Genomic DNA, 72,089 nt, shown 5'->3' with positions numbered 1-72,089 from the left:
GTGCAGCTGCACTCGACCCAGATCATAATGCCTGTGGGAAATTTGGGTTGGCTTTGGATATCGCGATTGGGCTAGTTAGGGACCATCGGTAAATTACACAATGTGCATGGGACAATATGTTAAAATTCCAATTGCTCCAAATTTCAATGACTTAAAAACCTCAAACCAACTATAAACTGTAGAAATTCATAAACAAATATTGAAAGCATTTAATGAGAAAGCTAAAAGTTGTGCAACATGAAGATTTACATCATGTAATTTATTGATGTTCCGTAACTAGCCCCGGAGACAGGCTATCCAAAGTCAAAGTCAGGTTGCACACCACCCAAATGAAGCTAATTGGGGATTTTTTTGGCTAACTCTTCCCACCTGCGAACACACACACACACGAGACACCCATGTCAAACCACACCCTGAAACCAACTCACGTTTTAATTCAGTCATGGCCACTAGCATTTCTAATGAACCAAATCTAAAATGAGGCCAAATCAGGAAGTGCAGCACCAGGGGCAACTGGTAGGGAAGTATCCCCTTGACCGTTTTGGATTTCAAATCTAAAGAGACACACCAGATAAGACACAGAGACAGCAACAGAAGAGTAGACAATGAAGAGAGACACCAGACAAGACACGGAGACAGCAACAGAAGAATAGCATATGATGGAGCGAGACACCAGGAGAACAGAAGAGACCATAAGAGAAGAGGATAGATAAAGGAGACAGTAACAAACAAGACAGACAAGACACAGAGAAAGTGACAGAAGAGGTCAGATGGAGAGAGAACAGCGGTGGGTTGAGCACACAGTAGACTGTATCACTTTAAGCTGCTCTATAGACACTAATTCGTTTTATTTATTTGCAGAAATTATAAGAGGTGAAATACAGACAGTGAAAAAGTAAAACATGGTTTACTAAGAATTTGCAGGTGAGGTGAAAAAGCCTGTGAAATTCCTATTAAAACAATTGTTTACTTTTACACTTTTTACAACGAAGACAGGACATGAGAGGAGAGTAGACAAGCGACAACAACATAGAATACTAAGAGACAGAGATGGAGAGAGGCAGAGGAGGGGTGAGCACACAGTAGACTGTATCACTTAAAGCTGCTCTATGGATTCTAATTACTGCACCGTGTGTGTATGTGTGTGTGTGTGTGTGTATGTGTGTGTGAGCGAGAGAGAGAGAGAGAGAGAGAGAGAGAGAGAGAGAGAGACCGAGAGAGAGACAGACAGAGAGAGAGAGAGAGACAGAGAGAAAGAGAGGAGAGAGAGAGAGAGAGAGAGCGAGACAGACAGACAGAGAGAGAGAGAGAGAGAGCGAGAGAGAGCGCCCCCGGACCCCCCTACTGGCTTTGGGCTAAGCCCCTAATGTCTTCAAATTCTAGATAAACCTCTGGTTGAAACAAGAACAAACAAAAGAGGGGACAAGAGACAAATATTATATTAAGGCCCATTTCAAGTGGTATGACAATGGTTATGTCATCAAGTAGTAGTGATATATTGATTACAGTGACATCACCTGATCAAACTGTTTTTATGGGTGTGTTTGTAATGGCGGAACTGGTCTGAACTGGTCTTTTCTGGTTGTTCTTCATGATATCAGTAGAATTGACAATGTCTTGTCTAAATGACTCACTGAGAAAAACAGGCTTTGCTATGCTATTTTGATTGTATTGTTCTTACCCAATACCCAATACTCTGTTCCTCCTCCTCCTCCCCATCTACATCTATTACATTTTTAAGAAAGGTCTTGACACCTTTTTAGTTGTGCTTTTACTTAGGGTGCTTTTAGTCATACTATCTATTTTATTAATGCATTAGTCTCTCACGTCCACTGTTATTTTATTATTGTTTTAATATTTTAATTTGTCTCATTTATATTTTATTCATATTTTTATTTTTCTCACCTTTTATTGTTTTATTTGTTAAGCCCTTTGAAATGCATCCCCTGTAAGAAATGTGCTCTATAAATAAAGTTTGATATTGATTTGAAACAGACAGCAATGCTGTAAAATCCTTGAGATAAGATCAGATGACAGATCTTATCGCAAAGTAGGGTAAGTAAGTAACTCATAAATCTAATTTGTATGGCAAGATCAATAACAACACATTGATAACAGGGCCCCTATTTGAATACTTTGTCATCATCACACATTTGTGATACATGCTGATGACTACTAGAGGCATTGTCCAGACAGGCCTACTTTCTGCTGGGTCATTGCTATTCGGTATCCTTGGGACGTCCCTACCCTAACCCTTAACCCTTACCCTAACCTCAACCATAACCCTTACCTAACCCTGTCCTTAATCCTTAACTTAACCATTTTAAATTTCAACTATGGGATAGGGACGTCCCAAGATATCCAGGATAGAGCGGACCCTTTCTGCTGGTCTGGCTTTTCAAAAGCATTGTGACTCCTCTTTGCTTGTCACAGGATATTGTTTCTGCTATTTTAGCTTCAAACACATAGAGATCCTATTAAATTACTATTCTAATTCCTAATTCTATGTTCAAACATGTCAATCAGATGACTAATAATCACACTAAAGAGAACACAAGAGAGCACACGCTGTCCTGAATGCTATCTTCCTGCTCTTCTACCGTGTCATGGTTCCACTTCCCTGATTATAAAGGTTTTCCTCTTTTACTTTCCCAGACTCAGAGCTGTATGACCACAGCCCCATCACCTAGGCCCCAGGATGACTCGGCTTGGCTTGGGTCAGATGGCGCTTGTAGCATATAGTGTGATGTGTGTGTATATTGTTTAATCTAGAATCATGTGCCAAGCCTTGTCATGGCAAGCGACTTTCACATTTAGTTTTTGTCAGTTTCACTTATTTTTCTATTTTTTGGCATTGGTCAGCATTTCCTGAACATATGGTTATAATGTGCAACATAAAGAAATGATGCACAATTATAAACAAATGAACATGATTGACAACAACATACATAGCTTTGGCATGTTGGTTACCAGAGTACTCTACAAAATCTGTTTTCTTTGGCACCCATGTCAAATGAGTATGTAACATGGTTGAGCTTACGAAAACAGATCTAATACGAGTGTCATCCTAGATGAGGAATAAGACACTCTTTTCAAAGCATAGTACATGTAATGTAAAGTACAATGTAATTTATAGTTGTTATCCAGGTTTAGCTAGTTAAAATGAAGTGCAACACTTAGTAATTACATTGTACAAATATTATAATAATAATAATAATAATATGCCATTTAGCAGACGCTTTTATCCAAAGCGACTTACAGTCATGTGCGCATACATTTTTTTTTTTACGTATGGGTGGTCCCGGGGATCGAACCCACTACCCTGGCGTTACAAGCGCCATGCTATACCAATTGAGCTACCAATTAAGGAAGCATGTACAGCATAAATTTTTTTCTAAAACATGCATCCTCTTTGCAATAAGGCACTAAAGTAAAACTTCAAAAAAATTGGCAACGAAATGAACTTAATGTCCTTATTACATGTACTCTGTAGTGTACTAGTGTGTTTATTCTCCCACTTGGATTTCCAGAAACTTTAATTTGAGGGCCAGGATGGGTACTATATAAGTAGTAAGTGCTCCTCAAGATACACTTAATGTTAACTAGCTAAATCCTGTGTAACACCTAGTAATTACATTGTACTTATGCAGATGGTACATTTACTCTGTGTTGTACTAGTGTGTTTATTTCTCAATTGGATGGCGCTTTCAGAAGCTGATGATTAGATTGTCAGGATGGGTAACGTACGATGACGTGGACGTCAATTAAGGCAGCTGATTCAGAGGGGTTTGATTAAATGCGGAAGACACATTTCGGTTCAATGCATTCAGTTGTGCAACTGACTAGGTATCCCCTTTCCATTTCCCCCTTTCCCCTTGTAGGTACACTATAATTACAAGTGCAGTGCCTTCAGAAAGTATTCACACCCCTTGACTTTTTCCACATTTTGTTGTGTTACAGCCTGAATTGAAAATAGATTATATTGAGATTTTTTGTCACTGGCCTACACAATACCCAATAATGTCAGTGGAATTATGTATTTCTAAATTTATACTAATTCATTGCAAATGAAAAGCTGAAATGTCTTGAGTCAATAAGTATTGAACCCCTTTGTTATGGCAAGCCTAAATAAGTTCAGGAGTAAAAAAGTGCTTAACAAGTCACATAATAAGTTGCATGGACTCACTCTATGTGCAATAATAGTGTTTAACATGATTTTTTTATGACTACCTCATCTCTGTACCCCACACATACAATTATCTGTAAGGTCCCTCAGTCAAGAAGTGAATTTCAAACACTGATTCAACCACAAAGATCAGGGAGGTTTTCCAGTCCCTCACAAAGAAGGGCACCTATTGGTAGATGGGTCAAAAAACTAAAAAAAAAGCAGACATTGAATATCCCTTTGAGCATGGTGAAGATATTAATTACACTTTGAATGGTGTATCAATACACCAAGTCACTACAAAGATACAGGTGTCCTTCCTAAATCAGTTGCCGGAGAGGAAGGAAACCACTCAGGGATTTCAACATGAGGCCAATGCTGACTTTAAAACAGCTACAGAGTTTAATGGCTGTGATAAGAGAAAGCTGAGGATGGATCAACAACATTGTAGTTACTCCACAATACTAACCTAACTGACAGAGTGAAAATAAGGAAGCATGTACAGAATAAAAATATTATAAAACATGCATCCTCTTTGCAATAAGGCAATAAAGTAAAACTGCTAAAAAATTGGCAACGAAATGAACTTAATGTCCTTATTACAAAGCGTTATCTTTGGGGCAAATCCAACACAACACATTACTGAGCACCACTCTTTATATTTTCAAGTATGGTGGAGGCTGCATCATGTTGTGGGTATGCTTGTCATCGACAAGGACTAGGGAGTTTTTTTTAGGATAAAAAGAAACTAAATAGAGCTAAGCACAGGCAACATCCTAGAGGAAAAACCTTGTTCAGTCTGGGAGACAAATTCACCTTTCAGCAGGACAATAACCTAAAACACAAGGCCAAATATACACTGGAGTTGCTTACCAAGATGACACTGAATATTCCTGAGTGGCCTAGTTACAGTTTTGACTTAAATTTGCTTGAAAATCTATGGCAAGACTTTAAAATGTTTGTCTAGCAATGATCAACAACCAACTTGACAGAGCTTGAAGAATAAAAAAAATCCAGGTGTGCAAAGTTCTTAGAGACTTACCCAGAAAGACTCACAGCTGTAAGGTGATTCTAACATGTATTGACTCAGAGGGTTGAATACTTATCTAATCAATTTATATTAGTGTTTTGTTTTTCATATATATATATATATATTTTTTTAACACCTAGTAATTACTTATGCCGATATTACATGTACTCTGTGGTGTACTATTATGTTTATTTCCCACTTGGAAGGTGCTTTCAGAAGCTGACAACTAGATCGTCAGGATGTGTAACGTACTTTGTAAGTACACTATAATTACAAGTAAGTACCCTTCTAGATACACTTCATTTTACCTAGCTAAATCCTGTGTAACACATAGGCTGCATTTACACAGGCATCCCAATTCTGATCTTTTTTTCACTAATTGGTATTTTGACAGATCAGCACTCAAAAAGATCTGATGTGATTGGTCAAGAGACCAATTAGTGGAAAAAATATCAGAATTGGGCTGCCTGTGTAAATGCAGCCTTAACAATTTTATTATACTTATGCAGATAATACTTCATGTGGTGTACTAGTGTGTTTATTCTCCCAATTGCATCTCGCTTCCAGAAGCTTTAAATTGAGGGCCAGGTTGTCAGGATGCGTAATGTACTCTATAACACATTTATTACAAGTAAGTACTCATTAAGATACACTTCATTTTAACTAGCTAAATCCTGTGTAACAACTAGTAATTACATTGTACTAATGCAGATATTACATGTACTCTGACGTACTAGTGTGTTTATTTATTTTTTAAAGTGTCTTATTCCTCATCTGAGATGACACATAGTAGATCTGTTGTCGTAGGCTCAACCAAGTTAACCCAGATGGTACGCTTTATTTTGGGGGCAAGTGCTAGCAAAAACGTTGACTGGAGATATATTTTGAACAGTGCACATTCATGGGTAAGTAATTTGAGCCTATTGAGCATAGGCTATAATCTCTCAGACACCCAGCGCATCAACAAGGGATCCCAACCTTTGTCACAGTTGTTAATGAATCGGATGCAGCTGAGAAGAAGCCAAACACTAATTTGGTGAATTTAGTGAAACCCTGCCCATTTGTAACAAGCATGGTAACAAGCATTCATTGTTACACTTTTGTAATTACAGACTGCAATTACTACCAGTTAGATGTTGTTATTACACTGTAACTATGAGTTGTTCCAGTTAACTACAATACTTGTTATTACACTGTAATAAGGACCCCTTAAAAGGAAGTGTTACCAAGTATTGACTGATCTTAAAGGATTAAAGAGATTCTCCAGTCCTTTCTTATACTGTTTAGCTAGTAGTTCTGAAAGTAGCACTCAAGAGCCAAAATTGGTCCCAGAAAATGGCGTACTACGTCACATATGTGCAGATATGTGCACCACGTCATTACTCTCTCGCTCTCGCTCTCCTGTGTGTGCATCTTGCTAGCTGTCACTCAAATGGCGAGGGGCTGAAGCTCATTGGCTAGAACTCTAATTGCTAGGCGGCTGGCCCACATGGGGGAAAATGTAGGGGAAATGGTGCAGCACTGCTTCCAGAAAAACAGTCGCTTTCAAACTAGGGATTTCGTGGCTAATTGAGGTAAGACAGTAATTCTGATCATAGATTATGCATGTATGAACTGCACATTGACACATCAAGCCCAAAGCGGGAGGCTTAATGGCAGTGTAGAACCTATATTTCTTAATGCCAGAAACACATACAATATAATAGTAATTTAGAGCACCCTAAGAAAACATTCCCAAATTACAAACTCTTAAATCAATTGTTATAATATTATAATGTTGTTCTAAAAGTTGGGTTTGAGGTTTTCTCCAAATCAGCTCTAACTTCAGAAACAGTCCCAAAACGCCCCACAGTCAGTCACACGATGAATGAAAAACTTTGTAAAAAGTGGGATACATTTGTAAGAATGAGCGGGCGAATTGGGCGTCTACTTGTCAATCTGCGGGGCACATTTCGATCCCCGGGACCACCCATACACAAAAATGTATGCACGCATGACTGTAAGTCGCTTTGGATAAAAGCGTCTGCTAAATGGCATATTATATTTATTATTATTATACATTTCAACCCTGAGAACTTCCACGGCTATCAACAATGTAAGGAGGGCTTCAGCAAGAAATTGATTCTCAAAGTGGATGCTGTCCCTACCATCAATGTGGCTTCTAAGCATCTCAAACAGCCAGCAGAGACCGTGAGAATGGAAGTGAACCCGGTAAGTGAAAGCTATATTGCATTTAGCTCAAGTCTTCCATCTAAATAACACCAATAAAAGTTTATCATTGTTTGACACACTGTATTGAGCTAGGCCACTGAAGGAGTAATACCTCCCCCTGCTGGTGAGTCAGCAACACAATATGGACAACAAGTTGAGGGATTTGTACAAAAGGTTTTATTCAAAACATCCTTCAGATCAATCAGTGCAAATGACACAACAACCCTCCATTACGAGGGGGAGGCTGAGGTTATATTTGGTCCATGAGGGGGTTGGTCCCTAAGCTTAGTGATCCAAACTAATCTTGGTTCACAGTAAGACACTTGGGATGCATCGTAATAATTTATATAGGCTTCCTCCCCTCTCTCACCCATCTCTGATCTTGTCAGATAAGAGTATAAGGAGAAGAAAAGAGAAGCAAAAGCCACTTCAGACTACTGAGATGCACCCTAGGGTCTCTGACTGACTCCCCCTAAACTCTTTCCCCCTCCAGTGTCTTTGGACCCAGACCTGGTTGGTCAGATGGTCAGGTCTGTGGAAATAAAATACTACTCTGCTTGTTCACAAGGATCATCCAGAGGACAGCACTGCACTGATTATCTGATCAACAAATCACCTCAACTTCTAAACAACTGGGTATGATATATATATTCTATGATATATATATATATATATATCCACAGCTCCATCCATATGATGCAAAGATTACTAGCTTAGGGTCAGGGTCAAAGGTCGACCCTCGTGGACAAGCAGGTCATGATGGATCCAGAGAAGGCTCCAGCGCTGTCTCACATGCGTGTCTTCTTGTAGATGGCGATGTACTCCTGGACGTCTTCAGGGGAGCCCAGGACTACAGGCACCCGCTGGTGGATGTTGTCTGGCTGGATGTCCAGCACGTTCATCTCCCCTGTGGTGGCCATGCCTCCAGCCTGCTCGATGATGAACGACATAGGGTTGCACTCGTACAGCAGCCTTAGCTACACAGGGTGGGGTGGAAGAGAGACGATGGTTAGTCACTTCAATATACTGAGAAAAGTTCTCGTTCATCCTACACTTGAATAAACTTGTCTTATTGATCATTATATTGACCATATCTTGGGCACAGCCAGCCCTCTTCTGGTCACTTGTATGTAACATTTGAGTTTTATTTTTATTACTAGATATTCATTTATATGAACTGAAGAGCTCTGCCTGACTCACCTTTCCCTTGGGGCTCTTGACATTGGCAGGGTATAAGAAGATGCCTCCATACACCAGAGTCCTGTGCACATCAGCCACCATTGAACCAACATAACGCCCACCATAGGGGGCACTGCCATCCTGGAAACACAAAGCAATATAAAGTTAGTAATAATTAAATAACTGAAGTCATCACTTCAGTTTTGGTCCCAGACATTGTTATTTAATATTTTCGTCATTTAGCCGATGCTCTTTTTTAGTGCAACTTACAATAGGTGCATTTAAAAGTAGGTAAGACAACCACATATCAGGCATATTTCAGTAGTTTTGGTCACTTAATAGTACCCAAAGAGTGAATGGTTCAGAATTACAGTGTAAAACGTATGCCCTCTGCCCTTTCAGGTTTATAGTTAGTGAATTACCTCTGGGTATTTCTTCTTCTTCAGGTACTCTGTGACGTCTGGGTAGAAGTGCTGAGCATAACCTTCGTTTAGACTGTAGATCTTTCCTCTCTTCTTGATCTTCACATCCTTGTCTGTCAGGATGAACTCCCCGATGGACTAAACAGACAGAACAAGGACATGACTGAGCAACTTCATGGACTTCATTGGATTTAGATATCATTTGTGTTTTCATGTACATTTATTCATCTTTTATTGCTGTTTTACTGTAGTGTGTTGCTATTTTAAATGCACTTTTTTAAGTTTACCCAAAATCCAGAAACTCCCAAGTGATTCCATACATTGAAACTCATTCAGTGGAGTTTGCCCTCTCCCCCTCTCTGGAGTGCAGAACTGAGACAGCTGCAATAACGGGTCACGTGACTCGTGACGTTGGTGGATGCAGGACTCACTCTGCTCCGTTGTCAGTGAATGCATGATTCACAAATCCGCGAACTATGGACAAATTCCTTATTTTATTGAAAGCATACGTCCAAATGAGCTAATTTTGTCAAAAGTACTATCAGTTGAGTCAGGAAATGTGTACTTTCCAACCTAAAATATTTGCGATTATTTTATATCATTATTTATGTAGCCGACTGCCACAGCAGCGGAAATGGGTAACACAGCACCCCCCCTCGCAGATTCAAGTTTTTGGTGGGGTAGCAGTATTGAGGATACAAAAAAAACAACCAAGAACATGTCTGACGACGAAAGAGTCGCGAGTGAAGAGGAGGAGCAGCCTACAGGAGGGGCGTCGATGTTGTCAAACCTTATTTATTTGAGCCAGAGTAGCCTATTCTGACAAAGAACTTCGGATGGCAGCCACCGTTTTAGAAACTGAGGCCGCAGCGGCAGCTGGACCAGAGCCCCAACCCATCCCCAGGATCAACACAGATTGGTGGTGTAGTTGTGGCAATTGCGCTCCAATGCCGACAAATTAGGAATGTTCGTGCTGCAGAGAATTCAAACACGTGACTACAATTCTTACAGACATGGAGGAACTTATTGATTATGAGGAGCAGCTAATTTGCTTTTGGGACCACAGGGATTTTGCTGCCCACAAAAACTCTGGTGTCCTGGAAACATTTTCCGTATTCCAAAAAGGAATTGGAGATGCACCCCTGTTCAAGCTGGACCAAATGAACAGTTATCTAATGAGTAAGTAGCTAAACTTTACCTTATTGAATGATCACTTATCATAAACCTCTATGAACAGTATCCTTCGGTTTTCTGTCCTCATCATTTCAGATTTCATATCTTGTTCATATGCATCATGACTGAAGTGCCAGCTCCTTCTCCCACCAAATAAAACTGACATCAAGCTCCATATAAGGGCATATCGTGAGCAGGGTTTCCCCCACGAGGGCGCACCTGTGCAGTTGTTACCCATTTCCGCTGCTCTGGCAGTCGGCTACATAAAGTAATGATATAAAATAATCGCAAATGTTTTAGGTGGATAAGTACACATTTCCTGACTCAACACTGATAGTACTTTCGACAAAAATAGCTAATTCGACAGTAGGCTTTCAATAAGACAATGAATTTGTCCACAGTTCGCGGATTTGTGAATCATGACTTCACTGACAATGGAGCAGAGTAAGGCCTGCAGAGTAAGGCCTGCATCCAGCAATGTCACATGACCCTTTTTTTTTTTTTACAGCTGTCTCAATTCTGCAATCCAGGGAGAGTGAGGGGGAGAGGGCTAACTGCACTGAACTAGTTTCAATGTATGGAATAATTTGGCCGTTTCTGGATTTGGGGTTAACTTCTCCTTTAAGTTTGATTTGATTTGGAATTTACAGGGTCCAGCATGAAGCAGTTGACCCCTTGCCCTGTGGAGAGCACCATCATGGTGGCACTGCCGTAGAGGGCGTAACCGGCGGCAACAATGTGACGTCCAGACTGCAGTGCGTCCTTCTCATTGGGCTCATCGTCTGTAGTCTGGGAGACAAACATGAGGATAGTTGTTACCAAAAATAACAGAAGAACAGTGAAACAGCCTAACTACAGTAGAAACTGGCACTATGGTGTGACTGAGACAAACAATGTGTCTGAGAATGAAACAGAATGTTACAGAATGTTACAGAATGTCTGAGGCTGAAACAGAATGTCTGAGACAGAATATCGAATGTATGTTTGGGGCATAGAGGAATCATAGAGAAAACACCAGAAACAAAACAAACACCAACCTTTCTGTAGATGGCAAAAATTGTTCCAATTGATACAAGACAGTCAATGTTTGACGAGCCATCAAGTGGGTCGAAGCACACAATATATTTTCCCTGTGAAATAAATAAAAAGGACATTGTCACATTGATGTCACAAGACATATCCCAACTTCAATCTGGGCCACACACACACACATGCACTACTCTGTCCTCCCACACGCACCTGTTTCTCTGGTTCCACGATGAGTGCCCTCTCGTCCTCCTCTGACACCAGGACACAGGAGGTGAAGGAGGACTTAATCATGTTGATGACCAGGTCGTTGGACAGAACATCTAGCTTCTTCACCTGGTCACCTGTCACGTTGGTGCTCCCAGCAATGCCATAGCTGGAGGGAGGAAGAGAGGCAGAGAAGGAGAGAGGGCAGGGAGAGAAGGACAGGTGAGGGAGAGAAGGAGAGAGGGGGAGGGAGGGAGAGAAGGACAGGTGAGGGAGAGAAGGAGAGAGGGGGAGGGCAGGGAGAGAGGGACAGACATGTGAGAGCAGTAATATCACTAGGCCTATCTCTGTCATACAATTGGGGGGAAGTGGCCACTGCTTTGTGTCAGTGGGAATGCAGTCTCTGATAGAACACACAGGGCACAGAGAAATGCCTGATAAACAGGTAATAGGCCTACTTCCTCCTAATGTCTCACGAGGAAATACATGCATGATTTGTGAGTAGCCTACTGTATTCCAATAGCCTTGGCTTGCATGTGGTCTCTGTAGCTCAATTGGTAGAGCATGGCGCTTGTAATGCCAGGGTAGTGATCCCCGGGACCACCCATACGTAAAAATGTATGCACACATGACTGTAAGTCGCTTTGGATAAAAGCGTCTGCTAAATGGCATTTATATTATTATTTCATATTAAAAGAACAACATCCAAAGATGCATAAACGTGTGGACATTGACCTGAGTCGAGGTTGACAACGGTATTATGGCCAACAGATTAGATGGACAGTCAGGCACAATGTAAATATTTGATTTGAGTCTCCCCGCCCCGGTGCATAGTTGGTTGGTAGTAACTCACAATTTCTGCAAAATCACTGTTGATCAGTTATGAAATACTTCAAATTCATTGTTATTCGTCACATGATTCGTAAACAACAGGTGTGGACTAACAGTGAAATGCTTACTTACTTATCGTCCTCCTCCGCTCAGTTGATAAATATTACATATAGACTAATGCGACGAACACTATCACTGACAGTATCACTTGTTGCATGCAGCAACACTTACAGGTTGGCAATCCCAGCTTTCCTGACAGCGGTGGAGATGGCTTTTACGGCTGTGCAGATGGAGTTGAGGAGCGTTGTCAGTTCTCCCGTTCCCTTCGCCTTCCTTCCCTCCTCCAGCACGAATCTCGTGAGGGTAACGACATTAGTGTCGAATGCGCTCCGGTCGGACATGGTGACTTAGAAGGCTGTACAGGTTCTCGAGCAGGTGAGCTGCGCGACGTGGTCCTGCTGCTTGAGAGGAGACCAGGACAGGTGAGTTCCTCAATGTGTCACCCTAAAGTTAAAATATAACTAAAGAGCCGAGAGAGGGAGAGGCGGGGGAGTGCAGTTGTTTGAACCAATCACAGTTGGCCTTTCAAAGGGAGGGGCATGGTTGAGAACACATCTAGCTGAGCAGTTAAGTGAGGGCGAGGTTCACAGATAATAAACAGGTTCTCACAAATGTTCGAGTGATGTTGGCCAGGTTCCAACAAGTTACTTTACCCCCTTTCCCCTCACTCGCACCCGTTTAGGTGATTTCACATATCTGAAAGGACTGGTAAGTGGTGCTGGCTGAAATGGAACCCGATTGTAGGCCCTAAACTTGTTTTGAAGAGCACTGTCCCCAAAACGTCTGCTCTCAGCATGATATGTTGGCCATCTATTGGGTGCATTATCAATAAATATATTACATGGAGAATGCAGATAGTGTGCAGTTACATCACTATTCATTTTGAATGAGAGAACTACATTTAGTGTAAACCATGAATTATAATAATGTGTGAATGTGTACTAGTCTGTAGGCCTGGCCTACAATGCAATGGAAGGCTACCAGTGGACTGTTGAAGTAACTAGAATACTTGTAGGGCATTTGGAGTGAAACAAGGATGACGAGTTATGAGAGAAACTATTCTACAGCTGGTTTTAGATATTCAGAGTTTGGTGGCTGGTGGTCTCTTATATGTCCTTTAGTGTTGGGAAATCAGTCTGACAAGGAATGAAAGATACCAGAGACTCCAGAGAGAAACCTGTTGCTAAATCATGTAGTCCAAGAATGAAAAGGTGATAGCATCTCCCATAAAAACCACTACAACACGTTTTTTCAATGCATGGTAGGCTACACTTATTTATTTAAAAAATAATTCAATTTGTAAAATCTGTCTTCAAATTACATAGCGGTCAGCACATTGGTTTAATAACCTAGATGATCATGAACACTGATAAATTCATTTCCTTTTAACTCTTTTTTTGAGCTTCTGGCTATCAGCCCTTTAATGTAAGCATGCTTTCTGTACATGCTCCTGAGAATAGCTGAGTCTAAAGTGCAGTTCATAGGTCAATCCATTGTGTTCTGTTTGTTGCTCTACTTTAAAGATGGCTTTTCTTGTGTGTCCGAAATGGCACCCTAATAACTACGTAATGCATTACTTTTGACCAAATCCCTATGGGCCTGGTCAAAAGTAGTGCACAATATAGGGAATAGGATGCCATTTCATGCAAACCTTGTGTGCAAAAACAATGACGAAAGCTAATGATGAACAAAGTCAGATAAGATGAGTTCATTGCGCCAGGGTTACGTTATGTTATTACGCAAGTTTGGACAAAATGTCTGAGAGGGGGGTTTCACAACAAGATGCTGATTTAAACTTTGAACTTTGAAATGGAGCCACATGTGACCGCTGAGAGACAATTGTTTACAAGGATCAAATACCAGATTCTAGGGGCATATCTGAACTGTTTTCAAACTTGCTTTGTGTTGCTAATTCAGTTTGTTGATAGAGCCTTCAAAAGGAAGAGTGGCAGGTAGCCTAGTGGTTAAGAGTGTTGGGCCAGTAACTGAAAGGTTGCTGGTTCAATTCCCCTAGGTGAAAAAGCTGTTCATGTGCCCTTGAGCAAGGCACTTAACCATAGTTGCTCTGGATAATATTTAAGAAATATGTTCTTATGTGGTTTTGAGTCTTATCTAAGAGGATTATAGACTACAGCAAGAGCAAGATTATAAGAGCAGGGAAATGATGGGATGATATATATTGTTTAATGATATAAAGTTCATCTATTATTTTCAACACTTTACTGAATAGTTCCTGAGTGGTTTTTCAAGGTCAGAATGTTGGGCACCTACTTGTTATGTTGGGCATGTACTGACCAAACAAAATGTTATGAAATGTTTTTTTCTTCTCAATGACATGTATTTCTAAATAAAAATGTTTAAGGCAGGGAGGTATTAGGCAGGGATTAGTGTGGTGTGTGAAGAATCCAGCACTTTAACTTGTATGCGTTATAAATCACATTATTGTGGGAGCACCTCCTCTAAGAGTATGAATTAGGCTGTTTGAGAAAGTTTGAATCCTGAGCAACCTGCACATTGTTTGAAGTACAATAAACAAACATAGCTACTGTAGTACGTCAAAGCTGTGTGCCGGAAAACTTTGGTAGAGCATGGGTGGAGTAGGCATTGTGTTGCTCTTGTGAATTTCCTTTCTTTTTCGGCTTCAGACCAATGCCTACTTCTCATGTAGTTTTTCGTTTTCAATATTCTAGTGAGTCTGTCGAGAAAATTCTAATTAAAGGTACACCAAATTTAAAGGGGTGGCTTTAGATAAATGTACTGAAAACCCTATTGAATGAAAACTTCACGAGAAAATCTGTTGGCCAGCAAGTGGGAGGGTTGTCAGCGGTTTAATTACATTTATTCAGTGCATGCAATGGAACCATGCCTGCAAAACGCGTTACGCACCTACATAAGGTAAGTCTGAATACGAACTACTGAGAAGTGTGTAGTAAAGATGTACATTTCCTAAGTCTGAATTGGGCCCAAAGAGTTTAACCTAATTACAGTGAGGAAGTATAGGCCTATACCACCATCTTTGGTTAAGGCAAGGGGGTTTTGCTGACCATATGACCTGACCAAGGAAAACTCTGGGCCCTATTATAAATGTGGTGAATTGAATTATTTAGGTAGTGATTATAATTTATTCTTTAGGTAATTTATAAAAAATTCAAAAGGCACTTGCACATCTGAGCTATATTTGTTGCCGGTGCATGGTAACAGTTGAACAAGACGAGAAAAAAGAAGAAACCTGCACACTGCTCTTGATAGTATCACTGCTCTTGATAGTATCACTGCTCTTGATAGTATCACTGCTCTTGATAGTATCACTGCTCTTGATAGAATCACTGCTCTTTATTAAGCTTTACGTATGGGCCTCAAGCCCTTCATCAGAGCTTTTGTGAGTGTTCACAATTTGCACCCCTATGTAGACATTGCTCCACCTACATCCGTTCAATGCATCGAATGGGGTTGGAGTCGTGGCATTAATTCATGTTCACATTTACAACATAACATGCATGGGCATTTCATCATTAAGACCTTTTGGGAATAATGTCTGGAGGGTGAAAATCCAAAAACATTCTCTTTTACTCAGAGTATTATTTACAGTTGAAGTCGGAAGTTTACATACACTTCGGTTGGAGTCATTAAAACTTGTTTTTCAACCACTCCACTGTCACGCCCTGACATAGAGTTGGCTAGTTGGTGAGTCAGAGTGTGAATATTCTATGTGTGGGAATTTCTATGTGGACATTCTATGTCATTGTATTTCTATGTTTGGCTGGGTGTGATTCCCAATCAGAGGCAGCTGTCACACATTGTCTCTGATTGGGGAGCATACTTAGGTAGCCATGTTGTCTACCTTAGTTGTGGGATCTTGTTTGTGTTCTGGTTTGGCTTGTTGTGAGTATAGCCCATAGGACTGCATGTTACGTTGCTTTTGTTGTTTTGTCAAGTGTTTATCTTCATTAATAAATATGAACGCATACCACGCTGCACCTTGGTCTGACCCGTCTCTCAACGATCGTGACAGAAGATCCCACCAAACAAGGACCAAGCAGCGTGCCCAGGAGCAGCAGACACCCTGGACACAGGTGGGAAAGACATTTTGGACTTGGGAGGAGATATTGGCTGGTAGAGGACCCTGGGCGAAGGAGGAAGCCTCGGCAGGAGAGGAGAAACGGCGACTCAAAAGGACTCGGTCACGAAGAAAGCCCGAGAAGCAGCCCCAATAAAACATTTTGGGGGGGGGCACACGGGGTGGACAACGAGGCAGCAGGAGACCGTGAAAGGGCTGACTATAGAGGAGGAGGCCGCTATTTTAGAGGTCCTCCAAGACCTGCGGATCGACAGTTTAAGAGAGGAGGCCACCACATTACGGGGGCTGATAGGGAGAATAGAGCAGGAGAGCTCCCTTAAAGAGGAGGCGCTGCAGGAGGCCCGTAGGGAGAAGGAAATAGTGGAGGCACGGAGAGAGGAGTTGGTCAGGCAACAAAAGGAGCATGTGTTCATTGAGGAACCTAGGTATGCGGAGATACGCACTGTGTCGCCAGTGCGCATTCACAGCCCAGTGCGTCCTGTGCCAGCGCCCCGCACGTGCCGTATGAAAGTGGGCATCCAGCCAGGACGGGTTGTGCCAGCTCTAAGCTCCAGACCTTCAGTGCGCCTCCACAGCCCGGTACGCCCCGTACCTGCTCCCCGCACCAAACCAGTGGTGCGCGTATCCAGTCCAGTACGGCCCGTGCCAGCTCCTCGCACCAAACCAGTGGTGCCTGTCGCCAGCCCGGTACGCCCCGTACCTGCTCCCCGCACCAAACCAGTGGTGCGCGTATCCAGTCCAGTACGGCCCGTACCAGCTCCTCGCACCAAACCAGTGGTGCGTGTCGCCAGCCCGGTACGCCCCGTACCTGCTCCCCGCACCAAACCAGTGGTGCCTGTCGCCAGCCCGGTACGCCCTGTACCTGCTCCTCGCACCAGACCAGTGGAGCGTGTTCCCAGTCCAGCTCCGGTCAGCGGCTCCACTCCGGAGCCAGAGCAGTCCGCTCCACCCGGATCCAGTTCAGCTCCGGTCAGCGGCTCCACTCCGGAGCCAGGGCAGTCCGCTCCACCGGGATCCAGTTCAGCTCCGGTCAGCGGCTCCACTCCGGAGCCAGAGCAGTCTGCTCCACCGGTGCCCAGTCCAGCTCCGGTCAGCGGCTCCACTCCGGAGCCAGAGCAGTCCGCTCCACCGGGGTCCAGTTCAGCTCCGGTCAGCAGCTCCACTCCAGGCCCAGACGTCAGCCCCTCTCCAGGGTCGGGGCCTCCCACACCAGGGTCCAGACAGGGCTTGGTGCATCGCGGGAGGATTGCCGATCCAGGCCCAGACGTCAGTCCCTCTCCAGGTTCGGGGTCTCCCACACCAGGGTCCAGACAGGGCTTGGTGCATCGTGGGAGGAAGGAGAAGGGAAGCATCGCGCCGAGGTCCAGACCAGACCAGGGGTGCAACGGGGAGGCAGAGAGGGAGAGGTCGTCACGCCCGGAGCCGGAGCCGCCTCCGAGACTGAATGCCCACCCGGACCCTCCCCCTAATGAGTCAGGTTGGTGCGGCCGGAGTACGCACCTTTGGGGGGGGGGGGGGTACTGTCACGCCTTGACATAGAGTTGGCTAGTTGGTGAGTCAGGGTGTGAATACTCTATGTGTGGGAATTTCTATGTGGACATTCTATGTCATTGCATTTCTATGTTTGGCCGGGTGTGATACCCAATCAGAGGCAGCTGTCGCTCGTTGTCTCTGATTGGGGATCATACTTAGGTAGCCATGTAGCCTACCTTAGTTGTGGGATCTTGTTTGTGTTCTGGTTTGGCTTGTTGTGAGTATAGCCCATAGGACTGCACGTTACGTTGCTTTTGTTGTTTTGTCAAGTGTTTATCTTCATTAATAAATATGTACGCATACCACGCTGCACCTTGGTCTGACCCGTCTCTCAACGATCGTGACATCCACAAATTTCTTGTTAACAAACTATAGTTTTGGCAAGTCGGTTAGGACATCTACTTTGTGCATGACACAAGTCATTTTTCCAGCAATTGTTTACAGACAGATTATTTCACTTATAATTCACTGTATCACAATTCCAGTGGGTCTGAAGTATACATCCACTAAGTTGACTGTGCCTTTAAACAGCTTGGAAAATTCCAGAAAACGATGTCATGGCTTTAGAAGGTTCTGATAGGCTAATTGACATCATTTGAGTCAATTGGAGGAGTACCTGTGGATGTATTTCAAGGCCTACCTTCAAACTCAGTGCCTCTTTGATTGACATCATGGGAAAATCAAAATAAATCCGCCAAGACCTCAGAAAAAATGGTAGACCTCCACAAGTCTGGTTCATCCTTGGGAGCAATTTCCAAATGCCTGAAGGTACCACGTTCATCTGTACAAACAATAGTACGCACCACCAAATATAAACACCATGGGACCACGCAGCCATCATACCGCTCAGGAAGGAGACTCGTTCTGTCTCCTAGAGATGAACGTACTTTGGTGTGAAAAGTGCAAATCAATCCCAGAACAACAGCAAAGGACCTTGTGAAGATGCTGGAGGAAACAGGTACAAAAGTATCTATATCCTAGTAAAACGAGTCCTATATCGACATAACTTGAAAGGCCGCTCAGCAAGGAAGAATCCACTGCTCCAAAACCGCCATAAAAAAGCCAGACTACGGTTTGCAACTGCACATGGGGACAAATATTGTACTTTTTGGAGAAATGTCCTCTGGTCTGATGAAACAAAAATAGAACTGTTTGGCCATAATGACCATCGTAATGTTTGGAGGAAAAAGGGGTAGCTTGCAAGCCGAAGATCACCATCCCAACCGTGAAACACGGGGGTAGCAGCATCATGCTGTGGGGGTGCTTTGCTGCAGGAGGGACTGGTGCACTTCATAAAATAGATAGCATCATGAGGAAGGAAAATGATGTGGATATATTGAAGCAACATCTCAAGACATCAGTCAGGAAGTTAAAGCTTGGTCGCAAATGGGTCTTCCAAATAGACAATGTCCCCAAGCATACTTCCAAAATTGTGGCAAAATGGCTTAAGGACAACAAAGTCAAGGTATTGGAGTGGCCATCACAAAGCCCTGACCTCAATCCTATAGAAAATGTGTGGGCAGAACTGAAAAAGTGTGTGCGAGCAAGGAGGCCTACAAACCTGACTCAGTTACACCAGCTCTGTCAGGAGGAATGGGCCAAAATTCACCCAATTTATTGTGGGATGCTTGTGGAAGGCTACCTGAAACGTTTGACCCAAGTTAAACAATTTAAAGGCAATGCTACCAAATACTAATTGAGTGTATGTAAACTTCTGACCCACTGGGAATGTGATGAAAGAAATAAAAGCTCAAATAAATCATTCTCTCTACTATTATTCTGATATTTCACATTCTTAAAATAAAGTGGTGATCCTAACTGACCTAAGACAGGGAATTTTTACTAGGATTAAATGTCAGGAATTGTGAAAAACTGAGTTTAAATGTATTTGGCTAAGGTGTATGTAAACTTCCGACTTCAACTGTATATCACCTCCCCGGTCTGATATCTTGACTTTCTCTATGCCACAAAATCTAAAGGTAGAAATGTCATGTTTTGGTCATTAAAATGTACTGAGACTAGATATTCCCTGTCGTTTCTCCTGATTGAACTTTGATGTTCACTAATTCTCTGAGAGAACGAGAGGTTTTACTTACATAACACAGCCCACCTGGACATTTAATCATGTAGATAAATGGGTGGTGGAGCGCGTAATAATGTCATTTATTTGGAACCGTTTTCCTTTTCACCCTCCAGACATTATTCCCAAAAGGTCTTAATGATGAAATGTTATGTTGTAAATGTGAACATGAATTAATGCCACCAATTCAGATTACTCTGACGTTTTTTCTTGCACTGTACCCAATGATTGATGAAAACTTACTTGATAGGTCGATGTCCTCATTGTGGTTTTACAGACGTGATTAATACATTTTATGTGCACACTTTATTAGAATCCTTATGAAATGCACATTATTATATGTGGTAACACTTGCTTATTTTCCCTCAACTCCAACCCCATTAGATGCATTTGAACAGATGTGGGTGGAGCAATGTCTACATACAGTGAGGGAAAAAAGTATTTGATTTTGTACGTTTGCCCACTGACAAAGAAATTATCAGTCTATAATTTTAATGGTAGGTTTATTTGAACAGTGAGAGACAGAATAACAACAACAAAAATCCAGAAAAACGTATGTCAAAAATGTTATAAATTGATTTGCATTTTAATGAGGGAAATAATTATTTGACCCCTCTGCAAAACATAACTTAGTACTTGGTGGCAAAACCCTTGTTGGCAATCACAGAGGTCAGACGTTTCTTGTAGTTGGCCACCAGGTTTGCACACATCTCAGGAGGGATTTTGTCCCACTCGTCTTTGCAGATCTTCAAGTCATTAAGGTTTCGAGGGTGACGTTTGGCAACTCGAACCTTCAGCTCCCTCCACAGATTTTCTATGGGATTAAGGTCTGGAGTCTGGCTAGGCCACTCCAGGACCTTAATGTGCTTCTTCTTGAGCCACTCATTTGTTGCCTTGGCCGTGTGTTTTGGGTCATTGTCATGCTGGAATACCCATCCACGACCCATTTTCAATGCCCTGGCTGAGGGAAGGAGGTTCTCACCCCAGATTTGACGGTACAGTGGGGAAAAAAGTATTTAGTCAGCCACCAATTGTGCAAGTTCTCCCACTTAAAAAGATGAGAGAGGCCTGTAATTTTCATCATACGTACACGTCAACTATGACAGACAAATTGAGGAAAAAAAATCCAGAAAATCACATTGTAGGATTTTTAATGAATTTATTTGCAAATTATGATGGAAAATAAGTATTTGGTCACCTACAAACAAGCAATATTTCTGGCTCTCACAGACCTGTAACTTCTTCTTTAAGAGGCTCCTCTGTCCTCCACTCGTTACCTGTATTAATGGCACCTGTTTGAACTTGTTATCAGTATAAAAGACACCTGTCCACAACCTCAAACAGTCACACTCCAAACTCCACCATGGCCAAGACCAAAGAGCTGTCAAAGGACACCAGAAACAAAATTGTAGACCTGCACCAGGCTGGGAAGACTGAATCTGCAATAGGTAAGCAGCTTGGTTTGAAGAAATCAGCTGTGGGAGCAATTATTAGGAAATGGAAGACATACAAGACCACTGATAATCTCCCTCGATCTGGGGCTCCACGCAAGATCTCACCCCGTGGGGTCAAAATGATCACAAGAACGGTGAGCAAAAATCCCAGAACCACACGGGGGGACCTAGTGAATGTCCTGCAGAGAGCTGGGACCAAAGTAACAAAGCCTACCATCAGTAACACACTATGCCGCCAGGGACTCAAATCCTGCAGGGCCAGACGTGTCCCCCTGCTTAAGCCAGTACATGTCCAGGCCCGTCTGAAGTTTGCTAGAGTGCATTTGGATGATCCAGAAGAGGATTGGGAGAATGTCATATGGTCAGATGAAACCAAAATAGAACTTTTTGGTAAAAACTCAACTCGTCATGTTTGGAGGACAAAGAATGCTGAGTTGCATCCAAAGAACACCATACCTACTGTGAAACATGGGGGTGGAAACATCATGCTTTGGGGCTGTTTTTCTGCAAAGGGACCAGGACAACTGATCCGTGTAAAGGAAAGAATGAATGGGGCCATGTATCGTGAGATTTTGAGTGAAAACCTCCTTCCATCAGCAAGGGCATTGAAGATGAAACGTGGCTGGGTCTTTCAGCATGACAATGGTCCCAAACACACCGCTCGGGCAACGAAGGAGTGGCTTCGTAAGAAGCATTTCAAGGTCCTGGAGTGGCCTAGCCAGTCTCCAGATCTCAACCCCATAGAAAATCTTTGGAGGGAGTTGAAAGTCCGTGTTGCCCAGCGACAGCCCCAAAACATCACTGCTCTAGAGGAGATCTGCATGGAGCAATGGGCCAAAATACCAGCAACAGTGTGTGAAAACCTTGTGAAGACTTACAGAAAACGTTTGACCTGTGTCATTGCCAACAAAGGGTATATAACAAAGTATTGAGAAACTTTTGTTATTGACCAAATACTTATTTTCCACCATAATTTGCAAATAAATTCATGAAAAAACCTACAATGTGATTTTCTGATTTTTTTTTCTGATTTTGTCTGTCATAGTTGACGTGTACCTATGATGAAAATTACAGGCCTCTCTCATCTTTTTAAGTGGGAGAACTTGCACAATTGGAGGCTGACTAAATACTTTTTTCCCTCACTGTACATGGCCCCATCCATCGTCCCTTTGATGCGGTGAAGTTGTCCTGTCCCCTTAGCAGAAAAACACACCCAAAGCATAATGTTTCCACCTCCATGTTTGACGGTGGGGATGGTGTTCTTGGGGTCATAGGCAGCATTCCTCCTCCTCCAAACACGGCGAGTTGAGTTGATGCCAAAGAGCTCGATTGTGGTCTCATCTGACCACAACACTTTCACCCAGTTCTCCTCTGAATCATTCAGATGTTCATTGGCAAACTTCAGACGGGCCTGTATATGTGCTTTCTTGAGCAGGGGGACCTTGCGGGCGCTGCAGGATTTCAGTCCTTCACGGCGTAGTGTGTTACCAATTGTTTTCTTGGTGACTATGGTCCCAGCTGCCTTGAGATCATTGACAAGATCCTCCCGTGTAGTTCTGGGCTGATTTCTCACCGTTCTCATGATCATTGCAACTCCACGAGGTGAGATCTTGCATGGAGCCCCAGGCCGAGGGAGATTGACAGTTATTTTGTGTTTCTTCCATTTGCGAATAGTCGCACCAACTGTTGTCACCTTCTCACCAAGCTGCTTGCCGATGTTCTTGTAGCCCATTCCAACCTTGTGTAGGTCTACAATATTTATTGTCCCTGACATCCTTGGAGAGCTCTTTGGTCTTGGCCATGGTGGAGAGTTTGGAATTTGATTGATTGATTGCTTCTGTGGACAGGTGTCTTTTATACAGGTAACAAGCTGAGATTAGGAGCACTCCCTTTAAGAGTGTGCTCCTAATCTCAGCTCGTTACCTGTATAAAAGACACCTGGGAGCCAGAAATCTTTCTGATTGAGAGGGGGTCAAATTCTTATTTCCCTCATTAAAATGCAAATCAATTTATAACATTTTTGACATGCGTTTTTCTGGATTTTTTGTTGTTATTTTGTCTCTCACTGTTCAAATAAACCTACCATTAAAATTATAGACTGATCATTTCTTTGTCAGTGGGCAAATGTACAAAATCAGCAGGGGATCAAATACTTTTTCCCTCACTGTAGGGGTGCAAATTGTGAACACTCACAAAAGCTCTGACGAAGGCCTTGAGGCCGATACGTAAAGCTTAATAAAGAGCATTGATACTAGAAAGAGCAGTGTGCGGGTTTCTTCTTTCTTCTCAGGTAATTTATTAAACAAAAAACCTTGACTGACTCATTGACATGACTTACTATGAAAATCCTAATACTTTTATGTTTTTACTGATTAACCCTCAAGCTACCAACATATGTTACATACATAAATTACCAGAAACTATTGGAAAAAACAATCTTAGCAAAATATCTACTTATTTCTTATCAGAACATCATTAGACATGTAATTACTGTTATCTGAAATAAAAAAATACCAAAACCAGTTATTTTTGCAAAATTACAGTTAATTTGCATATTCTGTAAAACAAAAATATATTTTTTTCCGTAATATAGTGCAGCTTTTTTCCAAAGTACGATCCATATTAGTACTAAAAAGCTAAATCACCATAATTTGATTAAAGTATCATTTCGTTTTCAGAATTCTGAAGTAAATACAGTGCATTCGGAAAGTATTCAGACCCCTTCACTTTATCCACATTTTGTTACGTTACATGTTCTCTGGTCTGATGAAACCAAGATTGAACTCTTTGGCCTAAATGCCAAGCGTCACGTCTGGAGGAAACCTGGCACCATCCCTACGGTGAAGCATGGTGGTGGCAGCATCATGCTGTGGGGATGTTTTTCAGCAGCAGGGACTGGGAGACTAGTCAGGATCGAGGCAAAGATGAACGGAGGAAAGTGAAGAGAGATCCTTGATGAAAACCTGCTCCAGAGCGCACAGGACCTCAGACTGGGGCGAAGGTTCACCTTCCAACAGGACAACGACCCTAAGCACACAGCCAAGACAACGCAGGAGTGGCTTCGGGACAAGTCTCTGAATGTTCTTGAGTGGCCCAGCCAGAGCCCGGACTTGAACCCGATCAAACATCTCTGGAGAGACCTGAACAGAGCTGTGCAGCGACGCTCCCCATCGAACCTGACAGAGCTTGAGAGGATCTGCAGTGAATAATGGGAGAAACTCCCCGAATACAGGTGTGCCAAGCTTGGAGCGTCATACCCAGTGGAGGCTCCTCAGAGGAGGAAGGGGAGGACCGTTGTCCTCAGTGAAATTTCATAAAAATAAAAATAGTGAAACATTAAAAAAGTTTTCCTTTTTAGATATAATAATAATAATAATTAAATAAAATACACTGTTTTGCAATGAAGGTCTACAGTAATTTCAACAGCACTGTACAGTAACTTCAACAGCACCATCTGGGGTAGCACCATTGTGTACCATCATGTAGCCGGATGACAGCTAGCTTCTGTCCTCCTCTGGCTTCATTGACTTCAATACAAAACCAACGAGGCTTGTAGGCCTCACCCCCTTCCATAGACATACATGGTAATTATGATCACTTCCGGAGGACATCCTCCAACCAATCAAAGCTTTTGCAGTATGAACTGACATGTTGTCCATCCAATCATAGAATTAGGATCAGAGCACGAACCTAGTGTGTTGTATTGGGATTGTGCCACAGAGCATTATGGGGGTTCTATGTGTTGAGAATCTTGGTGACATTGTTGGATAGAGATTAAGAGTGAAGAGTGATAGTTCGTTTTTTTCAAATTACAGGAGACATATTATAAATTGTTTTCTTGGTTTTAGAACTTTATTTTTGTGTCCAGTTAGCAAGGCACATTTAAATAAATTGCACTAACTTCAGTAGCTAGCAAGCTACCAGCTCGAGTCTGCAGTTTTCTCTGCCAGAATGGCCAACGCTGCCGAAAATGATATGGACTTTTTGTTGAAGAACCCCTTTCATTCTCTGGGGTACACGGAAAACGTGCGAATTAAAAGCGAGGGTCGACCTCTGCCTGAGATCAGTTTCATGAAGAAGGATGAAAAGGTGAGGACGTTCAATACTAACTGGTATCAAAAGTATAGCTGGTTAACAGGGAGCCTTTCATCAAGCCGCCTGTATTGCTGGCCTTGCCTGCTTTTTGGAAAGTCTGAGCCTTGGGCGAAAGAGGGGTACAGTGACCTGAAGAACATCGATCGTTCAGCTAAACGGCAAAACAAAAGCAGTGAGCATATAAATGCCCACATCAGAGTCAAGCTTCTGGGGAAAAGAACATCGATTATGACGAAGGTCTGCGTATTCAAACTGCGCAGCATAACGAGAAAGTAAGAAGAAACAGGGATGTTCTCAAGCGGCTTATCAACACCACTGCGTTTTTGAGCATGCAAGAATTTGCTTTTAGAGGACAAGATGAGAGGGAAAGTTCCGCCAACAAGGGCAGCTACAGGGAGCTTGAAGAGGTAATTGCACGTTACGATGCTTTACTTGCTGAACATATTGCATTTTCGACTGTCTTTTCTGGGATGTCGAAAACAATTCCGAATGATTTGATAGCTTCCATCGCATCATCCATTAAAAGTAGATTACCATTAAAAATTAGATTAATTAGTAGGCTTTCCACTTTCCTCCGGTATTTATTTAGTAAAGATGATAACACATAATCACTTCGGACAGACACAAGCAAAAACTCATGACATAAATGTTGCAGCATTAGAAATCAGACATGCTGTATAGGATGAAAACGAGTCAATTTTTCAGTCTGATCAACTGTAGGCTACTAATAAGAGCAGCTGCATAAGAGCAGCTGCATACAGCCTATGCGCCCAGTCCATCTGGTCATGGTAAACTAATTGGTAACGTTATGTATTTGTAGTCCATTTGTGTGTCAGGAGAAAATGTGAATGTGATCAAATGTTGTTTATATTCAACATTGGGCTGGCTAGGCTGCCTATACGTTTTTAATCCAAAATTATTAACTGGAATTGTTCAATCAACAGTGATGAAAGATGTGGGTAAATTTTTTATAAGGCCTACAGTTACATAGGCCTGTGTGATGCAAACATGCATAAAGCAAGCTCAGCCCTGTGAGTTCTATTGTCTATCAGTTGTTGTCTATGTGTCTGGGTAGAGGAAATCCCCCTCCCAATCTAGTTTAAATATAATTTATATGAACAAAAATAAAGTAGCTGCATTTTGACAGGGTTTTCATTCCCCCCAGGGCCAGGAGTTTTTTTAAACCATGTGACCTGATTAGGAAAAACTGGGCCCATCAAAGCCCATATAAAACCTTTTTACAACTGATTAATCACTGTCATACCTTATAGGGTCCAGAGTTTTCCTAGTTAGGATAACATATAAGGAAAAACTCCAGGCCCCAGGAGGTATAAATTGCCCCACCGCTCTGCTTGCAGTTGTCAGTTATCGTCAGATATGTGTATGATCAGGGCTTTATTCAGGAACGTTTCTTGGCCTACTTTGACGTGTCAAGTGGGCGAGAAATGCGCCGTCTGTGTTTGACTTCATGAATTTTGAGATGTCTGAGTTTAACTTCATAGAGAAACTCGTTGTCCAAACCTACGATGGCACAGCTGTAATAGAATGTATCTGCTATTTGTATTTACAGTTAAGTCCCCTCCTGTTCCCTGATTTTAAGAGGTGATGACTATTCCACTCCACTACCATTGTCAACTTTCTCCTGAATTGAACTGAAGCCACTTCTCATGTGTCCGCTCATCCACTGGCACATTGAATGTTTCCCCTCCAAGCACTGTGAGTACCCCTATCAATTTTCTCTCATTACTGTATGTAGAGTCAATCACATACACAATCACATTATTACACATCAATGATTTTACTCCTTGCTTGGACTAACTCATTCTTAGCTCTTTTGTCTGTGTTGTGTTATTGTCTTCCTAGTCAAATCCTGTCCTGCACTGGTCAAGCCTCTGAACACCTCAACTCATGCCTCATACCCTCATTCAATCACTGCTGTGATCCCTTTCCATCACTGTGTAGGTAGCCCTCCCATTCCCCATAATATTGTACTATAAATGTCTTTATTAAATGCTTTAGGTTAAAATAATTAGTCTTTGAAGATTTTTGAAACACACTCGTCTCCGTGCGTTCCGCGTCTATACCGTGATTCTCCCATCCTCCTCAATTTTTCAAGTCACCAGCCTCCACTGGTCATACCCAAGAAGACTCAAGGCTGTAATTGCTACCAAAGGTGCTTCAACAAAGTACTGAGTAAAGGGTCTGAATACTTATGTAAATTTGATATTTAAGTTTTTTATTTTTATAAATTTGCAAGATTTTATAAAAACCTATTTTTGCTTTGTCATTATGGGGTATTGTGTGTAGATTGATGAGATTTATTTTATTTTATTGTTAATCAATTTTAGAATAAGGCTGTAACATAACAAAGTGAAGGGGTCTGAATACTTTCTGAATGCATTGTATACATTTTGTAATATTTATGGAATAAAGATGACTGCCAAGTGATCCTGAGAGACACTGACCAAAAATATTGATTTGTTTTCTTTATTTACTTACCCCAGATACAGCATTAGCATCGCTGCTAGAGAAACAGTTGGAGTAGTATGGCCTATGGCAGGATGCTTCAAAAAACATGGCCAGATCCTCTTAATCACTTCAAACCAATTGGTATAGCACCCAAAATACAGTATCATAACATATTGCGCATATAAGTTATTGGAGGATATTATAGGAATTATGGTATTTATATACACTTTTCAGTATAATAACTTTGATTGGAGAATACACACCAATACAGCACTATGTGTACATTTAGAGGGTAGCTGTTTCTGTATTACAGTTCTACCACTGACAGATTTTTATGAGCTGTTTATACAGAACCTAAGCATATATCTAGGGTAATTTAGATTGTGTACATGGTCATACCTAGTTTTAACCATAGGCAAGTACATAAGGTGCTCCATTTCTGCAGGTGTCTATCAAGATCTCGCCAATAAGTCCCCCTCCACCCTCTGATATGTATAATTTAATATTATTTCTACAGAGAAACCTGGATTCAAATAGATCATTCTTTAGATTTGCCCTACAAAAGCGTCCAAAAGGGTTCGGCAGCTGTCGCCATAGGAGAACCCTTTTCTGGTTCCTGGTAGAACTCTTTTGGGTTCCATGTAGAACCCTCTGTGGAACAGGCTCTACATTTACATTTACGTCATTTAGCAGACGCTCTTATCCAGAGCGACTTACAGTTAGTGAGTGCATACATTATTTTTTGTTTGTTATTAATATTATTATTATTTTTATTTTTTCATACTCCCCAGGAAAATTGAACCCACAACCCTGGCGTTGCAAATGCCATGCTCTACCAACTGAGCTACATCCCCTGCCAGCCATTCCCTCCCCTACCCTAGACGACGCTGGGCCAATTGTGCGCTGCCCCATGGGTCTCCCGGTCGTGGCCGGCTACGACAGAGCCTGGATTCGAACCAGGATCTCTAGTGGCACAGCTAGCACTGCGATGCAGTGCCTTAGACCACTGAGCCACTCGGGAGGCCAAAAGGGTTCTACCTGGAACCAAAAGGGGTTATTCAAAGTGAAGACAGCCGAAGAACCCTTTTTGGTTCTAGAGAGCACCTTTTTTTTCTAAGTGTAGAATAACGACTTTTTTGTATTATTATTTTTTTAGTCATTTAGCAGATGCTCTTATCCAGAGCGACTTACATGAGCAATTAGGGTTAAGTGCCTTGCTCAAGGGCACATCGACAGATCTTTCACCTAGTCGGCTCGGGGATTAGAACCAGCGACCTTTCTGTTACTGGCACAACGCTCTTAACATTTACATTTTAGTCATTTAGCAGACGCTCTTATCCAGAGCGACTTACAGGAGCAATTAGGGTTAAGTGCCTTGCTCAAGGGCACATTTACGTCATTTAGCAGACGCTCTTATCCAGAGCGACTTACAAATTGGTGCATTCACCCTATAGCCAGTGGGATAACCACTTTACACTTTTTTTTTTTTGGGGGGGGGGGGGGTGGAAGGATTACTTTATCCTATCCCAGGTATTCTTTAAAGAGGTGGGGTTTCAAATGTCTCCGGAAGGTGGTGAGTGACTCCGCTGTCCTGGCGTCGTGAGGGAGCTTGTTCCACCATTGGGGTGCCAGAGCAGCGAACAGTTTTGACTGGGCTGAGCGGGAACTATGCTTCCGCAGAGGAAGGGGAGCCAGCAGGCCAGAGGTGGATGAACGCAATGCCCTCGTTTGGGTGTAGGGACTGATCAGAGCCCGAAGGTACGGAGGTGCCGTTCCCCTCACTGCTCCATAAGCAAGCACCATGGTCTTGTAACGGATGCGAGCTTCAACTGGAAGCCAGTGGAGTGTGCGGAGGAGGGGGGTGACGTGAGAGAACTTGGGAAGGTTGAACACCAGACGGGCTGCGGCATTCTGGATGAGTTGTAGGGGTTTAATGGCACAGGCAGGGAGGCCAGCCAACAGCGAGTTGCAGTAATCCAGACGGGAGATGACAAGTGCCTGGATTAGGACCTGTGCCGCTTCCTGTGTAAGGCAGGGTCGTACTCTCCGAATGTTGTAGAGCATGAACCTGCAGGATCGGGTCACCGCCTTGATGTTAGCGGAGAACGACAGGGTGTTGTCCAGGGTCACGCCAAGGCTCTTCGCACTCTGGGAGGAGGACACAACGGAGTTGTCAACCGTGATGGCGAGATCATGGAACGGGCAGTCCTTCCCCGGGAGGAAGAGCAGCTCCGTCTTGCCAGGGTTCAGCTTGAGGTGGTGATCCGTCATCCATACTGATATGTCTGCCAGACATGCAGAGATGCGATTCGCCACCTGGTTATCAGAAGGGGGAAAGGAGAAGATTAGTTGTGTATCGTCAGCGTAGCAATGATAGGAGAGGCCATGTGAGGATATGACAGAGCCAAGTGACTTGGTGTATAGGGAGAATAGGAGAGGGCCTAGAACTGAGCCCCGGGGGACACCAGTGGTGAGAGCACGTGGTGCGGAGACAGCTTCTCGCCACGCCACTTGGTAGGAGCGACCGGTCAGGTAGGACGCAATCCAGGAGTGAGCCGCGCCGGAGATGCCCAGCTCGGAGAGGGTGGAGAGGAGGATCTGATGGTTCACAGTATCAAAGGCAGCAGACAGGTCTAGAAGGACAAGAGCAGAGGAGAGAGAGTTAGCTTTAGCAGTGCGGAGAGCCTCCGTGACACAGAGAAGAGCAGTCTCAGTTGAATGACCAGTCCTGAAACCTGACTGGTTTGGATCAAGAAGGTCATTCTGAGAGAGATAGCAAGAGAGTTGGCTAAAGACGGCACGCTCAATAGTTTTGGAAAGAAAAGAAAGAAGGGATACTGGTCTGTAGTTGTTGACATCAGTGGGATCGAGTGTTGGTTTTTTGAGAAGGGGTGCAACTCTCGCTCTCTTGAAGACGGAAGGGACATGGCCAGCGGTCAAGGATGAGTTGATCAGCGAGGTGAGGTAGGGGAGAAGGTCACCGGAGATGGTCTGGAGAAGAGAGGAGGGGATGGGGTCAAGCGGGCAGGTTGTTGGGCGGCCTGCAGTCACAAGTCGCAGGATTTTATCTGGAGAGAGAGGGGAGAAAGAAGTCAGAGCATAGGGTAGGGCAGTGTGAGTAGGACCAGCAGTGTCATTAGACTTAACAAACGAGGATCGGATGTCGTCAACCTTCTTTTCAAAGTGGTTGACGAAGTCATCCACAGAGAGAGAGGAGGGGGGGGGGGGGGGATTCAGCAGGGAGGAAAATGTGGCAAAGAGCTTCCTAGGGTTAGAGGCAGATGCTTGGAATTTAGAGTGGTAGAAAGTGGCCTTAGCAGCAGAAACAGATGAAGAAAATGTAGAGAGGAGGGAGTGAAAAGATGCCAGGTCGGCAGGGAGTTTAGTTTTCTTCCATTTCCGCTCCGCTGCCCGGAGCTCTGTTCTGTGAGCTCGCAATGAGTCATCAAGCCACGGAGCTGGAGGGGAGGACCGAGCCGGCCGGGAGGATAGGGGACACAGAGAGTCAAAGGATGCAGAAAGGGAGGAGAGGAGGGTTGAGGAGGCAGAATCAGGAGATTGGAGGGAGAAGGATTGAGCAGAGGGAAGAGATGATAGGATGGAAGAGGAGAGAGTAGTGGGAGAGAGAGAGCGAAGGTTGCGTCGGCGCATTACCATCTGGGTAGGGGCAGAGTGAGTAGTGTTGGAGGAGAGCGAGAGAGAAAAGGAAACAAAGTAGTGGTCGGAGACATGGAGGGGAGTTGCAGTGAGATTAGTAGAAGAGCAGCATCTAGTAAAGATGAGGTCAAGCGTATTGCCTGCCTTGTGAGTAGGGGGGGACGGTGAGAGGGTGAGGTCAAAAGAGGAGAGGAGTGGAAAGAAGGAGGCAGAGAGAAATGAGTCAAATGTGGACGTAGGGAGGTTGAAATCCCCCAAAACTGTGAGGGGTGAGCCATCCTCAGGAAAGGAACTTATCAAGGCGTCAAGCTCATTGATGAACTCTCCAAGGGAACCTGGAGGGCGATAGATGACAAGGATATTAAGCTTAAATGGGCTAGTGACTGTGACAGCATGGAATTCAAATGAGGAGATAGACAGATGAGTTAGGGGAAAAATTGAGAATGTCCACTTGGGAGAGATGAGGATTCCTGTGCCACCACCCCTCTGACCAGATGCTCTCGGGGTATGCGAGAACACATGGTCAGACGAGGAGAGAGCAGTAGGAGTAGCAGTGTTTTCAGTGGTAATCCATGTTTCCGTCAGCGCCAGGAAGTCGAGGGACTGGAGGTTAGCATAGGCTGGGATGAAGTCAGCTTTGTTGGCAGCAGAACGGCAGTTCCAGAGGCTGCCTGAGACCTGGAACTCCAGGTGTGGGGTGCGTGCAGGGACCACCAGGTTAGAGAGGCAGCAGCCACGCGGTGTGAGGCGTTTGTGTAGCCTGTGCAGAGAGGAGAGAACAGGGATAGGCAGAGGCATAGTTGACAGGCTGTAGCAAATGGCTACAATAATGCAGAGGAGATCGGAATGAAATGAACTAAACATCTGGGAGAGGAGAGAGCAGGGCCTCCCTCACCAAAACTTCCACCTCAGAAACTATAATTGTTTCACTGAACCACCCGAACAAAAACTCTCCCAACTTCCACCTTTAGAAATCAGAATTGTTGTGAACCACAGCGGTTCCATGTTTCAAGGAATAGACTCAACCCACTTTATTCAGCTGGCTAACTATGACACCATAGCTAACTAGCATGCTAGCATCCAATAACACACAGTTTAGCACCAACACTTGGTCACAACAAACCACCAATAGTGTGTTAACACACTAAACAGATAATTCGTGTCCGTGTCTAGTTCCTTTCATAACGCAGCAATAATTAAACGTTGGCTAGCTAGCACAAATATATTGTGCTACTAAGCTACCTGCCGCTTTTTGGAGAATACACTCCAATACAGCTCTGTGTGTAGATTTAGAGTGTATCTGAGTTCTGTATTGCAGTTCTATCAGGTATTTATACCATTGGCAAATTTTGCTATGCACAAAAATAAGGTAATTTGGCTTTGTACACAGTCATACCATACTTGGTACAATCTTAGGCGAGTACATCGGGAGCTATATCTCTGCAGATTATCTGTCTATCTGGTCAAAATCACTGATACAGGTCCCCCTCCACCCTCTGATGGTATGGATAACTTATTGTTATGTCTCCAGAGAAACCTAGATTCAAATAAAGGACCTGTTTATTATATTACTATGGGCAGAATTAGGTTTTTTGGTCTGGGGAGAAAAAATGACCTCAAAGGACTATATATATATTTTTTAAACAATTTAGATTTGTTAAGAACAAGTTGATTGACAGACATTTTTCTATTTTTTTTATTGAACAAATCTTCTTTGGGCTATGATTAAAAAAATATGCCGCTGGGGTCAAAATGACCCCAGTCGGTAGCTTGTCACACGCTGATCTGTTTCACCTGTCTTGTGCTTGTCTCCACCCCCCACCAGGTGTCTCCTATTTTTCCCCATTATCCCCTGTGTATTTATACCTGCGTTTTCTGTTTGTCTGTTGCCAGTTCGTCTTGTTTTGTCAGGTCTTACCAGGGTGTTTCCCGTTTCTCCAGTTCTCAAGTTCTTGTTTTCTAGTCTTCCCGGTCCGACCTTTCTGACTGCCCTGAGCCTGCCTGCCGTTCTGTCCCTTTTTGACTCTGCCTTGGATTACGAACCTCTGCCTGCCCTCAACCTGCCCCTTTGTTATAATAAATATTCGGAGAACTGAACCATCCGCCTCCTGTGTCTGCATCTGGGTCATATCTTGAGTCGTGATATAGCTTGAGGGTTAAGCCTGCTAGTTTTAAAAATAATAAGCAGACTTCATGGATGCCCGTGCCACATGGTCACCCCCAATAATACTAGGTTAACAGGTCAATAGTCTCGTTTCCTCACTTCTATATAAATATACAACGTGGTAAAATTATTTCAACCACATGAACTGAGAGATTGGCTGATGAAATTCTTGAGAAACAAATGGACTCTGTTCTTACAATAAGGCAAGACAAAAAAAAAACAATACAATATCTCAACATTTTTATGTGAAATTCTCTAGTCGATAACCTTACAATTATAAAATAATCAACATGAATTTCAAACATATAAACACCTATGTCTAAGACTGAAACCAGACAGAGGAGTATTGATTTGGGAATCATTTTAGAATGTAAAGCATTGCTTTCCATTGGCCTCAAGAGAGCTGCGTCAAGGAGCCGTGATAAGCACTGATAACCAAACTCTTGGTTAAGACTAGGCCTCGGGTGAGGATTGAGGTCAGAGTTACAAGACAGTTAGCCTGGTCCCAGATCTGTTGGTGTTGTCTTTCCAAAATGGCAAGATGGCACAAACAGATCTGGGACCAGGGTACAAGAAAATGGAATATGCTCAGGCATGGCCAAGTCCCCATGGTCTGACTCCTCTCTTGTGTTTCCTCTCATGTCCATGTCGTGTGAAGACATTGTGCAGAGTGTGGGGCTGGTATATCACACTGGGAATAAATTCTCTGACAGGGAAGGAAGTTTATATCGATGGCTGATAATTCTGTATGTGGATGATAACGCAAAATGAGCTCAAAGAATAGAGGAAATCTAAAGTTTGAATTGTAATATGCATGAAATGTCAAATCTATAATTCTATTTGACACTAGTAGTCATTTAGAGCACAACACTGACTATAATACTCAGGAAGACAAGTTTTTTTTTTGGGGGGGGGGGGGGCATAGACATGGAAACAGACAACATACAGTACATGCAGTATTGCCACTGTGTACACACACATACACCACATACATTCCAAACACGTGGCGAAACGGTCTTTCTTTCAGTCTCTCTCTGTAGGATTAGAGACTGTCGTTGACGCCGTGCTGCCTGCTGAACTCCTGGAAGTCCTCAGGGATGGTGTCTGTATAGGTTAGAGGTTAAGAGTCAGGGTCAATTTCAACTGAGGGTCAGTTAAATCAAGGATGCCAATGTGGTTGATGAAGGCTCACAAATGTGACACATTTTAGTTTTAAAAAATTGTGTGAGTAAAGTCATAAATGTAGAAATAATCTCAGTAAAGACAAAAGAGCATCTCAAATGACCAGTTTCAACTAGCCTGTTATAGTACTTACCATTGCAACGGTACTTTAGGTTGGACCAGATTATGTTTTCCTGAGAGAAACAGAACACGCCCAGTCGCCCTCCTCTCATGGTGGTGTCAATGGTCACACCTGAGTCAGCCACCAGCTCTGTCCCCTCATAGAAACGGGCCCTGTCCAAAAACCCAACAGACATTAGCCATTGTTGTTAGAAAACTAGAGTATCATTGTGTATTACACGGAGAGATAACATCACCTCTCTCTCTCTCTCTCTCTCTCTCTCTCTCTCTCTCTCTCTCTCTCTCTCTCTCTCTCTCTCTCTCTCTCTCTCTCTCTCTCTCTCTCTCTCTCTCTCTCTCAATTTCAGTTTAAGGGCTTTATTGGCATGGGAAACGTGTGTTAACATTGCCAAAGCAAGTGAAGTAGATAGTAAACAAAAGTGAAATAAACAATAAATATTAACAGTAAACATTACACTCAGAAGTTTCAAAAGAATAAAGACATTTCAAATGTCATATTATGTATATATACAGTGTTGTAACAATGTGCAAATAGTTAAAGTACAAATGGGAAAATAAATAAACATAAATATGGGTTGTATTTACAATGGTGTTTGTTCTTCACTGGTTGCCCTTTTCTTGTGGCAACAGGTCACAAATCTTGCAGCTGTGATGGCACACTGTGGTTTTTCACCCAGTAGTTAAGGGAGTTTATCAAAATTGGGTTTGTTTTCGAATTCTTTGTGGATCGCTGTAATCTGAGGGGAATATGTGTCTCTAATATGGTCATACATTTAGCAGGAGGTTAGGAAGTGCAGCTCAGTTTCCACCTCATTTTGTGGGCAGTGTGCACATAGCCTGTCTTCTCTTGAGAGCCAGGTCTGCCTACGGCGGCCTTTCTCAATAGCAAGGCTATGCTCACTGAGTCTGTACATAGTCAAAGCTTTCCTTAAGTTTGTTCTCTCTCTCTCTCTCTCTCTCTCTCTCTCTCTCTCTCTCTCTCTCTCTCTCTCTCTCTCTCTCTCTCTCTCTCTCTCTCTCTCTCTCTCTCTCTCTCTCTCTCTCTCTCTCTCTCTCTCTCTCTCTCTCAGCAGCCGTCCTGTGTGCATCATATCAGCTGTCTCACCTGATGTATCCGACCTGGGGCCGGTGCTGCAGGTACCAGCGGTAGGAAACCTTGTCCTTCCAGCCCACGTTCCTGGGGTCCTTCCACAACAGACGCACCTGGTCATTGGTGTCCCCCGTGTGCCAAAGGGAGTTCCTCAGGTGCTCACCTGGACCCGATTTAGACTTCACAGCCTGGGGATGGGGAGGGAGAGAGAGATGGAGAGAGGAAATTGCGAGGGAGAGAAGGTAAGAAGTAAATACAAAAAGACAAAGACTGATTTGATTGTACAATTCAACACACATGCACACACACACACATACACACACAGAACCCCCCCACACACACACCTTGAGCTGGATGCCAGGCTCGGCCACTGCTCTGAAGGGTGTGGCCTGCCAGTAGGTCTGCTCAGTCTGTTTCCACATGACCACGTAGAAGGAGGAGGAGTCCTGGTAGCCAAAGATGAAGCCTGCATAGTCATCGTCAGTCACTGTGTTTACATGGAACGTCCCCTCAAAGTCCACCCCACTGAACGCAGTGTAACCTAGGGAACAAAACAAAGAAGTTAAGATGAAATAGGAGACAACTTGATATAATACGATATGATATATGATACTTGATAATGATTTGGAAGTCTTTCTTACCCACAGCAAGTCCAGGGTCACTGTTCATGGTCTGCACAATCTCCATTCCCTGTTTGAGAGATAAAATGTCAGTCATGTTGTCAAATCAAAGTATTTTAACATATTGAGCGTATTATTTGCAGTAGTCCTGTAAATGGCCATCTGACCTGATTGAGGACCACCCAGTTGGGGTCAATCTGGGCATCACCCTCGGGGTCCAGCACCACTGTCTGATAGGCTCTGAAGTCTGTCAGAGTGATCTCAGCGTTCTCTGGACAGTTGTCTATTCTGTCAATCACCTTGTCCTGGTCAAAGTCTGACTCACACACATCCCCAACACCATCATCTGGGAGGAGAGAATACACAAAAGCTTAGAAATGATGGCCAAAAAGGTTCTAAGCATAGGCAATACATTAGTAAAGCAGAGAGTTTAAGGTTGGTTTGTTGGTTGATTGGTTGGTTGAAGATCAATGGTCAATGGTGACTGAGTATACGTTGTTTGAAGTATAGTATTAGATCAATTCAGCTACAGTTCTTTTGCAGGTGTCAAAGCTGAATGTGATGGAAAACCTTGTCAGTCCATAGGTGCTTCACTTCCTCATGTTTTACTTTCAGTAAAAAATGTGTAGTCTCATACTGTATGTGTAGTCAACTCTTCTATTGTTGTCACGCCATTTACAGCATGTTTGGCAGGACACAAACTTACACAGAGAAGAGTTGGACAAAGCCCAAACAGACTGAAACACCATGCTATAGCTTTTAGGTGATAACTCAAGAATTAATTCAGATTTAGAAAAGCGTTATTTCCCGTTGCTGGGCAATTTGGTTGCAGCAGTAAAGCAAATTAAAAAGTGTGAAAGACTGACTGTTCTCATCCAGCTGGTCGGGGTTGGCCACCAGTCTGCAGTTGTCGGGTCCCGGTGGCAGGAAGTCAGGGATGCTGTCATTGTCATCGTCATCGTCACACTCATCCCCCAGGCCGTCTTTGTCTGTGTCCAGCTGGGAGCTGTTGATCACGTTGGGACAGTTGTCTTTGGTGTCCTGGTGACCGTCACCATCACTACAGACCAGGCAGTTGATGCACAAGGAGGAGGGACAGAAAAGATAGGGTAAGGTCTTTCTCTCAAATTTTGTAAACCTTTTTTTTATTTTTACATCCCTGTTAGTGAGAATGTATCCTTTGCCAAGATAATCCATCCACCTGACAGGTGTGGCATATCAAGAAGCTGATTAAACAGCATGATCATTACGCAGGTGCACCTTTGTTTTGGGGACAATAAAAGGCCACTCTAAAATGTGCAGTTTTGTCACACAACACAATGCCACAGATGTCTCAAGTTTTGATGGAGTGTGCAATTGGCATGCTGACTGCAGGAATGTCCATCAGAGATGTTGCCAGATAATTGAATGTTCATTTCTCTACCATAAGCTGCCTCCAACGTTGTTTTAGAGAATTTGGCGGTATGTCCAACCGGCCTCACAACCGCAGACCACGTGTATGGCGTTGTGTGGGCGAGCGGTTTGCTGATGTCAACGTTGTGAACAGAGTGCCCCATGGTGGCTGTGGAGTTATGGTATGGGCAGGCGTAAGCTACGGACAACGAATATCATTGTATTTTATCGATGGCAATTTGAATGCACAGAGGTACCGTGACGAGATCCTGAGGCCCATTGTCGTTCCATTCATCCGCCGCTATCACTTCATGTTTCAGCATGATAATGCACGGCCCTATGTCGCAAGGATCTGTACACAATTCCTGGAAACTGAAAATGCTCTGGATTGATGTGTACGACAGTGTGTTCCATTTCCCGCCAATATCCACTAACTTCACACAGCCATTGAAGAGGAGTGGGACAACATTCCACAGGCCACAATCAACAGCCTGATCAACTCTATGCGAAGGAGATGTGTCGCGCTGCATGAGGCAAATGGTGGTCACACCAGATACTGACTGGTTTTCTGATCCAGGCCCCTACCTTCTTTTTTAAGGTGTCTGTGACCAACAGATGCTTATTTGTATTCCCAGTCATGTGAAATCCATAGATTAGGGCCTAATGAATTTATTTCCACTGACTGATTTCCTTATATGAACTGTAATATCTTTGAAATTGTTGCATGTTGCGTTTATATTTTTGTTCAGGGTGTATATATATACTGTAGTTGAATATTAATCAGAATAAAGGGATGAATTGACTACTGCAATCATGTATTGACTAAATCAATTAAATCATGAAGTGGATATTTTAAGATAATACTTTTTCTCACGTCAGATACTTTAAAATATGTTTTATTTTACCTGTCTTGGTTTGTGTCACAAGAATCCCCAACCAGGTCATCATCGATGTCGGACTGAAATCAGAGCACAGATTTGTTAAAACACTTTTTGACCACTCACAGGGGACGACAGCTCAGTTGCTCCATATTCCAGTATATATCTGTAAACTGAACAGATCTCAGAGCCCCAATGGAGGCCTGTGGAGGCAGTCTGACCTGGTTAGGATTAGGAATATCGGGGCAGCTGTCACAGTCGTCTCCCACTCCGTCTCCATCCCGGTCCAACTGGTCCCGGTTCACCACCCGCTGGCAGTTATCCAGGAAGTTCTTCAAGCCTGGAGACCAATTAAATTACAAAGTTTGAGATTGTAAAGTTATCTGACCAATAGTATCCCACCAGTCTGCAGAAGTGTTAGAGAAATACATAACAGTGCTTAAGGAAAGTAGGCTCTTTCAGGATTACTGCTTTGTGATGTATGCACACCAGGGGTAGCTGTTCTAGATATTTCAAGAACATTTGTGAAATCTCCATGGGATAAAAGTGAGCTGTAATTATGGCCCATGAGAAAATCATAAAGCATGATTTATGTGATTTGAAGGCTTACTCACTGATGTTGAATCAATGCATTATTATTTAAAGCAAACCGCATGTGGTTGATGCTGTTTCCATTGATATGCTGTTTCTAATAGTTCACTAGTTGTGCCACAGGGAGGCGCTGTTGCATTTGTCATCTGAGTGAAGTGTTTGTACAGAAGGCCCTATGTGTGTCATTTCTCATTTCTCTCAGGGAAGCAACAGTACTGTGATCATTGCATGAAGGTCAAGCGGTCTGCAGACAGAGTCTGTAAAAAGAAACCCAGACAGTCATGTACAGTATCAAAGAGTTAGGAGGACAAAGGAATACTGTGTGTATTTTTACTGTGCGTTAGTTTGAGAGGTGATTTTAGTAATGGGGTCAGGGTAGGGTTGGTGTTTGGGGGTTTCTAGACAAACGAATGTTGGAACAGTCTACTGTGACGGTAGCTAGGTGGTAGTGATGTGTCGCTGTACGTACCGTCTCCATCCATGTCATCATCGCAGGCGTCTCCTTTCCCGTCACTGTCTGTGTCCCTCTGATCGGGGTTCTCCACCATACGACAGTTGTCACAGGCATCACCATGGCTGTCCTTGTCACTGTTCCTCTGGTCCACGTTAGGCTTCAGCCAACAGTTGTCCTGCATGGGAGAGGGGCACAGGGGGATCAGAGAGTTTGAGGGAGAGAGCTGTACTATATGTGTGTATGTGTAAGGTCTACCTGCTCATTAAGTTCTACCTGTTCATTCAGGATACCGTCTCCATCAGCGTCATCGTCACAAGCGTCTCCTTGTCCGTCCTTGTCAGCATCTTCTTGGCCAGAGTTGGGAACGCGCATGCAGTTATCCTGACAACAGACAGATTTATTTCAACACACTGTTATCCCTTTAACAGACACAACATCAAAATAATATGGGGGGAGGGAAAAAGGGAGTGGGAAAGAGGGAGTGAGGAAGGAGGCAGGGGGAAAGAGGGAGTGAGGGAGGAGTCGGGGGGAAAGAGGGAGTGAGAGAGGAGGAGGGGGAAAGAGGGAGTGAGTGAGAGAGGGGGAAAAGGAAGTGAGAGAGGGGGTGAGGGAGTGAGAGGAGGAGGGGGGAAAGAGGGAGTGAGAGGAGGAGGGGGGAAAGAGGGAGTGAGAGAGGAGGAGGGGGGAAAGAGGGAGTGAGAGGAGGAGGAGGGGGAAAGAGGAGTGAGAGAGGAGGAGGGGGAAAGAGGGAGTAGGAGGAGGGGAAAGAGGGAGTAGGAGGAGGAGGGGAAAAGAGGGAGTGAGAAAGGGGGAAATAGGGAGTGAGAGAGGGAGTAGGAGGGAGTGAGAGAGGAGGACGGGGGAAAGGGAGTGAGCGAGGAGGAGGGGGAAAGAGGGAGTGAGAGAGGAGGAGGGGAAAAGAGGGAGAGGGGGAAAGAGGGAGTGAGAGGAGGAAATAGGGAGTGAGAGAGGAGAAAATAGGGAGTGAGAGAGGAGGAAATAGGGAGTGAGAGAGAGGGAAATAGGGAGGGGAAAGAGGGAGTGGGAGAGTAGGAAATAGGGAGTGAGAGGGGGGAAAGAGGGAGTGAGAGGGAGAGATGGTGATACAGTGAGAGAGAAAGCGAGAGAGACGGGAAGGCACGGAAAGAGAGATCACGTTTATTCCAGGATAGTTGTATTTGTTGTGTTGTCATGGTTACCTTTTTACAGACCATATCCTTGCACTTGAGTTTCTCATCAGGGTATCCATCAATGTCTGTGTCCTTCCCACATAGGTAGCCATTACCAGCCCAGCCAATTCCACACTGACAGGGAAAATAAGAGAAAACACTTGAGGCAGTGTGTGTTTGCGTTTGTGTGTGCATGTGTGTGTAAGGCTGTCAGTAAAAGTCTGGCCTAGTTTTATAGAGTGATGAGTGTGTAATGTGTGTGTGCATTGTTGTGTGTGTGTGTGTGTGTGTGCGTGTGTGAGTGAGAGAGTTCTGTCAATGGAGGCCAGTTTGTGATCCATAGGACCCCACCTGACAGTTGATGGAGCCGTCTCTTTCTTGGATACACTGGGCGTTGACATCACAGGGGTTGGTCAGACTGTTACCACAGCTCCTCTCTGGCTTACAGCCCTTCACCTGGTCCCCTATGTAGCCTGTTTTACAGCCCCCACAGACGTATGAACCCTATAGGGTTAATATAGGGTAACAGGCAATGAGCGACATATATTACATGTAGTACTTGTACTTGTGTCAGATATTTAGCTTGGAATCCTCTTAACATTGTTCCCTTGTCCTATTGTTTAAAATGGAGCGATATTCTATTTGGATTCCAGATACTAGCCTGGTCCCCAGATCTGTTTGTGTTTCAAGCAGTTTCTGTTGTATGATAATGAAGGTCAGGAGTTGGCTGAAGCAACAAACAGATGTGGCGACCACCAGGCTATCAGACAGACACTCAGTCCTTACCGCAGAGTTGTAACAGAGAGAGTCAGCAGTGCACCCTCCGTTGTTGGGTCCTTTGCACTCATCAATGTCATCACAGACCTAAGAGATATACAGTACAAAACCGGACATGAGCATAAAAATACAAATTATGATATATAGCTTGAAAAGGTGTTCCATGATGAGTTATCCCAATAACAATGTCACCGGGTGGGGGTCGATTTCATTTCAATTCATCTTCTTGAATTGACCGAGTTGAAATGGAGGAAGACCGCTTGCTGTCGAAACGTTGGTGAATAAATGATTGCATTAGAGCTACTAGAGCGTGTAGCTTTTCCTTTACTTTAAACAAATTGAAATGGAGACCTTGACTCCAGTTGGTGATGTTGACTGACCTGTTTGTTTGTCTGTGCGTAGACCACTCCCACCCCCTCCACAGCCAGACCAGTGAAGCCCAGAGGACATGCGTCACAGCGAAACCCTGGAGCTGTGTTCACACACTTTACCCCTGCGAAGCAAGGGTTAAACTGACACTAAAGAGAGAGACAGAAGATGCTTGGTTAGTATTTTAGAATGATTACAACCATACAAATACATACAGTAAACAGACACAGACACACACACACACACACACCCTACCTCATCCACATCATCACAGCTGAAGCCGTCCCCTGTGTATCCATCAGGACAGGGTCCACACTCAACACCCTCCTCCGTCTCAATACACATATCGTCACGGAAACAAACACCAGGGGCACACTTTGGCTTCATGACCTCGCTTCCACCCAGTCCTTCAAAGACACCCAGAGGAAATATATTTTTATGACACATTTTTTCACAATACCAATGGTTTCTCATGTATTAGTTATGAATGTGTCATAAGCCAACATGCTTCAAATATAACTAGGGCCTAGGGATTTTCCTTGTCAGGTCTCATGGTCAGGAAAAACTCTTGACCCAATCTATAACAACATATGACATGTATACAGAACATTAATAAATCATTTGTAATATAATGGTGGTAGTGGATGTTCTCACCACAAGCCTGGCACTCAGAGATGGTGTTTCTAAGAAAAGATGTCTCTTTGACCTTTAGAAAGCAGCAGAAACATGTTTTTATATGGACTCAGTGGGTCAGGAAGTGCAGTTTAAGAGTTCCCAGAGGAGCTTGACCATTATAGTTACCTGCTGAATAAGGACATCTTTTAGCTCATTTATCACCTGGGTGAGCTCAAGCATTTGATTGGACAGCTGCTTTGTGTTGACCCCTGCATGGGGGAAGAACATGGGTCAAACCAAAAGACTTGAGTTGGGGTTCTTGTTTGAGCTACCCTCAATCTACAGTAACAGGGTTTTGTGTGTGAATTAGACAGTGTGTGTGTATATGTGTATATATATATATATACACAGTACCAGTCAAAAGGATCTTTCTTTATTTTTACTATTTTTTACATTGTAGAATAATAGTGAAGACATCAAAGCTATGAAATAACACATGTGGAATCATGTAGTAACCAAAAAAGTTTTATATTTGAGATTCTTCAAATATCCACACTTTGCCTTGATGAGAGCTTTGCACTCTCTTGGCATTCTCTCAACCAGCTTCACCTGGAATGCTTTTCCAACAGTCTTGAAGGAGTTCCCACATATGCTGAGCACTACCATCTCAATTTGGTTGAGGTCGGGGGATTGTGGAGGCCAGGTCATCTGATGCAGCACTCCATCACTCTCCTTCTTGATAAAATAGCCCTTACACAGCCTGGAGGTGTGTTGGGTCATTGTCCTGTTGAAAAACAAATGATAGTCCCACTAAGCCCAAACCAGATGGGATGGCGTATCACTGCAGAATGCTGTGGTAGCCATGCTGGTTAAGTGTGCCTTGAATTCTAAAAAAATCACAGACAGTGTCACCAGCAAAGCACCCCCACACCATAACACCTCCACCATGCTTTACGATGGGAGCTACTCATGCGGAGATCATCCGTTCACCCACACTGCATCTCACAAAGACACGGCGGTTTGAACCAAAAATCTCAAATTTGGACTCCAGACCAAAGGACAAATTTCCACTGGTCTAATGTCCATTGCTCATGTTTCTTGGCCCAAGCAGATCTCTTGTTATTATTGGTGTCCTTTAGTAGTGGTTTCTTTGCAGCAATTCGACCATGAAGGCCTGATTCACACAGTCCCATCTGAACAGTTGATGCTGAAATGTGTCTGTTACTTGAACTCTGTGAAGCATTTATTTGGCCTGCAATTTCTGAGGCTGGTAACTCTAATGAACTTATCCTCTGCAGCAGAAGTAACTCTGGGCCTTCCATTCCTGTGGTGGTCCTCATGAGAGCCAGTTTCATCATAGCGCTTGATGGTTTTTGCGACTGCACTTGAAGAAACTTTCAAAGTTCTTGAAATGTTCCGTATTGACTGACCTTCATGTCTTAAAGTAATGATGGACTGTCATTTCTCTTTGCTTATTTGAGCTGTTCTTGTCATAATATGGACTTGGTCTTTTACCAAATAGGGCTATCTTCTGTATACCCCCCCCCCCCCCCCCCTACCTTGTCACAACACAACTGATTGGCTCAAACGCATTAAGAAGGAAAGAAATTCCACAAATTAACTTTTAAGAAGGCACACCTGTTAATTGAAGTGCATTCCTGGTGACTACCTCATGAAGCTGGTTGAGAGAATGCCAAGAGTGTGCAAAGCTGTCATCAAGGCAAAGGGTGGCTATTTGAAGAATCTCAAATATAAAATATATTTGATTTGTTTAACACTTTTTGGGTTACTACATGATTCCATATGTGTTACCAGCCTCAGATATTGCAGTCCAAATAAATGCTTCACAGAGTTCAAGTACACATCTCAACATTAACTGTTCAGAGGAGACTGTGTGAATCAGGCCTTCATGGTCGAATTGCTGCAAAGAAACCACTACTAAAGGACACCAATAATAAGAAGAGACTTGCTTGGGCAAGCAATGGACATTAGACCGGTGGAAATGTGTCCTTTGGTCTGGAGTCCAAATTTGAGATTTTTGGTTCAAACCGCCATGGCTTTGTGAGACGCAGTGTGTGTGTGAACGGATGATATCCGCATGTGTATTTCCCACCGTAAAGCATGGAGGAGGAGGTGTTATGGTGTGGGGGTTCTTTGCTGGTGACACTGTCTGTGATTTATTTAGAATTCAAGGCACACTTAACCAGCATTGCTTCCACATCATTCTGCAACGATACGCCATCCCATCTTGTTTGGGCTTAGTGGGGCTATCATTTGTTTTTCAACAAGACAATGACCCAACACACCTCCAGGCTGTGTAAGTGCTATTTTACCAAGAAGGAGAGTGATGGAGTACTGCATCAGATGACCTGGCCTCCACAATCCCCCAACCACAATCAAATTGAGATGGTTTGGGATGAGTCGGACCGCAGAGTGAAGGAAAAGCAGCCAACAAGTGCTCAGCATATGTGGGAACTCCTTCAAGACTGTTGGAAAAGCATTCCAGGTGAAGCTTGTTGAGAGAATGTTTAACACTTTTTTGGTTACTACATGATTCCATATGTGTTATTCCATAGTTTTGATGTCTCCACTATTATTCTACAATGTAGATAATAGTAAAAATAAAGAAACATCCTTGAATGAGTGGGTGTTCTAAAACCTTTGAACGGTAGTGTGTGTATGTATGTATATATATATATATAGACTGTATATATAGACTGTATATATATATATACTGTATATATATACTGTGTATATATTTATACAGTGAGGGAAAAAAGTATTTGATCCCCTGCTGATTTTGTACGTTTGCCCACTGACAAAGAAATGATCAGTCTATAATTTTAATGGTAGGTTTATTTGAACAGTGAGAGACAGAATAACAACAACAAAATCCAGAAAAACGCATGTAAAAATTTTTATAAATTGATTTGCATTTTAATGAGGGAAATAAGTATTTGACCCCTCTGCAAACATGACTTAGTACTTGGTGGCAAAACCCTTGTTGGCAATCACAGAGGTAAAATGTTTCTTGTAGTTGGCCACCAGGTTTGCACACATCTCAGGAGGGATTTTGTCCCACTCTTCTTTGCAGATCTTCTCCAAGTCATTAAGTCGAGGCTGACGTTTGGCAACTCGAACCTTCAGCTCCCTCCACAGATTTTCTATGGGATTAAGGTCTGGAGACTGGCTAGGCCACTCCAGGACCTTAATATGCTTCTTCTTGAGCCACTCATTTGTTGCCTTGGCCGTGTGTTTTGGGTCATTGTCATGCTGGAATACCCATCCACGACCCATTTTCAATGCCCTGGCTGAGGGAAGGAGGTTTCACCCAAGATTTGACGGTACATGGCCCCGTCCATCATCCCTTTGATGTGGTGAAGTTGTCCTGTCCCCTTAGCAGAAAAACACCCCCAAAGCATAATGTTTCCACCTCCATGTTTGACGGTGGGGATGGTGTTCTTGGGGTCATAGGCAGCATTCCTCCTCCTCCAAACACGGCAAGTTGAGTTGATGCCAAAGAGCTCTATTTTGGTCTCATCTGACCACAACACTTTCACCCAGTTCTCCTCTGAATCATTCAGATGTTCATTGGCAAACTTTAGACGGGCATGTATATGTGCTTTCTTGAGCAGGGGGACCTTGCGGGCGCTGCAGGATTTCAGTCCTTCACGGCGTAGTGTGTTACCAATTGTTTTCTTGGTGACTATGGTCCCAGCTGCCTTGAGATCATTGACAAGATCCTCCCGTGTAGTTCTGGGCTGATTCCTCACTGTTCTCATTATCATTGCAACTCCACGAGGTAAGATCTTGCATGGAGCCCTAGGCCGAGGGAGATTGACAGTTATTTTGTGTTTCTTCCATTTGCGAATAATCGCACCAACTGTTGTCACCTTCTCACCAAGCTGCTTGGCGATGGTCTTGTAGCCCATTCCAGCCTTGTGTAGGTCTACAATCTTGTCCCTGACATCCTTGGAGAGCTCTTTGGTCTTGGCCATGGTGGAGAGTTTGGAATCTGATTGATTGATTGCTTCTGTGGACAGGTGTATTTTATACAGGTAACAAGCTGTGATTAGGAGCACTCCCTTTAAGAGTGTGCTCCTAATCTCAGCTCGTTACCTGTATAAAAGACACCTGCGAGCCAGAAATCTTTCTGATTGAGAGGGGGTCAAATACTTATTTCTCTCATTAAAATGCAAATCAATTTATAACATTTTTGACATGCGTTTTTCTGGATTTTGTTTTTGTTATTCTGTCTCTCACTGTTCAAATAAACCTACCATTAAAATTATAGACTGATAATTTCTTTGTCAGTGGGCAAACGTACAAAATCAGCAGAGGATCAAATACTTTTTTCCCTCACTGTATATATATATATATATACAGTGGGGAAAAAAGTATTTAGTCAGCCACCAATTGTGCAAGTTCTCCCACTTAAAAAGATGAGAGAGGCCTGTAATTTTCATCATAGGTACACGTCAACTATGACAGACAAAATGAGAAAAATAATTCCAGAAAATCACATTGTAGGATATTTTATGAATTTATTTGCAAATTATGGTGGAAAATAAGTATTTGGTCAATAACAAAAGTTTCTCAATACTTTGTTATATACCCTTTGTTGGCAATGACACAGGTCAAATGTTTTCTGTAAGTCTTCACAAGGTTTTCACACACTGTTGCTGGTATTTTGGCCCATTCCTCCATGCAGATCTCCTCTAGAGCAGTGATGTTTTGGGGCTGTCGCTGGGCAACACGGACTTTCAACTCCCTCCAAAGATTTTCTACGGGGTTGAGATCTGGAGACTGGCTAGGCCACTCCAGGACCTTGAAATGCTTCTTACGAAGCCACTCCTTCGTTGCCCGGGCGGTGTGTTTGGGATCATTGTCATGCTGGAAGACCCAGCCACGTTTCATCTTCAATACCCTTGCTGATGGAAGGAGGTTTTCACTCAAAATCTCACGATACATGGCCCCATTCATTCTTTCCTTTACACGGATCAGTCGTCCTGGTCCCTTTGTAGAAAAACAGCCCCAAAGCATGATGTTTCCACCCCCATGCTTCACAGTAGGTATGGTGTTCTTTGGATGCAACTCAGCATTCTTTGTCCTCCAAACACGACGAGTTGAGTTTTTACCAAAAAGTTCTATTTTGGTTTCATCTGACCATATGACATTCTCCCAATCCTCTTCTGGATCATCCAAATGCACTCTAGCATACTTCAGACGGGCCTGGACATGTACTGGCTTAAGCAGGGGGACACGTCTGGCACTGCATGATTTGAGTCCCTGGCGGCGTAGTGTGTTACTGATGGTAGGCTTTGTTACTTTGGTCCCAGCTCTCTGCAGGTCATTCACTAGGTTCCCTCGTGTGGTCTGGGATTTTTGCTCACTGTTCTTGTGATCATTTTGACCCCACGGGGTGAGATCTTGCGTGGAGCCTCAGATCGAGGGAGATTATCAGTGGTCTTGTATGTCTTCCATTTCCTAATAATTGCTCCCACAGTTGATTTCTTCAAACCAAGCTGCTTACCTATTGCAGATTCAGTCTTCCCAGCCTGGTGCAGGTCTACAATTTTGTTTCTGGTGTCCTTTGACAGCTCTTTGGTCTTGGCCATAGTGGAGTTTGGAGTGTGACTGTTTGAGGTTGTGGACAGGTGTCTTTTATACTGATAACAAGTTCAAACAGGTGCATTCATACAGGTAATGAGTGGAGGACAGAGGAGCCTCTTAAAGAAGAAGTTACAGGTCTGTGAGAGCCAGACATCTTGCTTGTTTGTAGGTGACCAAATACTTATTTTCCACCATAATTTGCAAATTAATTAATAAAAAATCCTACAATGTGATTATCTGGAATTTCTTTTCTCAATTTGTCTGTCATAGTTGACGTGTACCTATGATGAAAATTACAGGCCTCTCTCATCTTTTTAAGTGGGAGAACTTGCACAATTGGTGGCTGACTAAATACTTTTTTTCCCCACTGTATATATACTGTGTATATATATGAGCATTCTATCACCATTTAGTTGCTTTCATGAAAAGTGGTTGGGTGACGTATAAGAAAAGGCCTTTCCTTAAAACAAATGTGTCTGTGTAAACTAGACAGTAGAGACTAAATTAACAGTTTAGGGAACACACAGGAATAAGAGCTGGTTTGTTTTTTCTCATAAACTCTTACCCAGAGTCTGCACTGAGTCTCCTTGTTGGTGGCAGTTTTGTAGAGCGGCTACGTTCTCGAACGTGTCACCCACCACCAGTTTCAGCTCTTCCAGCTCCTCCTGTTTGTGAAGAAGTCCAATGACAGGGATGCATTAGTTGGAATCAGTGCTGATGGATGGGCTTGATTAGGACAAGGTGGTTGCCAGATTTGTTTTCTGGTTGCCAGATTTGTTCCTGTTGTAGCCAAATCTAAATCGTTGACAAATGCAGAATTTTCGATAATAATAATATGCCATTTAGCAGACGCTTTTATCCAAAGTGACTTACAGTCATGTGCGCATACATTTTTACGTATGGGTGGTCCCGGGGATTGAACCCACTACCCTGGCGTTACAAGCGCCATGCTCTACCAATTGAGCTACAGAGGACCACAGGATAGGCAAGGATTTGGCAAGATCTGGCACCAATGCTAGGGTTAGAGTCATTTGAATTGGGAAGGAGGATCTATGAGTAAATAAGTGACATCACATCCGGTGTCCCTGAGTACAAAGGCAACAAAGGTAATGGTTTGGGATGGGTAACAGAAACATCTATGTTTCTATGAGTAAACAAGGCAACAGTAAACATGTTGTTCCCCACGAATGATGAAGCGCCCCCCTTGGGCCTATCAGTGTAATTTTGTAAATTCCAGATCTCTATGGATTTCTATGGCAAGATGCATCATACACCCAAGTTTCCTCAAGATCGGGCCAATCAGTCTAATTTTGTAAATGCTGGATCTCTATGGCAAAATCCAGTCAAATCGGGTCAGTGGTGTCTGAGATATTGCATGTGACGTTCTTACGTACGAACAGACGGAGACAGATCCATAGTCCCCTTCCCGATTTCATTGGTGAGGGACAATAATGATTGCGTCGCATATGATGTGCTTCATTTGAACAACATCCAATCTGACAATGGTCAAACGTAGTGCACTATATAAGTAATAGGTTGCCATTTGAGACGAATCCCATAACATCACCTCTGCTTTGCCCTGCATGCTCTTCAGCTCCACCACGCCGTAGCCTGCAGGCAGGCCCTGAAACACGGAGGGGAGGTCCCTGACTGTCTCCACCAGTCTGCAGTCCAGGTGTAGCTCCACCCCCCCTGGTCCCTGCTGAATCCCCTTCAGGTGGAAGAGGAGACGGTGGCGCTGACCGTCCGCCAGTGGGATGTTGTTGAAGGTCACAGAGCTCATCCTCCGATCACTCCTCAGGTAACGCAGCATGGCTGGGAGAGAGGGAGTGAGGGAGAGAGGGAGTGAGGGAAAGAGGGAGTGAGGGAGTGAGGGAGTGAGGGAGAGAGGGAGTGAGACAAAAATAAGAAGGCCATAGGGTGGAACATTACATGAGATGGAGAGTGAATCACAGCAAATGCGTCAATGAATTGAATACATTAATAATGTAGAAGGAGAAAGGCGAAAGTAATGAAATGGAAAGATAGAGAGAACCTTTTCAATATCACATTTTAAAGAAAAGTGCAATATATTATACATCCCTATCCTCCGAGCCATTGTGCACCTAATTTCTTTGTGGCTGCACTGATGGCCAAATTCGATGTCTTTGAATTAATAATGCGTAAAAGAAACAATATCTTCTATATCTTCAGTGTACAAGTGGATAAACCCCCTCAGTTGGGCATTACATCCCTAGCCTCTCCTTCCTAACAATTACCTCTGTTGAGTTTCCCCAGCACAGTGAACTCAAAGTACTTGCTGTTGTCCCGGGGGTTGTACAGACCGAACACGGTGGTGCCAGTCTTCGGCTGCAGTTTAAAGGTGGTGAGGATGAACGCCTCATTCACCCCCTGCTCCACTAGGCCGCCCTGCAGCAGGTCTGGCAGACAGTCCGGGGAGTTTAGGAGATCATAGACTGCAGAGGGAAATAGTTAAGTAAAGTAACAAAGTAAAGTTCAAATTATTCAAACTGTCTGTGGCTCAGTAGAGCGAGAATAAACACACCTATATAGATGGATGGGATGGTTATTGAGCAAGGTGTTTTGGATGTACCGTGGGGAAAGTGCACTTCAATACTTTATAGACTAAACTGGGCTGAAACATCAGTTAGTTTGGCTAGCTGGTGGGAAATGTTAAATTGCCTGCTCTGCAGCAGTATTTCTTCACTTTTTCCTGAGCTAGAGGTTTTGATGTGCTGTGAAGACACTGGTGGTCAAGAGAGAGTACAGATGAAGGATGTTAATTTGATCATTCTTTTGTTGCTGAGAATTTTCCTGCAAATCAGGAAATGCAAACTTGTAGTTTAAAAAGGCTTCTAAAGTTTGTAATTTCCACTTAAAAACGTCAGACTTTATTTGCCCTAACAAATAATTTATCAACCCCTACAAAAAATATCCATTCATTATAATCCACATACAGGGCCGGATTAACAAATCATTATTGGAATTATTTTATTGGAACTCAGTAGGGGTCTCCACTTACTGTGGTTATGTCAGTCACTGACAGTCACTCAATTAGCCATGTCAGCTAACAATTTTTAGATTGGTAAATTAGTCTAGCCAGCTATCTAGACTTGTAAACATGGCCGAATACCGAGGTCAGGGCCCCGAATACCAGGGGCCCTGACCTCCAGGAGGCCTGACTCCCACTGAGATATCATTAACATAGCATAAGTCATGGCAAAATGTGTAGAATTGCAGGAAATGTACTTTCTGTCTGCCATCAAAGTGTTTTGCCCACGAGGTGGGGGGCCCCCCAACCAAATCTCGCTTAGGGCCCCCAAAAGGGCCCCCTGAATCAGTTACCCAACCAAGACAGGACCCACCAGTTAACCACATGGACCCCCTACCTCCTCTTCTCCACCCATCTGATGATTAGCAGAGCGGGCTCCTGAGTCCTTGGTTGCAGTAAAAAACTTAAATATATACACAGTTGAAGTCGGAAGTTTACATACAACTTAGCCAAATACATTTAAAGTCAGTTTTTCACAATTCCTGACATTTAATCCTAGTAAAAATCCCCTGTCTTAGGTCAGTTAGGATCACCACTTTATTTTAAGAATGTGAAATGTCAGAATAATAGTAGAGAGAATGATTTATTTGAGCTTTTATTTCTTTCATCACATTCCCAGTGGGTCAGAAGTTTACATACACTCAATTAGTATTTGGTAGCATTGCCTTTAAATTGTTTAACTTTGGTCAAACGTTTCGGGTAGCCTTCCACAAGCTTCCCACAATAAGTTGGGTGAATTTTGGCCCATTCCTCCTGACAGAGCTGGTGTAACTGAGTCAGGTTTGTAGGCCTCCTTGCTCGCACACGCTTTTTCAGTTCTGCCCACACATTTTCTATAGGATTGAGGTCAGGGCTTTGTAATGGCCACTCCAATACCTTGATTTTGTTGTCCTTAAGCCATTTTGCCACAACTTTGGAAGTATGCTTGGGGTCATTGTCCATTTGGAAGACCCATTTGCGACCAAGCTTTAACTTCCTGACTGATGTCTTGAGATATTGCTTCAATATATCCACATCATTTTACTTCCTCATGATGCCATCTATTTTGTGAAGTGCACCAGTCCCTCCTGCAGCAAAGCACCCCTACAGCATGATGCTGCCACCCCCGTGCTTCACGGTTGGGATGGTGTTCTTCGGCTTGCAAGGGACCCCCTTTTTCCTCCAAACATAATGGTGTCATTATGGCCAAACAGTTCTATTTTTGTTTCATCAGACCAGAGGACATTTCTCCAAAAGGTACGATCTTTGTCCCCATGTGCAGTTGCAAACCATAGTCTGGCTTTTTTATGGCGGTTTTGGAGCAGTAGCTTCTTCCTTGCTGAGTGGCCTTTCAGGTTATGTCGATATAGGACTCGTTTTACTGTGGATATAGATACTTTTGTACCTGTTTCCTCCAGCATCTTCACAAGGTCCTTTGCTGTTGTTCTGGGATTGATTTGCACTTTTCGCACCAAAGTACATTAATCTCTAGGAGACAGAACGCGTCTCCTTCCTGAGCGGTATGATGGCTGTGTGGTCCCATGGTGTTTATACTTGCGTACTATTGTTTGTACAGATGAACGTGGTACCTTTAGGCATTTGGAAATTGCTCCCAAGGATGAACCCGACTTGTGGACATCTACAATTGTTTTTCTGAGGTCTTGGCTGATTTCTTTTGATTTTCCCATGATGTCAAACAAAGAGGCACTGAGTTTGAAGGTAGGCCTTGAAATACATCCACAGGTACACCTCCAATTGACTCAAATTATGTCAATTAGCCTATCAGAGGCTTCTAAAGCCATGACATAATTTTCTGGAATTTTCCAAGCTGTTTAAAGGCACAGTCAAGTTAGTGTAAGTAAACTTCTGACCCACTGGAATTGTGATACAGTGAATTATAAGTGAAATAATCTATCTGTAAACAATTGTTGGAAAAATTACTTGTGTCATGCACAAAGTAGATATCCTAACCGACTTGCCAAAACTATAGTTTGTTAACAAGAAATTTGTGGAGTGGTTGAAAAACAAGTTTTAATGACTCCAACCTAAGTGTATGTAAACTTCTGACTTCAACTGTGTACTACATATACAATATATAATGTATATATAATATACTGTATACTGCATATATTTCCATTATTTATTTATTTATTTTGCCTCTTGGGCTCTTGGGCTCTTGGGCCCCCTACGGGCCTGGGCCCAGGGGCTTCAGCACCTGTAAACCCCTGCATTAATCCGGTCCTGTCCACATAATAATTCACATTTTCTGTTGCTGCAGGAGTATTTTCCTGCTGTAGAAAACTGGCTCAAATTAAGATCCTACATCTGTAGGCTAGTTGATGAGGCAGATGAGGCAGAATATGCTGATGATTGCTGAAGTTTTGATGTGCTGAGAACAAGGGCAGACTGGGACCAGAAATCGGCCCTGGCATTTCTAACACACCGGCCCAGTTTTTCCCTTGAGGCACCCACACCAGCCCATTTCTTTCCTCGAGGCCACCACACCGGCCAATTTATTTTTCTCCTTCTGAACCACATTTTTAGTCAGATGATGATCATCTTGCACAAAAACCCAAGTTAAAAATGGACCAGCCGATTTGGCATTTGCCGAATTGCCAAATGGCCAGTCCACCCCTGGCTGAGAAGATACTGGTGGTCAAGAGAGAGTAGGTTGGTTGATGAGGCAGATGAGGCAGAATATGAGGTTTGGGTAAAACATTTGTACTTTTATCAGAATGTATGGTATTTTGATCATTTTTGAGCTAGTAGTTTTGATGTACAGAAGGGATACTTTATGTCAATATACAGTAGACTAGAATTGTCTGGAAGATCAAGATCAGGCTAATTTTGTCTCGGTCCAAATAACCCAGTGGGTCTTTTGCTTGACCACTTGGCATTAGATAAATTCCACCAAAAATGGCATTAGATAAATATGGATAAACTATAATGTACTCAGTGCTCAGGGAGTGGAATGTAGAAGCCATTGAAGAGTTAAGGCCAAGGTTCCAAGTCTAGTCCAATAAAGTCACTCCGTGACACAGCAAGCCTCAGGAGGATGTGCCTTGAATCCCTCCCCGCCAGTCTGAGACATGAATACACAAGTGCCCTAGCAGATGTCTATAAGGCACACTGTCGTGAGGGCAACAAATTGCTCCCAAATGCTTCCAGAAAATTGCCCTCATATCCCCTGCTCTTCTCACCCAAGATTGCAGAGTGTGATCCCCAGACAAGATCTCGTGTGTTCAGCTTCAGACATCTTTGTTCTTTTCTCTTGCCCCCAGTCTTTACTCCGGTTCCCACTGCCTGGCCTCAGTCTGTTCTAGCTCATCGGGGAACAGCACTGGGGCTTTTAAAAGGCGTGTGGTTAAATGTGACTGGAGCCACAAAAACAGGCTGCCTTTTCATGCCGTTTCTTGCGCTCAATTTCACCTTTACAAACACAGACAGACCTGGTTTGTGAAAGGCTTCAGCATCACTATTGTCCCCCTCACCTGTGGAGGGAGGTTAGGCAAACATCGTGACTTGGCCTCAACGTGACTTGGCCTGCAAACTGGGACTGGGGGTGTACCAACAAAACAATCTAAACAAACCCACTCTATTCTCATCCATCTGTTTAGACACACTATACACACACACACACTCACTCCCATCTGTGTTTTAGACTCAGGGCCATGTGTGGGTCAGGATCTCCATGAGAAAGGATCAGATTTCATCCCCAGAGCCACCACTTGTCCTCTCAAGATCTATCAAGACACACAAAACCATGTCCTTCAAATCCACCTAAATCCACCGAAAACAATCTCTTAACCAAGTGAAATAAACTACTGCATAAAGTAAAAACAAGTCACATAAAGTCACGGTTGTTTGTTTAAAAACCTCTTAGATGTAACTAAATGTAATCTAAAAAGTAATCTGTTATAAATTGCTGAGGTGTAGTCACTTTTGACAGTACACAGTAAAAATATGATAAAAATGAAATATTTTATGATGTATTTCATATTCAACAAAACTGTGTGAATAAGGAATGAAATGACTTATATTTTTTCTAAGTAAAATGACTAACTATACGATTTCACCTAACTTATAACTGTAAAATACACTATATATACAAAAGTATGTGGACACTCCTTCAAATTAGTGGATTTGGCTATTTCAGCCACACCCGTTGCTGACAGGTGTATAAAATTGAGCACACAGCCATGCAATCTCCATAGACATTGGCAGTAGAATGGCCTTACTGGAGAGCTCAGTGATTTTCAACGCGGCACCATCATAGGATGCCACCTTTGCAACAACGTCAAATTTCTGCCCTGCTAGAGCTGCCCAGGTCAACAGTAAGTACTGTTATTGTGAAGTGGAAATGTCTAGGAGCAACAACGGCTCAGCCGCGAAGTGGTAGGCCACACAAGCTCACAGAACAGGACCGCCGAGTGCTGAAGCGCGTAGCGTGTAAAAATCATCTGTCCTCGGTTGCAACACTCACTACCGAGTTTCAAACTGCCTCTGGAAGCAACAGGTGTCCACATACTTTTGGTCATGTAGTCTACATATTTGTATATTTAGTGTTAGAGAAAATGTGCATATTTTCTAAATGTCTCTCTTGATCAAAACATCGGCCCCCATAGCTTGGCTTCCTGAACTCGTTAGGAACTCACCTTTCATCTCATATTAATATTGTCCATCTATGACAAACAGAACGTTTTATTTTTATTTTTTATCTATGAATTAGTTTCGATTACTGGCTATAGATCAGTCTCTGAATGTGCTACAGCGAACAACCCACTCTCCTGTTGCATTACGATGTAAGGATTCCAGACATATGTTAGTGGCTGTGACGTAGGGTCCAGCCAGGAGTTGATGGACAGTCGGAAGAGCGAATAAAATGGTAGGAGGGACATCCCAACTTCAATTGGTGTCAGATTTTACATCCTGCTTCACACCGGCAGAAGAGAATCAGGGCTACCACTCAATGCAAGCCATTTCGATCTACACTACCGGTCAAAAGTTTTAGAACATCTACTCATTCAAGGGGTTTTGTTTATTTTTGCTATTTTCTACATTGTAGAATAATAGTGAAGACATCAAAACTATGAAATAACACATATGGAATCATGTAGTAACCAAAAAAGTGTTAAACAAATCTAAATATATGTTATATTTGAGATTCTGTGTGCATGCGTGTCTGGGTGTGTATTTGCTCAGACTCCAGTATTGCATACAGACCATTAGTGATTACTCCCATGTGTGTGATTAAGTTGGGACTTTGTTTAAATCAGAGCCAGACTGCAGAGCCCCCCCACACACATACACACACACAGACATACACACGCACAGAGTCACACCTCAGTCATCAGTACACAACATTCTTCTGAAGGATGTCTTTTCAATCTTCTCACCACAAATGCTATAGAGGAATATTTATCATAACAGAGTATCCAATGCCATGTGTAGCCCTTTGTGTATATTGGATTGAGTACGAATGAATATTATATTCTCAATCACAGTGTCTGTTAGATCAATCATTACCTTGGAGCTTCATGGTCCTCTATTGGAATCCTCTGAGGTAGAGGGCTGAGCGATTTATTAGACTGATAGAGGCATTTGAAGATGACATCAGTCTCTCTGTATATCTAATTAAACTGTCTGTCTCTGACTACTGTCAAATTGTAACTTTTAGCTGTAGTATCCTGTAATTACCTCTTCATTTACCTTTTTAATCCCACAGCACCCCCCCCCCCAAAGGAAAAATAAATATCACCCTTGCCTTTCTTTGCACTAACACTTGGACTTCTCTTGTCTTACTTTGCTGATAGCTACTTTATTGAGGAAAAATGTACTTACTATGACTGTGATATGCGGTTGTCTCACCTAGCTATCTTAAGATGGATGCACTAACTGTAAGCCGCTCTGGATAAGAGTGTCTGCTAAATGACTAAAATGTAAATAAAAAAGCAATAACTTCAAAATACTTTGTTGTGCCATTGCATTGTTTCAATAGACTTTACCGACCACATCAAGATCACATTGGCATCACATTCAGTAATAATAATAAAAATAAATCTCAGCTACACTCACCTGAGCCCTGGGCTCCCACGTCCGAGCACAGGTTTAATATCAGCTGCAAAGCCACGATCAGCGTTGTCCACAGCCCCATTCTTTCCTCTCACTGTCCTCCGACCTGTTTCTCTGGAGTGACTGATCCCTATCGGACAGAGTGGTGCTCGTCCTGTACTGTTGCCTGGTATGTGTGTTTGTAGAGACAGAGGTGAGTCTAAGCTGTCATAGTGAGGCAGGGAACAGCTGCTGTGTGTTGCTGACTGGGGAGGACGGGAGGCTGACTAAGGGGGCGAACAGGGCCAGAGATGGTTTAAGCTTTCCTTAGACGGCCACATGCAGAGAAGGAGTGACCAAGACATCCTCCACCGTATTGGCTGCCATGGATGGATGTTGTGTGTGGGTGGGTGTGTGTGTGAGTTGGGATAGGGTGTGTGTGGGATGTGGTGGTGGTGGTGTGTGTGTGCACATGTATGCATGCAGGGCTTCCTCCATGGTTCAGGAACTCCAGCAAGCCAGGTTAAAAAATGCTTGACTTTTTGATCTGTGCCACCTTTCAGATCAGCAGTCTGACTCCTGGCAGTCAGGAGGCATTTTATTGCCACACACCTCCTCCTCCCAAACACTGTTAGGGATTCCTTCAGGTTTTCAGTGGTTCAGATGCAACACATTTCCCCTGCGTCCTGACTTCCCCTTCATCCCCAAGCTTTGGACAGGAAATGAGCGGTCTGGAAAACCAAATTAAAGCCACAATCCGTCATTCGTTTTTCAGGACAACGGAAGCCCCACCACTTGGTTGTGCTATAAAGCTGTGGGATGGGGCTGGAGAAATGTAATGAGCTATATTGATGCAAGGACTAACAATCCATGAGATAAATATGGTATTTTTAGAAGCATATTTGGAAGCTATACGTTGTTCTTTTACAAAGACATTGTTATAAACAATGGAGTAAAACAACCATATATTTTGGGATGTGATAGGAAAAGGTTTAAAAAAAAAAAAAGAATTAATGTATACATTCATTTAAATGACCATTGAATAGATTCCCAGATCCCAGACTGTAGCTTTAATAAGCCCAGCACAGTCACCGAGGTCAACACAGCGTTAGACAAGCCAGAACACACAGTCAACATGTCTGGCACCAAACTACTCGTCACATTTGGCATAGATGATCAAACAGGAGGCTTAATAATGTTTGTTTTTCGTTCTTTTATCGCTTTTTTTTGTGCCCTTTAAGAGCATGGAGGCTTGTTCCATTTGGAGATTTCAAGGCATTTGTGGTTCCAAAGTACTTAGCTAATCGAGACTACCGCAGTGAGCAGCTAGCTACTGGCAGAGAAAGCTAGCAACTGAAGAAACTTCTGATTAAGAAAACTTGGAAATGTATCTATAAGAGGTTTTTGGTTGTACTGCTGCTGTGTTGTACAAGGCAGCTAGAAGTGTGGTTAGTAGTGCATTCTTCATTGATTCAGTCTAACTGAAGTCTACACAAGATGGCTGCAGTGCAAAGCTGCTCCTTAAATGGACAAACAGTGGAGAGAAGGGAACTCCAAACCCCAAATTACAACCTCCACATTGGGCTTCTCTTTGTCATTAGACTCAGCTGTAAAGCCAAAGGCTTAATAATCACCCCCACAGCCTGTGGGATTGTATTTGTCTGCAAACATATGAGCCAGTATGGTAAGATGCAGTGAGACTTCAAGAGATTTCTAGGGCAGTGCTGGTGAGAATACAAATGAAGTTGCTTGAGTTATGCCCCAAGGTGCTGTACAGGGCAGAGAATGTCATCCATCTTACTCTGTCTGTTTAGGTTCCACGTTTTTCCAGGTCGCGCCAATCGAGAGTATGAATTATACATTGCTTAATTTTCTAGGGTCAAAAGAGGGCCAGAAAATATATTCTGAATCAATGCGTGTAAATGAGGATTTTAAAATGTAATGCATTCGGTATAACTAATGCAGATTTATTCCTTCTTTAGCTGTTATTTTAGGAGGCTTTCTGAAAAAATGGTTAGTGTAACCTGACAATAAACCTAGCCTTAGGCAGGATTGTTCTTAGCCCAGGATAGGACACAGTCGAAACAGATAATTGTTCCTTTATATGTAGCCCAGGGAGTTTTTCCTGTCCAAGTGAACTTGAAAATCTCTGGTAAAACTCCTTAGTTATAAACTATTTAATTTTTTATTTTTCATTTAACCTTTATTTAACTAGGCAAGTCAGTTAAAAACAAATTCTTATTTACAATGACGGCCTATCAAAAGGCAAAAGGCCTCCTGCCGGGACGGGGGCTGGGATTTAAAAAAATAAATAATAATAATAATATATAGGACCAAACACACATCACAACAAGAGAGACAACACAACACTACATAAAGAGAGACCTAAGACAACAACATAGCATGGCAGCAACACACGACAACACAGCAAGGTAGCAACCCAACATGAAAACAACATGGTAGCAACACAACATGGCAGCAGCACAACATGGTAGCAGCACAAGACATGGTACAAACATTATTGGGCACAGACAACAGCACAAATGGCAAGAAGGTAGAGACAACAATACATCACGTGAAGCAGCCACAACTGTCAGTAAGAGTGTCCATGATTGAGTCTTTGAATGAAGAGATGGAGATAAAACTGTCCAGTTTGAGTGTTTTTTGCAGCTCGTTCCAGTCGCTAGCTGCAATAAACTGGAAAGAGGAGCGACCCAGGGATGTGTGCTTTGGGGACCTTTAACAGAATGTGATTGCGGAACGGGTGTTGTATGTGGAGGATGAGGGCTGCAGTAGGTATCTCAGATAGTGGGGAGTGAGGCCTAAGAGGGTTTTGTAAATAAGCATCAACCAGTGGGTCTTGCGACGGGTATATAGAGATGACCAGTTTACAGAGGAGCATAGAGTGCAGTGTCCTATAAGGAGCATTGGTGGCAAATCTGATGGCCGATTGGTAAAGAACATCTAGCCGCTCGAGAGCTCCCTTACCTGCCAATCTATAAATTACGTCTCCGTAATCTAGCATGGGTAGAATGGTCATCTGAATCAGGGTTAGTTTGGCAGCTGGGGTGAAAGAGGAGCGATAACGATAGAGGAAACCAAGTCTAGATTGAACCTTAGCCTGCAGCTTTGATATGTGCTGAGAGAAGGACAGTGTACTGTCTAGCCATATTCCCAAGTACTTGTATGAGGTGACTACCTCAAGCTCTAAACCTTCAGAGGTAGTAATCACACCGGTGGGGAGGGGGGCATTCTTCTTACCAAACCACATGACCTTTGTTTTGGAGGTGTTCAGAACAAGGTTAAGGGCAGAGAAAGCTTGTTGGACACTAAGAAAGCTTTGTTGTAGAGCGTTTAACACAAAATCCGGGGAGGGGCCAGCTGAGTATAAGACTGTATCATCTGCATATAAATGGATGAGAGAGCTTCCTACTGCCTGAGCTATATTGTTGATATAAATTGAGAAGAGTGTGGGGCCTAGGATCGAGCCTTGGGGTACTCCCTTGGTGACAGGCAGTGGCTGAGATAGCAGATGTTCTGACTTTATACACTGTACTCTTTGAGAGAGGTAGTTAGCAAACCAGGCCAAAGACCCCTCGGAGACACCAATACTCCTTAGCCGGCCGACAAGGATGGAATGGTCGACCGTATCAAAAGCTTTGGCCAAGTCAATAAAAATAGCAGCACAACATTGCTTAGAATCAAGGGCAATGGTGACATCATTTAGGACCTTTAAGGTTGCAGTGACACATCCATAACCTGAGCGGAAACCAGATTGCATACCAAAGAGAATACTATAGACATCAAGAAAGCCAGTCAGCTGAATATTGACAAGTTTTTCCAACACTTTTGATAAACAGGGCAAAATAGAAATTGGCCTGTAACAGTTAGGATCAGCTTGATCTCCCCCTTTAAATAAAGGATGCACCGTGGCTGCCTTCCAAGCAATGGGAACCTCCCCAGAGAGGAGAGACAGGTTGCAAAGGTCAGAGACAGGCTTGGCGATGATAGAGGCTGCAACCTTAAAGAAGAAAGGATCTAAACCATCTGACCCAGATGTTTTTTTGGTGTCAAGTTTAAGGAGCTCCTTTAGCACCTCGGACTCCGTGACCGCCTGCAGGGAAAACTTTGTAGAGGGGCAGGGGGAAAAGAGGGAGGTGCATCAGGGCTAGTCTCATTAGAAGGACTGGGAGATGAGGAGATGTTGGACGGGCAAGGAGGCATGGCTGAGTCAAATAGGAATCCTGACTTAATGAAGTGGTGATTAAAGAGCTCAGCCATGTGCTCTTTGTCAGTAACAACCACATCATCAACATTAAGGGACATGGGCAGCTGTGAGGAGGAGGGTTTATTCTCCAGGTCTTTAACCATTTCCCAGAACTTCTTGGGGTTAGACCCACAGAGAGGGAACTGCTCCTTAAAGTAACTAGCTTTAGCCTTCCGGATAGCCTGAGTGCACTTATTTCTCATTTGCCGGAACGAGACCCAGTCAGCCTGAGTAAGCGTGTGCCGAGCCTTTCGCCAAATATAATTCTTGAGGTGGAGTAACTCTGCCAGATCACGGTCGAACCAGGGGCTGAACCTGTTTTTAATTCTAATTTTCTTTATTGGGGCATGTTTGTTAACAATACCACTGAAAATATCAAAAAAGAAGGTCCAAGCATCTTCGACAGAGGGGATCAAGCTGATTCTATACCAATTTACAGAGGCCAGGTCATGAAGGAAGGCTTGCTCATGAAGTAATTTTTTTCAGGACAGGTCGTTTCACTGAGTAGCCATTACAAACACAGTGATCATTAAGGTCATTACAGAAAACACCAGGCTGATACCTATCAGGATTATTTGTGAGGATAACATCAAGGAGAGTAGCCTTTTCTGGGTGTTTGGAGTCATACTTTGTGGGATTGGTAATAATCTGAGAAAGATTTAGGGAGTCCCATTGCTTTAGGACTTGGTCAGGTGGTTTAAGCATGTCCCAGTTTAGGTCACCTAGCAGGACAAATTCAGACTTAGTGTAAGGGGCCAGGAGAGAGCTTAGGGCAGGTAGGGTACAGGCCGGTGCTGATGGTGGATGATAACACCCTGAAACAGTCAACAAAGAGCTATTTGAAAGTTTAATGCTTAAAACTAGCAAATCAAATTGCTTGGGTACAGACTTGGTGGACTATAGTTTTTCCTGGGCAGATTAAATGGTCAGGAAAAACTCCTGGTCCTACATGGTAATTGAAGATGACACTGCCGTCTAATGGGCTCCTGACCAATTCTGCTATTTTGTTTTTTTTACACTGATCGTAACTTTTTTTGTACATAATATTTCCGCCATCATTTTCTATGACCAAAAACAGCTTCTGGACATCAGAACAGCTATCACTAACCTTGATATGGAAGAAGATTTCTACTTCAACAAGTCGGCAGCTGTGGACGTACTGCCCATTCCGGACCATTCCGGACCAGTCCCTAATCCCCGGGACTCGGAAGAGGAAGAGACGGTGCAAGAGAGGCAAACGAGGGGCTCCCTGACAAGACTACGTCAGCGAGTAAATAAACCGCCTCTACCCTCCGTTCAATTGGTAAACGTACAATCACTAGAGAATAAACTGGACGAGCTCCGTCGGAGACTATCCTATCAACGGGATCTGAAGAACTGTAATATCCTATGTTTCTCGGAGTCGTGGCTGAACAAGGACATGGATAATATACATCTAGCTCGTTTTTCTATGCATCGTCAATACCGAACAGTAACTTTGTGTAAGGTTAAGGGGGGAGGTGTGTGTATTTTTGTTAACAACAACTGGTGCGTGATCTCTAATGTTAAGGAAGCCTCTAGGTTTTGCTTGCCTGAGTTAGAATACCTCTTGATAAGCTGCATACCATACTATTTACCAAGATAGTTTTTATCTATATTTTTCATAGCTGTCTATTTACCACCACAAACCGATGCTGTCACTAAGAACACACTCAACTAGCTGTATAGGGCCATAAGCATACAGAAAATGCACATCCAGAGGTGGCGCTCATAGTGGCCGTGATTTTAATGCAGGGAAACTGAAATCCGTTTTACCTCATTTTTACCTGCATGTCACCTGTGCAACTAGAGGCGACAACACTCTAGATCACCTTCAGTCCTTAGTCCACACACATAAACACATACAAAGCTCTCCCTGGCCCTCCATTTGGCAAATCTGACCAAAAATCTATCCTCCTGTTTACAATCAAAAACTCATACAGGAAGTATCAGTGGCGCGCTCAATACGGAAGTGGTCCAATGAAGCAGATGCTAAGCTACAGGACTGTTTCACTAGCACAGCCTGTAATATGTTCCGGGATTAATCCGATAACATTGAGGAGTTTACCACATCAGTCACCAGCCTCATTAATAAGTGCATCGACGACGTACATACAGTACATACCCCAACCAGAAGCCATGGATTACAGGCAATATCCGCACTGATCTTAAGGCTAGAGCTGCCGCTTTCAAGGAGCAGGACACTAATCCGGATGCTTATAAGAAATCCTGCTATGACCTCCGACGAGCCATCAAACAGTCAAAATGTCAATACAGGACTAAGATCGAATCTTACTACGCCAGCTCTAACGCTTGTCGGATGTGGTAGGGCTTGCAAACTATCACGGATTACAAAGGGAAAACCAGCTGCGAGCTGCCCAGTGACGCGAGCCTACCAGACGAGCTACATTTGTTCTATGCTCGCTTCGAGGCAAGCAACACTGAATCTTGCATGAGAGCACAGCTGTTCCGCTCTCCGTAGCCGATGTGCGTAAGACTTGTAAACAGGTTAACATTCACAAGGCCTCAGGGCGAGACAGATTACCAGGACGCATACTCAGAGGATGCACTGACCAGCTGGCAAGTGTCTTCACTGACATTTTCAACCTCTCTCTGACCCAGTCTGTAATACCTACATGTGTGTTTTAGTTTTTTTTGACAGTTTGTTTTTATTGTTTTATCAAAGAACCCCACCAAAAACACAAAAACAAAACACCTACTATACAACACATTCCCCAAGGTGATCAAAATATGGTTTCCAAATTCTGTCAAAGACTTCCGGGCCGCCCCCAGGTGGTGAGGGTAGGCAACAACACATCCGCCACGCTACCCCTCACCATGGGGGCCCCTCAGGGGTGCGTGCTTAGCCACCTCCTGTACTCCCTGTTCACCCACGACTGCGTGTCCGCACACGACTCCAACACCATCATTAAGTTTGCTGACGACACGACGGTGGTAGGCCTGATCACTGACGATGATGAGACAGCATACAGGGAAGAGGTCAGAGATCTGGCACGGTGGTGCCAGGACAACAACCTCTCCCTCAATGTCAGCAAGACAAAGGAGCTGATCATGGACTACATAAAATGGGGGGCTGAGCACACTCCCATTCACATCAACGGGGCTGTAGTGGAGACGGACGAGAGCTTTAATTTAATCGGTGTCCACATCACTAAGGACCTATCATGGTCCAAACACACCAACACAGTCGTGAAAAGGGCACAACAACTCCTCTTCCCCCTGAGGAGGCTGAAAATATTTGGCATGGGTCCTCAGATCCTCAAAAAGGTCTACAGCTGCACCATTAAGAGCATCTTGACTGGCTGCATCACAGCTTGGTATGGCAACTGCAAAGTACCCGACCGCAAGGCACTACAGAGGGTGGTGAGTACGGCCCAGTATATCACTGGGGCCGAGCTCCCTGCCATACAGAACCTCTATACCAGGCGGTGTCAGAGGATAGCTCAAAACATTGTACCAGTGCATCAAGTCTGGAACCAACAGGACCCTGAACAGCTTCTACCCCCAAGCCATAAGGCTGCTAAACATGGCTGCTAAATAGCTAATATAATGTTGTAGTAAAGTTCATCTTCAGTCCACAGGAGGGCACTGTGTCACTTTCAGAAGATATGCGCTTCAGTTAGAAAAACGTTCTCTCATCTCTTCGGTGTCAGCTAGCTAGCCAGCCAGTAGCTACCGAAGTGTCTAGCCAGCCAAGCTAGCTGGCCAAAAATATGACTCATGTAGGCTACACTGTCCTGTGAATGTCCTGCAAAATCATCCCTTTGTTCCGCATTTGGGTATTTTAAATGTGGTCACCCTAGCTGCTGCTGGACTTTGACTTTCTGGCTGTTCTGCTCTCCTCGCCAACTCATTCACTGCTGCCTCAACCTGCTTAACCTGCACGCTTCATATTTGCTCAGTGCTATGCTGCAGACTCTGACCAATCACAGCAGGCACCGCATCACTCCAGGGGCTTCTTGCAATGCCTGCTACTGCATAGCGCATAATATTATATTGTTTATTTTTGTCATTAAAATTTCTCATTATTTTTATTTTATTTTTAAATACTGCATATTCATGTGTGGAAACTCATATCAGACTGAAATGTTTTTTGTTTTTTGTTGTTTACATCAAAGGGTTCGGGTTGGACCAAAATATCCAGGGCTGTAGCCCCGGAAGCCCAGGCCTAATGACGCCACTGGGTAACGCCAGGGGTGGAATTGGGGGAAAAGTACTTCTGGGAACTCCTAGATTCTAGTGAAATCCTAGAATTCAGCTAGGATTTCTCTTTGGGAACAACATCATGTGTCCCACACTTCCACCCTAATTCCACCCCAACACACAATGAAAGCACTACTACAATCACTATAAAACACTGTCCTGAATCCTGAATCATATATCAAACAGAATATGGTCTACTCAGGCAGACAACCAACATCTCACTGATATCAGCATTCAGCACACTGGTGGATGCCCTGACAACACAACACACCATTGTGACTCTGACTCACATCAATAACAGCCTTTCCCCACACCTTTGGGAGCTTTCTTTTGATCACAGCAGCGATTGTGCCCAGTCAGGTGAACATAAGGATGAAAGAGATTCCTTTGTGTTGCTACTGGTTTGTTTTGGTGTGTTTTCCCCCCGACATGCACCCAAACACATGCAGGCAGCAGGCATTGCCAGATTGTAGACTGACTAACCAGCATCATAATGGTGTGTGTGTGTGTCTGTGCGTGTTTCAGGGCCAGATTGTGGAACCGACTAACCAACGTCATAATAGTTTCCATGTGCTGTCTCATTTCTCATCCTAATTCCACTCTCTTTCCAGAAGTAGGCAGTCATATGTCCTGTGGAATAAGTCCCCCAGTGTACTACTCACTGTTAGTGATGCGCGGATTGACTCATAACCCGCAGTCCCTGTGGTTATATCCGCGGGGCAGACGTGTTTAGGGTCATGAAATATTGTGTGGATTAAGGGCGGGTGTGTGGCGGGCAGGTTGAAGAGAAACAGTACCTTAAAAAATCCATAAATGTATAATTCTTGTGCGATTTATATCTATAGGCCACATTGAGCTTTTTCTTTCATTATTTAAGGCTATCTGTCATTAGTGAGTAAGCCTAAGCTTTAGGGCCTATCTGTTCGGACACCAAATAGCCTACACATCAATTGCTTTTGGGAATGGGCATAAAAAGTTAACATCCATCCACGGAGGCAAAAATAACAATGTCTGAGTTTAATTCAATAAGAGAAAAGCTGCGAAATGGAGAGTTGAAAATAAAGAGAAGGGAGGGCCAGAAAAGTAATGTTTGGGAAAGATTTGGTGAAGTGGTAAAAGAGGATGATAGCAGTGCTAGCTGTGTTATGCTGCTACCAGCTCTCACAGTATCACGTCAGAATCAGACGTTCATCCATGTTTAACAAACATCAAATTTCAAAATTGTTCAAAGAATTAGTCGTTCATCCATGTTTCTTAAACGTCAAACGTCAACGTGTTTAAGGTTTAGTTTAGGCATTAACTCCGAATTTTTAAGGTTAGGAATTAACTCTGAATGGTTAAGGTAAGGGTTAAGGTTTGGGATAGGCTTAAAACTAAAATATGAAAGCCAACTATCTATTGCTGGATTTGAACTTGCAACCAGAGGCAGATGCTTACGCCCATTCGCCATTCCCATCCACAACACACTTGCAAAACCAAAACCTACTTGAAGGTAACAGAGCTCACTGTTGCCCCTAGTGGCCTGTTTCCACGTCATCTCCCAACATCCTCAGACATGGATGGATGTCAAATACTGACTTGTATCATGGGTGACCTGGCTGGTGTTATGTTTGATGATTGTGAAGCACTATACAAATTTGATAGTCACAAGACGGGAGTTCAAATAGGCCTATGGCACGTCAAGGGAACTTAGCCTACCGTTCAGATGGGTTAAATAGAAACTGAAATCTGGACACTGACTGTAGGACTATAACCTCTCACATAGCCTTAATATTAACTCCTGCAGAATTAAGCATTTCTTGCAGTAAAATGATACACCAAATGTAGGCTACATTTTGACTCGGGAAGAGGAGTGGAGATATCTTGAGAGAATGCGAATGCGCAGTTAGATACTGTGGTGTATTAACATTATGACTGTTTTGGAACAAAGAATGTTGTTTTATGATCTTAGTTCAAATGTGGCGTTTGGAGGGTGACGCCCCAGGGGAGACTGGTGATTGGCCAGAAGAGTTTGTCACCCACATCTTGGGAGGTTATATATAAGGGGGGAACAACGACGGAGGGGCAGATAGCATTGAGATTTATTTGGGACTGCTTCTCCGGATCTCCGCGGGTCTGTAAACTTATGCTGTAACCTCGTGGTTTTAATAAAGGCCTTTGAACACGATGCAGCCTAAGCAGACTCCTTGATTGACGGTAACAACTACGAATAACCGACACCACAAATGGAGGCTCCGCTGAGATTCTGATTTCATCGTTCTTGGTCCCTTTCCTGGATTCGCGAGTTGACTACTGCCCAAGCCGGCTTTAAAGGTGAGATTACTCACAAAGAATTTGGGCATTGGTTATCCCGCTGATTCATGAGAGGGCTTTGACGGTGTACAGTTAAAAGTACTTGGGTCGTTGTTGATGTAGGGTGTTGCTGTCGATTAGGAGTCTGATAATAATTATTCTAAAATTGTACAGCAATTAAAGGCAGATATTAATGGCAGATATTGGCAGAATGAAGTAAGTATAAATACGTATATAATTTTAGAGCATTGCAGGTTTAGATAAGCCCTCGTGACGAACGGGGCGACCGAAGGGTGGGCCACAAAATCCTGGAAATGCATTAGGAATTTTCAGGTCAGTCTGGGACTGGGGTTGGTGGGACATTTTCTTGGGGATGGCTTGCTCAGCTTCTGTCCGACGGGATATTTGCATTGGGGGGGATCGCTCATAGAAATAGCCATACTCACGGCAGAATAAATTTAGGACAAACGAAACAGTAATCAATTAAAGACGCAATGCGGGTTTTGTTACATGTTGTAGGCCGCAGTTAGCTAAAGGCTAATGCTAAATGCTAAATGTGTTTTGTGTCACAGTGTACCTAAAGGCTAATGCTAAATGCTAGATGTGTGTTGTGTCACAGTGTACCTAAAGCTAATGCTAATTGCTAAATGCTAATTGTGTTGCGTGCTACATGATAATCTTAACCTTAGAGGTCCACTGCGATGGATTCAAGCCTCTTAAACTTGTTTGTTTGTATGTGGGTGGAACTGCAAGTTCTACGCAAATGTGAGTTCTGTTATGTGTTATTGTCTGGCTATAAGTGTAAAATAGAGAAACTGAGGTAGAACGCGGGCGTTCTATTGTGTGGTAAGCATGGGGTTAAGGGGATGTGCGCATGCGCTTGATTTTACGGGGCTAAAACTACGACATGCGGTTGTGCTAAGCCTACAAAACAAAATGGTGGGTTAAGGTCATAGGTCCCATTTGGCGTTACCCTGCAAGGCAAAATAGTCACAGGTAAGGGGAAGTAACACGAATCTTCTGAATCGTTAAAGTAACTGTTATTCGAACGTCAAACTATTTGGTGAGATGTAGTAAATTTATAGATTAAATATATGGTGACGGAGTATAATTAATTGAATTAAATGACGGATTAAAATAAAATAAAAATGTTTTGAGCGATCTATTTAGTCCTGGGTTCAGTCTTGTAGCAAATGTGAGTGGGGGAATATTGAATGTGGATAACTTGGTTAAGTGTATAAACTTTAAATGCTTGTCTGTACTGTTTTCTTTCCTTGTCATATGAGCCTATAGAACGGAGCAAAGGAGAGAGAGGGGGGCTAACGGGTGCGTGACGTGACAAGGTGTGACGCAGGCAGAGGATCATTCAAAATCAGGCTAGTACTTTTTTGTCTACAAATCTTCCCATAGGATGTTGGATGCAATGACACTCTCTTAGACGCTTGGCAACGGACTGATCAGTTGAATAAAATTTGCAGTTTGGGGTCTCTGTGCATTACTGGGCTTGATTGGGGGTTCGGTTGGAAAGCAGGTACTGACATTATTCTGTGATATTAAAATACTTGGGTTCATATTAAACAATGGAATTTGTTGGTGTGGTAGTGTTGTAGATTGGAAGTCCTTTATTCTGTGATATTAAAATACTTGGGTGCATATTAAACAATGGAATTTATTGGTGTGGTAGTGTTGTAGATTGGAAGTCCTTGTTGTTTTGATTGCTGTGAAGTTGACTACTGGTATTCACTTTCCGGAGGGGTTAAGGTAAGTGGGCCACTAATTGATAAATTGGTAAAATAGGTGTAGAAATAAAAGATTGGTGTTAATTATTCATAATTATTCATAGTTTTTAATTAAAATTTTAATTGATTTTTTAATTAATATTTTTGATTGATATTTTTATTTATTTTTAAATTAAAAATAAATTTTGAATAAATGTTTTTTTATTTGATTTTTTTTTAGGGATTTTATTTTTAATTTAGAAAAAATTTTGATTAAATTTTTTTGATTAAATTTTTAATATTCATATTATTTGTTTTCTCTCGGGTTGTTTAGGTTATATTAATAATTAAAGGGGGGGGAAGCCATAGGCTATATAGGCTAAAATAAAATAGTTCACAATAGAGGAATATAAAAGAGTAGTTACAATGGGGAGAAAGGATAGCAAGGCTATGAAAGTTATTACACCGGTTAATATAGTGGAACATAGTAATCCTTTAGTTAAGGGTATTGCGAGATTATCCGGCAAATGGAACAAACGTTGGCCTGACATTGAACAACCATGGCCAGTGGAAGGGACTCTTAACCCTGACGTCATCAACATCATGAAAGTGCTTCTGTCAATTTACAAGGCAGATCAGAAGAAGGGAAAACAAAAGGAACGACGTAAAGAGAAGAGACAAAGGGAGCTGGGTGTTCTTAAATTGTTTGAAGATGAAGGACGAAAACTTATGAAACAATGGAATTTGGAGTATAATTCATAAGAATTATACTCCTGAGTGGCGCAGTGGTCTAAGGCACTGCATCGCAGTGCTAACTGTGCCACTAGAGATCCTGGTTCGAATCCAGGCTCTGTCGCAGCTGGCCGCGACCGGGAGACTCATGGGCGTCGCACAATTGGCCCAGCGTCGTCCAGGGTAGGGGAGGGAATGGCCGGCAGGGATGTAGCTCAGTTGATAGAGCATGGCGTTTGCAACGCCAGGGTTGTGGGTTCGATTCCCACGGGGGGCCAGTATAAAAAAATATGTATTCACTAACTGTAAGTCGCTCTGGATAAGAGCGTCTGCTAAATGACTAAAATGTAAATGTAAATGTATACCAACGACAAGGGAAGCAAAGGTATGGAGAAAAGGCTAAAGGAAGAGACGTCGACAGAGAAACTAAGGGTATAGGTCGGTATACCTTTCTCACATACGGATTCGGCGAAAAGACCCCCACCTTATGAGAAGGAAGTACAGCTTAGGGATGCTTATCCTCAGCTTCCAGTGATCCTCCAGCAGGGTGATTATTACATCAGAGATGAAGATGAACAAATAATAGAGAGAGGACAAGCAGAAACGACCATAAAAATGCATCCAAGCTCCAAAGGTAAAAAGAAAACGAGAAGTCTGAAAACTAAGGGTGGTATGAGGTTAAGTAGGATGGAACTGGAGGAGGACGATGATGATCAGAGTGATTTAGAAGGGATCATGGGTGGATATGATCCTGTCATCAAACGGAGGTTGGCCAGAACGGAGAGAAAGGGTAAGGAAGGTTTGACGAAGAAGGATACAAGATATTACAGTGCTGAGGAAGGTTTGAAGAAGAAGGATACAATATATTCGAGTGCTGAGGAAAGCAAGGATGAAGACAGCGATAAAGAGGGGACTGAAGGTGCTGTGTATTCGAAAGGAGTTTATCCTGCAAAGACTGGCACAGAAGAAATAGAAGGAGATATAGACCGATGCTTATCAGAACTGAAGAATGCAAGGACTGCAGGAGAGGTAAGAGAGCTACAGGAAGAACT

At 43.3% G+C, this 72,089-nt stretch overlaps 2 protein-coding genes and 1 long non-coding RNA gene across 3 annotated transcripts; 1 reads left to right on the top strand and 2 right to left on the bottom strand.

Annotated features, from left to right (window-relative positions):
- Window positions 1-7,560: 7,560 nt before the first annotated feature.
- On the bottom strand, window positions 7,561-12,750 carry LOC311127280 (fructose-1,6-bisphosphatase 1-like). The gene is made up of 7 exons (XM_084159087.1): window positions 12,476-12,750; window positions 11,420-11,582; window positions 11,218-11,310; window positions 10,829-10,969; window positions 9,008-9,145; window positions 8,607-8,726; window positions 7,561-8,383 (listed from the first exon to the last, which is right to left on the bottom strand). Exons 1-7 carry the CDS (start codon window positions 12,643-12,645, stop codon window positions 8,195-8,197), a joined length of 1,014 nt encoding a protein of 337 aa, XP_084015213.1. The 5' UTR covers window positions 12,646-12,750; the 3' UTR covers window positions 7,561-8,194.
- A 12,631-nt stretch (window positions 12,751-25,381) lies between these two features.
- On the top strand, window positions 25,382-29,181 carry LOC311128341. The gene is made up of 3 exons (XR_014613203.1): window positions 25,382-25,951; window positions 27,115-27,260; window positions 27,408-29,181. It is a non-coding gene; the product is annotated as an uncharacterized lncRNA (long non-coding RNA).
- A 4,878-nt stretch (window positions 29,182-34,059) lies between these two features.
- Window positions 34,060-57,889, bottom strand: LOC311128608 (thrombospondin-4-B-like; the record flags this gene model as incomplete). Its single annotated transcript, XM_084160785.1, has 21 exons — window positions 34,060-34,938; window positions 35,150-35,289; window positions 36,242-36,414; window positions 36,571-36,767; window positions 36,868-36,916; window positions 37,014-37,192; window positions 37,713-37,906; window positions 39,144-39,196; window positions 39,338-39,456; window positions 40,177-40,336; window positions 40,435-40,542; window positions 41,361-41,465; window positions 41,682-41,834; window positions 42,117-42,194; window positions 42,488-42,625; window positions 42,732-42,883; window positions 43,131-43,217; window positions 49,270-49,369; window positions 50,272-50,519; window positions 50,963-51,160; window positions 57,811-57,889. The coding sequence occupies 21 exons, from the start codon at window positions 57,887-57,889 to the stop codon at window positions 34,877-34,879; spliced, it is 2,772 nt and encodes a 923-aa protein (XP_084016911.1). The 3' UTR covers window positions 34,060-34,876.
- Between the last annotated feature and the right edge of the window lie 14,200 nt (window positions 57,890-72,089).

This window comes from Coregonus lavaretus (genome assembly GCF_964263955.1).
Source record: "Coregonus lavaretus genome assembly, chromosome: 4".
NCBI lineage: Eukaryota > Metazoa > Chordata > Actinopteri > Salmoniformes > Salmonidae > Coregonus > Coregonus lavaretus.
The sequence above is the reverse complement of the archived record's forward strand: the minus strand, read 5'-3'. Positions and strand labels throughout refer to the sequence as shown.

What these genes read in the sequence shown, in the direction of transcription:
- LOC311127280 (XM_084159087.1), bottom strand. Translation starts at nt 12,645, where the DNA reads ATGTCCGACCGGAGCGCATTCGACACTAATGTCGTTACCCTCACGAGA. An exon ending in AAAGCTGGGATTGCCAACCT is followed by an intron (nt 11,583 to 12,475) that starts GTAAGTGTTGCT and finishes TCCTCCCTCCAG; the next exon opens with CTATGGCATTGCTGGGAGCA. An exon ending in ACTGCTTCATGCTGGACCCT is followed by an intron (nt 9,146 to 10,828) that starts GTAAATTCCAAA and finishes CTGTCTGTTTAG; the next exon opens with TCCATCGGGGAGTTCATCCT.